This window comes from Dreissena polymorpha, chromosome 14 (genome assembly GCF_020536995.1).
Source record: "Dreissena polymorpha isolate Duluth1 chromosome 14, UMN_Dpol_1.0, whole genome shotgun sequence".
NCBI lineage: Eukaryota > Metazoa > Mollusca > Bivalvia > Myida > Dreissenidae > Dreissena > Dreissena polymorpha.
Genome location: NC_068368.1, coordinates 31064483 through 31136571, shown reverse-complemented (window position 1 = coordinate 31136571; position 72089 = coordinate 31064483). Strand labels below are relative to the sequence as shown.

The 72089-nt window shown below is 34.9% G+C and overlaps 2 protein-coding genes and 1 long non-coding RNA gene across 3 annotated transcripts in view; all 3 read right to left on the bottom strand.

The window, feature by feature from the left end:
- Nucleotides 1–3642, bottom strand: part of LOC127858221 (uncharacterized) — a 4738-nt gene extending 1096 nt beyond the window's left edge. Inside the window, exons 1-3 of the long non-coding RNA XR_008038815.1 lie at nucleotides 3600–3642; nucleotides 3012–3093; nucleotides 2787–2846 (exon numbers count right to left, since the gene is read on the bottom strand). This is a non-coding gene — a long non-coding RNA (uncharacterized LOC127858221). The remainder of the gene's footprint in view (nucleotides 1–2786; nucleotides 2847–3011; nucleotides 3094–3599) is intronic.
- A 21041-nt stretch (nucleotides 3643–24683) lies between these two features.
- On the bottom strand, nucleotides 24684–26118 carry LOC127857268 (uncharacterized). The gene is made up of 3 exons (XM_052393684.1): nucleotides 25946–26118; nucleotides 25759–25826; nucleotides 24684–24985 (listed from the first exon to the last, which is right to left on the bottom strand). Exons 1-3 carry the CDS (start codon nucleotides 26116–26118, stop codon nucleotides 24684–24686), a joined length of 543 nt encoding a protein of 180 aa, XP_052249644.1.
- Nucleotides 26119–30347: 4229 nt separating this feature from the next.
- LOC127857662 (glucosidase 2 subunit beta-like) lies at nucleotides 30348–52274 on the bottom strand. The gene is made up of 8 exons (XM_052394251.1): nucleotides 52168–52274; nucleotides 50491–50918; nucleotides 47827–47918; nucleotides 46264–46403; nucleotides 44444–44598; nucleotides 41358–41493; nucleotides 39566–39669; nucleotides 30348–36820 (listed from the first exon to the last, which is right to left on the bottom strand). The coding sequence occupies exons 2-8, from the start codon at nucleotides 50866–50868 to the stop codon at nucleotides 36722–36724; spliced, it is 1104 nt and encodes a 367-aa protein (XP_052250211.1). The 5' UTR covers nucleotides 50869–50918; nucleotides 52168–52274; the 3' UTR covers nucleotides 30348–36721.
- Between the last annotated feature and the right edge of the window lie 19815 nt (nucleotides 52275–72089).

Here is a 72089-nt window from a genome sequence, read left to right as displayed (position 1 = left end):
TGACGATAGGTCTGGTAGTGATTCGACTGGATGTACCGAGGCGCGCGGCCCTCGTCAACCCATCATTTCCGGTGAGAAGCTCGTCTACTACAGCCAGGGTCCACGGAAGTCGCGGTTTGAAGTCGTCGGCACGATAACAACGTCGCCCAAACGTATCGTCTGATGATTGTTGCCGCCTTTCGTTTGGAATTCCCTCAGTGACGTCAGATTTTCGTGAGTCCATCGGTGACGGTACTGTTCGATAAGACGCACGCGAGCCTGTGCGCGTTGTGTGATATCACGACGTGTAACGTTGGGGAATGAACTATCACCAACGGCTTTGGTGTCACTGTATGGAAGTCCAGTCCGGCTTATTCCGTGGAGTTGATGCGCTGATGTTTCGAATTGCATATAAGTGTTTCCTTTTTACATGAAATAATATTGTCATTTATTGAGCTTTTGCCGTTTTGGCGTCTACGTGTTTTGCTCGGTGTTTGAATGACGTCCGTGCAAGTACTCTTTGGAACGACGCTTGCATTGAGCGCTTCCGATGTCGTCTGATCTTCTGAATGGTTGGTTTCCGGCCATTTCCGACTGGATGGCGATTTTGAATCCGAAATCGTGGACGGAAATGGTGATTCCGGAAGATTCTCCGATGTCAAATTGTCTGTCTGCTCCGGGCAGTCGTGACTTCTGCTTCTTTTTCGAACTGGTGTCGATTGCGACGATTTTCCCAGGCACTCTTTGATGTTAAAAAGTGACTTCCGGTTGCTCCGCAGTCGCGGCGAACTCTCCGCTAGTGGGCTCTGTCGGCTCCAGTAATCGGACAGTTTCTTGATCTCTCGCTGGGAGTGATCAGAGAGTATCCCAGGATTCTGGGGAGTTTTATTCGAACTCACGACGGGTGCGGTTTGAACTCACCGACGGTTTGGGAATGTTGTCCAAACTAACCCCGTGCTCCTGGTGAGTGCCACCTGACGTCGTATAGGAGCCATTCCTAGTGCGGCTTAAACTCAGCCCGGGATCCTTGGGATAGTCGGCCGAAAACTTACTTGGTGTCCGAGGAACACCGCTTAATCCCACAGATCTGCTCGACGCCTTAAGTATGGCGACAGGTTCGCTCTCTGCATCTCGTCGTAAAGTTTTGCATGACTCGACCGTTTCAATATTGCTTTGACTTTCTCTGGTAGCCTTTTCCGGCTTGCCGGACCCGCGCATAGCCTCTGACAAATTTTGAGGCGTCGAACGAGCGTCCTGCTCCTTATTCCTTCCCCTAGACCTGCTATGTGCGGCTCCAGATCGATTTAAAGTTTCACTTGGCGATGGTTTGTTATGCGTGTTTGTGTCACCGGATGTTGGGTGCTTAACGTTCTGCTGGGCTGGTTGCATTACGTTGGTGTCAGCGATGGTGGTAGAGACTTGACGGGGTTGATGAAAGGCCGGAGGCGACGACTGATAAACGTTTTCGGATGATGTCGGTAGGGTAGTTAACTGCAATGCGCGTGTGGTTCTTCCTCTACGCTTCGATAGCGTGTATTGGATAACTCGGGTGGCTGCAGAACGGACATCGACATACTACTATCATGGACGGCTGTACTACTTGAAGATGGGTGATCACGCAGATTTTGACGGTATCTCCGAAGCTTCGCTTCCATGTCAAAAACGTAGATCTGCGAGTCCAACAGCTCGTCTGATAATGCAATTATTTTCTCATTTAATCCTCGTATTATCTCCAACTGGTTCTCTATTGCAACGATTGTTGGTTCAAAATGCAATTTGTCATTTTCTTCCAATCTTTCGATTAATCGCTCAATAACTTTTTGATTCCCTAGTCTCTGCCCCTTTAACATATCTGTATTTGTTGACGGCATACTTAGTTTTTTCGTCACGGCACCAAAATGTCTACTTGAATTGAATAAATAAGTACAGCGTTGTGCTTTACGTTTTTATGTCGTCCTTTCTCAATCATAACAATATATTAACTGAAACAACAATAACAAGATGACGTGCATGTATATGACGTTTTTCGGCGGCGTCACACGACGGCGCGCCAACGGCGGCGTCACACGACGGCGCGCCAAATACCCAACAAGTAGTAGTAGTAGTAGAAGTAGTAGTAGTGTTCTGCAGGGAAATTAATGGATAGCATTCAACCATGAAATTAATAACAACATTGTGATGCCTGTTGTTTACATTAATATCACTCTGTTGAAAGCGAATTAATTTCACCATGCTCTTGGTTTATATTGCAGCAAATTAATTTCCTGAATAGATGTTTGACATTGAAAAAGCTGTTAGAATAACTTTGATAGATAAGCAGTTTTAGTTGAGTTTTGGTTTTATAGAGAAAGGACATACATGGGAATAGAAAATAGGTGTTTAATGTTTTATATGAAAAGTAAAGTATATTAAGAAATAATTAAATAACCACAGTGTAATAAAAGTATAATATAGTTAAAAGTGAAATTGTGTGTTTGTCTTATTTTCCTGAGGTGGATTAATTAAAATAGACCCAATAGAACAAGAAGTAGAAGTAGTAGTAGTAGTAGTAGTAGTAGTAGTAGTAGAAGTAGTAATAGTAGTAGTAGTAGTAGTAGTAGTAGTAGTAGTAGTAGTAGTAGTAGTAGTAATAGTAGTAGTAGTAGTAGTAAGAACATCTAAACCGTGAAGAACATCTAAACGGATATTTCCGGTGTTTAAATCTTCATTTAGTCAACGAATTTTAACTTGACCATCTAAGGCATAAATAATAAAACCTTCTGCCTATTTTTACTATGTTTTTATTAAAAATGTATTGAGCTAGTTACCTCCGTTCACTTTTGTTTTTAAGCAGGCTGTGCACGTCTCCCCCCAGTCTGTCCCGACACCTGAAGTAACATTTATCAAGCATTACGCTTTATTTTGCAGATTTTTTTTCATTGTAGATACAGAGGAAAACAAATGCTCTGCGACAGCATGTCTGACATAGCTTTTCTTCTAAAATTTAATTCAAACATTGCAGCTTTATGATGGCTAAAAAAAGTCATGCATACTTTTATAGAATGGATCCGCACACTTGTCTTTATCAAATTCTCCCTTGCATTCCCAACACTTGATGGAATTCCACACTGGGAACTGAAAATAGATGACGGAAGAGGTATATCTAGAATGTACTAAATTGCAAAACACAATATTTAATAAATGAAAAACACATGCTTAACTAAAAAATGTGTACAGGTGCATTAGAACTGAATTTTGTTTAAAATATACACAATTCTTACATCAAAATTCGTTAACATAATTAGAACTTATTCAGTCAAACTGTTCATTGAAACAAAAATGTCTGATGCATTTAAACACACATGTGTTTCGTAGTTTGAAACACAACTAAAATCGTGCCGTTTATGTTTGATGCAAAATAAAATGAGAAATAGTTCAAACAGTCCTTTGTTGGCTTTTGCTTGAATTATCCAAAAGTAATCCGCGCGTAATCGATAGAAGGCTTTATCATATATGTTCTTATCATCATTGTCATCAAAATCGATCGTAATATCATTATGCACCAAACAAAAAGACTAAAATTGAATATAAGATTTAATTATCATAACCACACAGCAAAATGGCAAGCGCGCAAGTGATACCGAAATTGTTTATTCCAAACATGTTTCTTCTTTGACACAAGACCGGCAAATGACAAACGCTGTTATAGTATCCGGTAAACATATTTCCTGTCCACATAGTATGATTAACAAGATACGCAAGCGTATGCCTATCAACTCTCTCCGCATACTTGCAAATACTTCAAGGTCTAATATACTTTATTTTTCCCTGCATGATTAAATGTAAAAGCGACAACTTTAACCGAACATAAATGCAACATGTTGCACATAGAGACCCCCATAACCATACCTTTTCTTGAACAAACTCAAAAAAGATCTATAAACAAATTAAAATAGTCTTTTTTATTGCAATGTGTTTAATATAGTCTCTTAATTTATTATATTTCAATGATTTAATAGTGAACAAGTATGCAAATTGCAAAACATTCCTTCAAGTAAAATATGATGATGTTTTTAGAGAGTACAGCCCTACATGACCGAATTATTCAGTATAATGGACCCTACAAGACAACGATACTTTTTTAAATCGCAAAAAAATCGGCACTTTTTGCTAATCAATAACCTATTTCATAGTACAGGCCACATTACAGGTCGATTTTCATTAACTGGAATAATACGAATAAGTCAACTTAGTGGAATATGTGAACATGCTATGTCGTATAAGAAATAAACTTAAAAACGTGTCAATGGCTTATTTCAGCACGAACTGGTGCGCTTTGAGGGTGCTCAAGACGAATTTCTGAACGATTTTTTCCACTTAAAAATCAGTAGTTTTTTTTTAAATTCGCAATGATCGTTAATTCATATAACAAAACGCACTTATTTCGTGAAACAAACTAAAACGCATAATACTCTGAACAAACAAAAAATGGTGATTTTATGTAAATACTGATCCTTTGAAGCAGGGACTATTTTGCATTTAGGTCACAATATATTAAATATTTTCCCGATATAATTCACTGTAAAGGCAACTTTAGGTGAAAATAATTGCAGCATTTTGCACATAGAGACCTCCATAACCATACATATTAGTAAAGGAAATTAAAAACTAAATTGATTTAAGCAATAAAAAAGATATGCTATGTTCAAACAAAGAAAGAACTCGAAACAAATAAAAATCGACTGTATTGCACCTTCTTTGTTCGGCCTTTATCTAGGAAAATGAAACCTTTTTAGTTCATTTTTTTACTAAATTCCCTTATTTAATCATATTTCAGGGATAAAGCAGTGAATTCCTATTCTCTCCATTCAATATCTCCGAAAAATAGAACCCGAACAACGGTCTAAAGTGTAAAACATGCTTTAGAGTAAAATATGATACTTTTTTTAGACAGTAAAGCCCTTCATGACATTATTATTTAGTATAATGTAACCTAAATGTCAGCAAAATCAGCATCGTGTACACATCGGTCTTACTGACCTGCATTGTGTACACACCGGTCTTACTGACATGTGTACTAACGCGAAAGGAATTGTGGGTAGCACTTCTTTATCGAGTAAAAAGTGAAAGCGAAAGTAGGTCAGGTAATCGTTTTTTTTGATAATCGCTATCAGTCTTTATAGAGATTCAAAATCACATTTAAACATAATTAAATAACATTTCTTTAAACAACATTCCGTTTTAAACACACACTAAAAAACAATTTTTCTTGCATTATTAACATTTTCATTCCTACGCAGAACTACTTTGGCGGAAGAATAATTCCCCAAACCAGGGAAATGTGATGCGTCTTAGTATAGAGGTGACAATAACGTAGTGACGTCACCATCTATGTATAGAATTACTGACCTGTGTACTAACGCGAAAGGAATTGTGGGTAGCACTTCTTTTACGAGTGAAAAGTGAAAGCGAAAGTAGGTCAGGTAATCGTGCTTCTGATAATCGCTATCAGTCTTAATATTGATTCAAAATCACATTTAAACATAATTAAATAACATTTCTTTAAACAACATTACGTTTTAAACACACAATAAAAAACGATTTTTCTTTCATCATTAACATTTTCATTCCTACGCAGAAAAACTTTGGCGGAAGCATAATTCCCAAAACCAGTAGAATGTGATGCGTCTTAGCATAGAGGTGACAATAACGTAGTGACGTCACCATCTATGTATAGAATGGCAAAATCAGCGCCCATCGTAATAAGTTACAATACACTAAATATCTTTTGTGTCAATGCTTTACCCTCTAAAATCAAAATGATTATGTATTTGAAGACACAATTCTCTGAATGATACTTTCCGTGACTTTATTGTTGAATATTTCTGTCTGCCAATCTCTTGCACGACGGTTACATTGTATGTGAGAGCAATGAACGACAACTCTGCATGGAGATTGTCTGTGTGCATGTGGTAGGAAAAAGATTGTACTACAAATTCACTGTTTTGCTTGAGATTGAGTTGTGAACACCTATTCATGCCCTACCACTTTATCCAAAAGATAAAACCAGAACAATGGTTTAAAGTGTAAAACTTGCCTTCGAGTAAATTATGATATTGTTTTAGAGAGTACAGCCCTACATGACAATATTATTTAGTATACTGTAACCTAGAAGCCGGTAATAAGCCTACATGACACGATTATTCAGTATACTGTAACCTAAAAGCCGGTAATAAGATGGCCATAAAACGGTGACCGTTGATTCGCGTCGAGTTCTTTCTTACATACCACTTGACCGATCTTTTTATTGTTTAAATAAATATAAATCGGCTTGTAATGCTCTTTAAGAAAAGGAAATATTATGAGGGTCCCTTTGCGCAAAAGTTTGGCTTTATTTTTTGTTAAAGTTATTGCATTATTGTATTAAGGAAATCTTTTAGTATATTGTGACCATTATCTGTGACGCTCCGACTGTGCTTGATTTACTCCATAGACGTGCACGCCTAAGGCCATAATATACTAAATAGTTTCCCTATATAATTCAATGTAAAAGCGACAACTTTAAGCGAAAATAAATGCAACATTTTGCACATAGAGACCCCCATAACCATACCTTTTCTTAAAGGCCATTCTAAGCGGAATCGATTGATGCAATGAAAAAGGTATGTCATGTTCAAACCAAAAAAGAACTTGACGCTAATCAAAATCGACTGTTTTTGCAACTTTTTTCCGGCCGTTTCTAAGTATAATGTAACCATTTCAGTGCAATGCTTACTCTAGTCTCTTAGTTTATCATATTTCAGGGATTCAGTGGTGAACATCTATTTATGCTCTACCACTATCTCCAAAAGATCAAACCCGAACATTAGTTTAAAGTGTAAAACATGCCTTCTATACTATGGTATTTTTTTTAGAGAGTACAGCCCTATATGAAACGATTATTTAGTATACTGTAACCTAATAGAATAATTTAATCGAGTAAATGCAGCCTGAAGGATCTCATAAAATTCGAAACACTCACAGACGTTTAGTACGATTTTTCAGTTTATTCATCAAACAGTACAATAATTAGATCGTTAATCATTTGAAATTTATTTAGCGGAAATGTTAATTCTAAACAAGCAAATTCGTTGAATTGATATCCCCCGCCAATATGCTTCTGGACACAAAAGTATTATATTTGACACTCAAAAAACAATTTTTCAAGATACAAAGGGCCATAACTCCGTTATGAACAGATGGTGTACATTGCCATTTGGCGTGCATCATCTTCTTATCCCTATTTATACTCATACCAAGTTTCAATGAAATCCGCCAAAGCACCTCCATAATATGGCTCCGATCACACACGAAAAAGCATTTTTTTCAAGATACGAAGGGCCATAACTCTGTTATTAACTGATGGTGTACAATGCCATTTGGCGTGCATCATCCTCTTATCCATATACATACTCATACCAAGTTTCAATGAAATCTGCCAAAGCACTTCCAAGATATGGCTCCGGGCGGACGGAAAGACGGAAAGACGAAAGAACGGACGGACAACGCCAAAACAATATCCCTCCGCCTATGACGGGGGAAAATAAGTCGCGACATTACGTTGTTATTGTACGGCATAGTTTTCGCGCGCTTTTATCGGAACAATGGATCAACACACACTACATGAGCACTGTTTAATTGAATCTAAAACGTTTAACCCAATCTGATGCACGATGGTTACATTACATTCACTTCTGTGACGGGCTCGGAAAGTAGTCCGTACGAAGTCATGTGATTTGAAGTCAAATGATCATAACATTTAAAATGGCGATACCCATTAAAAAAAATATTGGAAGACTATTTGAAATGTTTTGTTGCGAGAAATAGACCAATGAAGTTAAATGGACAAGACTCTGAAGGAGAAAGTTGGTTTACATTTAGACACGATGATTGTACAAAACTACTATAAGATTGTTCAACTGAAGACTTTATCAACTAAATATATTAGTTGAATGTTTTTGAACAAATCTGAAAGCCGTCCATGTGTACTACGAGTGAAAAGATGTGCAGCTGCCTCTTCAACTACTACACAGTGAATCTTGTATTCAAGAATGTCATTTCATTGCAGAGCATGTCAATGATAATATCATATATTCATGTTATGCTTTCATTTGTTTTATTAAAGGCCAATCTTAATTGTGTGTTTCATTATCAGATGTCACCCTATAAATCTAAACACGAAAATGTGTATACGTTACATGCATTCGGACACACAAATCTGATTCTATGTTTACTGCCAACTTGACTTTCCAAACTTAAAAAACAAGGCAGGAATAAATAAACGACTTTAAAAATATTTTTTCTGTTAACAATTATTTTATCACTGTGGTACATGATATAGTGAGTGATTGTTGTATACATGCAAAACCTAACATGAAACAAGTAATTTAACTTTACTAAAACTAGCAGTAGCACACTGTTTAAAAAAATCACCTACAATAATATACAATATCGGTCTAAACTCTTAACCATATGGATATGGTTGTTACATATAATTCATTTTACATCATAGATTTTTTTTAAGATTTACAATTATTGGATATACATATTAAGGTTAATTAAAAGGGAAATACAAACAATAATATAAAATTATAATAAAGACAAATTAAACATTTCATAACGTCCAAATATATTTAGTTTGTTTGTTAACGGAGAAAAATCACTATTTTAAACAATGAATATTGAAAGGTTTATATTTTAATCAAAACGAACAACTTTTTTCAGAGTCATGTGGGGACTTACTCCAGAATGAGCTAGATTTTTTAAAACCCTTTTTCTGTGGGAACAGACTTATCTAAAAGCCATTTAAAATCTGTACTGCAAAACTGTATAAAACGTTATTATTTGAATGAATCTATAATGGTTGATTCGATCAGTCAGCATTGTGTGTGCTTTACATATAAATAGGTTTTTCAACACCGTTTGAGACCTGGATATTACCTATTCATCAATTAAGAATGCAGGTTTTTATGGAATAGCGTTGTTGGTATCATCATATTGGTAATTGTAGGTATTTTTCATACACTTTAAACTAATTTTTCCACTTTATCAAACAAGTTTAGGCATCCCAAAATCTAGCCCTAAACCAATGAAGTTAGAATCCAATTATTTTGCCTCGTTTCAAAATGGGATAATTATGAAGGGAAAAACTAATAATCTGCATTTAGCAACTCTTGGTTGTGTTATTTTTTTTGTAAAAAAAAAAAATCATAATGAAAAACATAATTTAACCATCATAAGCGTATAGCTTTAAATAAATATAAGCATATAATGATTTTAATTTTCCGGAAATAGCCTGGATATTAATGAAGAAAGCACTATGTCCCAGTAAAGAAAAAAAAGGTATTTGTTCAACGGTAACATTATCTTCAGTCAAGTGTCAACAGCAGACATAAATCAGCCCCGATGTAAAATATTAAAGTTTTAAAATGTGACAAAGTAATTAAGCATAAACTTTCGACAAAAAACTTTAAGGCGTCGCATTCCAACACTGGTCCGCTTCCCGAAACCCAGGACGTAAAATAACGGCTTTTTGACAATATGGGATTCCAGTTCCAAGCCTGAATGAGTTCAATGAGAAGATATCCAGACGTCACTTGTAAACCCAGTACATGTCAATTGTTTTTGCTTCTTTGTGTGTGTTAATTCGACTTATTTGTATTCGTGACTATCACCATTTATTAGTAAGTCGTCTTATATTTTTCTTTCTAGTACTAACAGCTTTATTTTTTACAATTTCAATTAAAAGGTAGATGTTGTCGTTGTATATTTTAATAAAGTGACTCACAGTACATAAATAATCATTGGTATTTACAGCAATAATACGATCAATATTGTTATAAACAAAATATGTACAAAACATTGTACTACCCAGCCATATAAATGGCTTACGAGTCACAGAGACGACATGTTATCGGTGAATTCATAAAATCACATCAAAATAGTGCAGGAAAGATCACGATAATAAAAAGAGTTAAATTGTTTAAAGTATAAACATGGATAGTTTATATCAATAACTTCTGTTAATTATTAACAAGTGGACTAACAATCATAGTATTGCAAGTTCATGTAGAAATAACTAATATTATTTACATAGGTTATATAATTTACATAATGATTTGTTTTAATTTATGTCGGATACATATAATGCTTCCGATCGTTTCACATAGCAATCTTGAATGAATAATGCAGATTTATAAATAAGTCTCTTATCAGTCAGCAAACATGCTAGCCTCTCGCTGTACGGGATGGTAGTTATGTTTGGTTTAATATTTGATACACAGTTATAAAATGATAATCTTAAACACAGGTAAAAATGACATTCAAATAAGAAATGGTATTCTGTTTCGACCTTATTGGGTTCTTTACACAGAAGGCATAGTCTTTCTTCCATCTTTAAGTTTCTAAACCGCCCGGTTTCAATCCGCAGCGGCAAGGTACCTGTTCTTATTTGAGCAATGTAAGATCTCAAGTGCTTTGGTAGTTGCATAGACACATAATTTTCACATCCAAGTTCGCGTTTAATTTGCCGGTAAGTCCTGAGCTTGGGTTGGGATACGAGATATTGTTGCCATTAGTCAGCATATATACGTGTAAACGTCTCTTTAGCGTGGCACAGCAAATTGTCCAGCGACAGGTTGCTCATGGATTTAGTAGTATACAGGTCAAGTAAATTTAATTGCTCAAAAACACGTTTCACGTCCGAACACCATCCGTGGCTGTGTGCGTAATCCCACAAAAATACTTTCTTTGTAATTCTGTCATCTGGCATTTTGACGAGACGGTCCCATAGGCGGAGCATGTTCAGGTGATGTCGCATTGTGGGCGCTTGCCATCCAGTATCACTATGTATCGCCAAGTTCGATGTTTATGGACGCCTAGAAAAGACCGGATGGCTCTGTTCTGTATCGTATGAAAACGTTAAATGTAAGTCCATTTAATGCCTTAGCCTTATTTAACAAGCCACCAAGTGCGCGACCAGCCGATTTCGCTAATATATTTGCTGTCTTCGTGAAGTCAAGCGTATCGGTCAATACACAACCCAAGTATTTATAACTCGGTGTAACATTAACGATATCGTCTCCTATTTTAAAGAGGTATTCAGTTTTATTTTGGCTTTGCTTTCTAAAGTGCACAATGTTCGTTTTTGTTGGATTAATTTTCATGCGCCAGTTTTTACACCAGTCACTCACTTTATTCAGCATGTTCTGTAAATTTTCCTCGTTTTCACTCAGGATAACAATGTCGTCCGCGTAAAGAAGTATGCATATATTTTCACCGTTAATCATGATTCCCAAGTTCATGCACTTCAATTCTATAGCTAATCGTTTATGTATAGTCCGAATAGGGTAGGCGAAATTTTATTTCCCTGTTCTACGGAGTATTCTATGTCAAAGTAGTCCGTTAGGTTCCCATTAACATCAACCCTTGCACGAGAAGTGCTATACAGCTGTCGCAGTAATTTATAGAACTGTCCGTGAACGCCGACGGATAATAGTTTTGCCAGCAAGCATTCTCTGTCAACCCGGTCGAAGGCCTTCATCATGTCGATAAAGCACGCAATTCACAAATCATGAAAAAAAAACTGGCACCCACTTTATGTCATGTTTAATGTCGCATTAATAGCTGGTGTGAACAAGAAAATGTTTTTAACAATAGTCAATATGGCTTTAGAGATAAACGCTCTACATCGGATGCCATTTTCCTATTGCACTCGATCATACAGAAAGTTTTAGCTAAAAAGTCAAAAATATGGTGTATTTTTATTGATTACCAGAGGGCCTTCGATTCTGTTAATAGAGATGCACTATGGACCAAATTGCTTCAATCTGGAATAAGCTGTAAAATGACAAATCTGATAAAACGTATATATTTAGACGTCCAAGCATGTGTTAAAATGTCAAGTACTATGAAAGTGTCTGATTTTTTCAATGTAACAATAGGCTTGAAACAAGGAGAGCCGTTGTCGCCTTAACTTTTTATTCTGTTCGTGAATGATATTGTTGAAAATTTGAACTTTGATGCATTAACTGAAAAGGATTTTGAACTATTGCCTATGTATATGATCCTATTTGCTGACGATATTGTATTGTTTACAACAAATACAAATAGTCTACAGTCACAAATAGATGCTGCACATCATTAGTCTGTTAAATGGGGTTTAAAAAATAATGTAAGTAAAACCAAAATATGTGTTTTTGAAAAAAAGAAGCAAAATGTATATCCTGACTTTTATATAGATAATGAAATAATCGAAATTGTTGATAATTTTGTATATCTTGGAATTAAATTTACATACACTGGTAATATGCTAAATGTAGTTAGAGCACTAAATGAACAATCCTTTAGAGCTTATAATAACATTTTGAATGTTTTTGATGAGGTTAGTCTTGATATTAGTACTAAGTTATCTCTTTTTGACTCTATGATTGTGCCTATATTAACATATGGTTGTGAAGTATGGGGTGTTGATCATTATAAAGAGGTAGATAATTTGCATGTAGGATTTTGTAAGTATTTAACTTGGTGTTAAGAAGCAAACTCCTACATATGCTGTGTATGGGGAACTTGGTCGAGTGCCTCTAACGGTTATTTGTAAAGAAAGAGCTGTTAAATTTGTGTTGAAAATGATGAAAAATAACGAAATACCTATATATCACATGTAAAATGATCTATGCAATAATGTCAATATCCCTTGTTGGGCAAGTGGAATAAATTCCATTGTTGATCATCTAGGTTATGCAAATATTAGATTGTTTTTCGATCATAGCGTTCACTATTACAATTTGTTGAAATCAAGAATTAGATATCAATTTGTACAAGAATGGCATAATAGTATAAATGAAATGCCAAAACTTGATAGTAATTGCAATATAAAACCGAATTTTGTTTTTAAAAATATTTAGATGTTATTACTAATTACAAGTTACGAAAATTATTGACAAGTATACGATTATGTTCCCATAGATTAGAGATAGAATTAGGAAGATATTATAACATAGAAAGAGATAATAGATTGTGCAAATTATGTAATCAAAATGCTGTAGAATCAGAATATCATTTCATTTTATGTTGCTCAAAGTATAGATGTATACGATCAAAATATATTGGAAATTGTTCATAGCCTACTTTTCAAAAATTCTTTGTATTAATGTCAACAAAAAGTAAAAAATGTATGTATAATCTTGCCAAATATATTAAAGAATCTCTCTGTTTAAGACAAAATGCTCTTGAAAACCTGACTGTTCCCTGATCATAATGTAATATAATGCTGTGTTCTTTGTTATATGTCTATGAAATTAGTTCAATAGAAATTGTATTTGTATATATGCATATGATTGTCCATAAGTTTTTTGTATTTGTAAATGGCCAAAGGCAAATATTTTGCCGATTGGTAATAAACTGAAACTGAATATTTTCTTTACACTGCTATAAATTGTCACATTATTATAATATTACTAGTATCTTGTTGATCATTATATCTCTTTTTGTTATTATACTGTGTTTGTATTGTATTGCGTCTGTTGAGTAGACACGTTTGCAATTCTTACTTATGTAATTATTTGGCATTTAAATGTGTGTATCTGTTTGCATTGCTAGTTTGAGTGACTAAAAAGAAGCAACATGGCAAGTCCATTAATAAAATTGTCTTATACGTGTTTATTTCATGTAAAAATAAAGATCATTTTCAATACATATGAAGGTGCTTTGGTTGAAGTTTATGACATATTAAAGTAGATACAATCATTTGTCTCAAAATGCATCTCCTCCAAAGCCTCCGCTGGGATTTGAAGTCATAAATCTTCCTCTGGCATTTAAACTATTATATGTTGAAAAACACGGGCATGTTAGAGGAAAATGAACATTTGTGAAACTCTTCCTATTAGCATTTTTATACATTTTTTGCACTTTTATTTATTTAAATCCTTGTGCAAGAGATAATATGGATCATTCTTAGCTTTGTTTTGTGAAATTGCATGTGTTTAGTCTTCAGACCACATTTACTTTGATGTTAATGATTAACTTATTTTAGCTCGACTATTATATATGAAATATATAAAGTGGAGCTATCCTACTCACCCCGGCGTTGGCGTTTCCGTTTCCGTGCCGTATCCGTTAGCGTTAGCGTGCAAATGTTAAAGTTTTCGTACTACCCCAATTATTTTCATTGTCCCTTGACATATTGCTTTCATATTTTGCATACTTGTTTACCAACATGACCCCAACCTATAAACAAGAGCAGACAACTCTATCAAGCATTTTGTCATAATTATGGCCCCTTTTCCACTAAGAATATGCAGCAAATGTTAAAGTTTTCGTACTACCCCATTTATTTTCATTGTCCCTTGACATATTGCTTTCATATTTTGCATACTTGTTTACCAACATCAGCCCAACCTATAAACACGAGCAGACAACTCTATCAAGCATTTTGTCATAATTATTGCCCCTTTTATACTTAGAATATGCATATTATTGATAAATATATGTTAAAAGTTTGCGTACTACCCCAAATATTTCCTATATCCTTTGACATATTGCTTTTATATCTTGCATACTTGTTAACCAACATGACCCCAACCTATAAACAAGAGCAGACCACTGTATCAAGCATTTTGACATAATTATGGCCCCTTTTACACTTAGATAATTGAACATTTTGCTTGAATTGCCATAACTTCTTTATTATGATCACATTTTATTATTACTTTGACAAAACAACACTTACCTGAATACCACAATGGATTCCACCCAAACAATACCCCACGCTCCTACCCAGAATCCCTTCCCCTCCCCCCACCCCCCCCCCAAAAAAAAAAATAATAAATTTTAACATCATATTACCACACCCCACATTATACCCCACTCTCACCCCCCTACCCCCCCCCCCCCAAAAAAAAATAATTTAAACATCATCTCATAAATTACCACACCCCACATACATTATACCCCCCTCTCACACCCCACCCCTACCCCCCTACCCCCCCCCAAAAAAAAAAATATTTTTTTAAACATCATCTAATAAATTACCACACCCCACATTAAACCCCCCTCTCACCCCCCACCCCCCCCTACCCCCCTCCCCCCCCAAAAAAAAGAAAAGTTAAACATCATCTAATAAATTACCACACACCCCACATTATACCCCCCTCTCACACCCCCCCCCCTACCTACCCCCCCCCCAAAAAAAAAATTTTTTTTCCTTTTTCTACTTTTGAAAAATCGTCTTATAAATTACCACACCCCACATTATACCCCCTCTCAACCCCCCCCCCCCTCCAAAAAAAATTTGTTTTTTTTTCCTTTTTTTATTTTTGAAAGATCGTCTAATAAATTATTGAATATGAACAACAATTTCCCCATGATGGCTTACGTTATACTGTCAAGCACTCGAACAGTCGAGCGCGCTGTCCTCTGACAGCTCTTGTTTTATCAAGATGCAAGTAAATTTGTTTATAAACAATAATATAATTTCGGTATTAGTGTTTATTACGGATTTTTTTTCGATTTATTGACTAAACACATGCCTATATGTATGTGTTTTACGTTTCTGCAACAATGGGTTTTGCCAAGCAGTTTATGCGCGTGCACAAAAATTGACGATTCTAAACAATAACAATCAATTGGACTGTATATTGTTAACCGATATAATTGCACATTAAATGATTATACGCAGTTGTCTATTTCTCGATAACTTAAAATGAACTTGCAAACGTCTCTGCAAATAAAACGCACACTGGGTAATTTAAACTTTACAGTTGCGTGTGTTCATATACAACCACTGGACATTTGAAATAGACCTACACTTTGATATGGCATTTTGGATCCAAAAATACCATTTTTAGGAAATTAAACACTTCTTATCGCACAGAGAGCAATGCCTGGTTGTTGAGATAGCGTCTGCTTGGCAATGCAAGTTAATTAAGATTGAAAAAGATTGCTGATTAAGTGGTTGATTTAAAATGACAGTGTTAAAGTGTGGTTTCCGTCCAATATCTTAATCAATAAGTGAAAATACTTCAAAATTGCTATAAATTTCTGGAATGTTGAACTATTTAGCCTCAATAGGTATTATTTATTACTCATTATCACTGATAAAAAGATTTCAATATACATGCAGAGACAGTTCAATATGCACCATGTTCGTTTCTTTTTCACTTGAATATAATAAGTCTTCAATTCTGTCATTCGATGTAGAATAAATGTTCGCCAATTTAAAAGAAAACGAACATATATCAGCAATATAACGGCAACACTTATTTCCCAATTTTAGTAAAATTGTTACTGAATTATCACACACATTACACATTATGTTATATCGGTCATGAAAATAACACAAACCAACACGCCCATACCTTTCAGAATTATAGTAATATTACACTTGGCATGTTTTAATATAAGTTTATCGAGGTCCTTATATAGTTAATTTATTTTTTTTTTTAAATTGCAACTATTGAAGTTTAGGCTTCAGACCGCCTTTACTCTGATGTTAATGGGTAACTCGTATTTTAATAAAGATGAAATCAAATTTCTACATATACACTAATGGTACTAAATATTATGTCGTTGAATTATTATTTAGGCGTTTTCATAATTATTTTAAAATGTCTTATCTTATCAATTTATCCACTGAACACATGTCTGTATGCATATGTGTTACGTTATTGTAACCAATGACAGTGCGCATGAAAATCCCGAATGTAATGTTGTCTTGTTCTGAGAAAACTTCGCATAATGCATGTGCGTAAAGTGTCGTCGCAGATTAGCCTGTGCATTCCGCACAGGCTTATCAGGGACGACACTTTCCTCTTAAACTAGATTTTCGGTTAAAAGGGACTTCCTTTAAACGAAAAATACCATTAAATCGGAAAGTGTCGTCCCTGATTAGCCTGTGCGGACTGCACAGGCTAATCTGGGACGACATTTTACGAACATGCATTATGCCCAGTTTTCACAGAACAAGGTGCAATTAATAACAAGCAACTGGTCTATAATCGTCGATATTCTCCGTCATTACCGTAACACAGGAAAAGAAAGCTATCGTACCACATACGAAGAACGCATCGTGTGAACAAGGATACACCCATACAAAATGTGGACGGAATAAATAAGGCACAATAATATATGTGTCCCAAATAATACAAATGTTTACAAAACTGTTTGAAGAAATATATTCCTAAATACAACTTGCAATTAAGAAAAACAACACACCACTGTAGACCTTACTGCATCATAATAATCCACAATTCAGCCCGCTAAAACATGGCGTTCGTAATTAACCTAAATAATGCACTTTCAACGTTTAAAATAAGGCAAAAAAAGCATTCTTACCGCAATTATTCTTCCTCTTTGCTTATTTACAAAGTTAAAGGTCCTTTATTTAGCTTATTTTCGGGTACATGATGTATATATTTTTGTATACCTTTATATTTGTTCTTTCTTACTCTGTACTCAATAAGAATTCGAGGAATGGGTAGAGAACATAATTGTCGTCTTGATGTTCATTAAAGAGCCTGGTCATGGATATGTTATTCTGAAGCGAGTAAAGATATGTGAATTGATTTCACATAAACTACAAACTAGAAATGTGTCACAAACACTGATGCCCCCACAGCGCATATTGGACATTATACAGATCAACTACAAATTCTTCAGCAGAAAAAAATACCACGGACCAATGCTGGGTGCTGTCAAGAGTAATTTGACGTTGATCATTTACACGTTCAGCTGTGAAAGATTTAGCAAAACCACCAAGCAGTCAGATGAGTTAAAGTGAATTGCAATAACTATATACTCTTAAGTTGAAAAACAGACATGCGACCATAATTTAACCAAAACTTGTCACACCCAAAATTCCTTTCTTAGCGATCATCTATGCATTTAGATTGATAATAAGCAATGTCAATCCAGTTCTTTAGGAAGGAGTTCAACACACACATTTCTTTGACTATATCTTCCACAGTGGAAAATAGACAAAGGGCCATATTTCTGCCAAAACCTTTCGCATAAAAAAATCACTAACTATTATTTTTACACCATAGTCTTTTTTAAATATCATAATTTTTATCATAATTCATCCAGTACTTAAAGAGAAGTTAAAAACACAACACTGAATCGAAACGTTGCATTGCCTTGTAGGGCGTAGGTCAATGTGGGACTATGTATTCAACAGTAGAAAACAGACAAAGGGCCATTATGATGCCCAAACCATTCGCTATCAAATGCCCTTCCTAAACAACCATCTATAAGCGAAGTCAATTCATCTGTGAATGTTTGCATAAGATTCACCAAGTAGCTCAATACAAGTAGAAACACACAATCACACATCTTTGCAGACAAAATTCATACTTTCTATCGTGTATGCTTATTCAATACATTGAAAGTCTTTATATTATAAATGAGGGATTTTATGTATTAGTGCACAATTCCACGTTTGAAATTGACTTGATTGTAACCGAAACTAAAAACTTAACTTTACATTTATCCAAAGTGGTATAAACAAAGCATTTAAATCTAAATTTGATAAATCTTTTAACTTATCTCAGAAATTCTAATACACGTGATATATTCCGTTTGATACTTTAATCACAAATATCACTACTGATCACTCGAGGATCGTGTATAATCCAGACTCTTTGGTATAACACACAGGAATAGTTTTTTTTAAACACATACACTCTCTCGCGCATGCGCATGCACGTTAGGGTATACGGACCAGATTTACATACAGATGTCGGGAAACAATTTCTTTACCATATTCATGAAAAATGTGTTGTGCTATGATAATCAAAGAGCTTAATATATAGTTCACGACAAGAACGTGTGTATGGGTTTATTGCACTAACGATTGATTCAATCACAATGTGATCGCTATATGATAGATTCGGTGGCAGACACACAGCCTTCAGTTGATACCATTTGGGACATGCTCTGTGAAAAGGGGGTTTAATGCATGTGCGTAAAGTGTCGTCCCAGATTAGCCTGTGCAGTCCGCAAAGGCTTATCTGGGACGACAGTTTCCGCTTTTATGATATTTTCGTTTAAAGAAAGTATCTTCTTAGCAAAAATCTAGTTTTGGCGGAAAGTGCTGTCCCTGATTAGCCTGTGCGGACCGCAAAGGCTAATCTGGGACGACACTTAATGCACATGAATTAAAACCCTTTTTCACAGGGCACAGCTCATTTATTGATTATTAGGAAATTTTTGATTGGTTCAGAAACAGAACAGAAGAACACAAAAACAAAAACAGTTATATAGACAAGACATGTAAAATAACTTTTAATCTAAGAGTAAAAACTAACATATGTTGGCTACTTTGTATTGCTTATATTCCACTTTATAGTATTACGTACTGGATGCTTGTTGTTGGTTTCCGTTGTTTATCGACACTTCACCATGAAGAGGAAAATACCAAGAGCGTAAAATATATTTTCTATAATCAAGAGTAATTAAATATCTATACAATACCGAAAACCAACGCACGTTCTTTTTATTTCATGCATTTTCTACCGTTTATTTAAAGTTTTAAAGAGTTAGTTTTACTTGCAATTTATAAGAGTTAAACCTTTGCTGGAATAATGACGTCATGGCGTCAAAAATGCCTCAGTAAAACATTGCAGATAATCAATATGCATAACTTGCATCTGTTCACTCTTTGAAACAGTAAATACATTTTTATGTCAATTGGCTTGGACTTAATAACAACACATCGAAAAAACGGTCTGGTCGGTTGAATGTAAAAATGCGGTAAAAATGCCCGGCTGTTAAAGGACGTTGGCAGACGAAATATATAAGATAACTAACATTGAATTGTTTAATTCTTTCAATTTTTCACTTTGAATTTTTTTGCGAAAATTTTTTTCTGAGAATATTACTAGCACAATTTTTTTAGTGAATTTTTGTAAGTTCATTTTAGTGAGAGAAAAAAACGTTCTTAGGAAATAAAGCAAATGTCGTTCGTTAAACAATTCTAATATTGGCAAAAGCTTTAAACGTTTTGAGATAGTCACGTGATAGTCTATGCGGAGACAGGTTTTTCGCCGTTTTATAACCTTTATTTCTTGTATTAATTTTTCTTATGCTACTCACTTTCAAGCAATATCAAGAAGAAAGTTACTAGCGTTTATTTCGTATTAATATTCGCTCTATATCTCGACTTTACTAGCTGCACAATTTCTTAGCGGGATGACCTAATTACAGTAAATTTTCACTAAGAACAGATATAAGTCAGGAAATAATGCGCATTTTAATACGAAATAAACGCTAATCAATTTTGTTACTGATATGGCTGCAAATTGAGCGTCATTTATAAATTAAACAAAAGCAATGAAGGATATAAAACTGCGAAAAATAACTGTCTCGGCATGGACGTTGCCATCTTGACTATCACGTGATTACCCCATCTATTATAGATATTAAGTTTCGCAACGGTAGTTAAGAGTTTGCGTGGAGAAGTTGTAGCTACGGAATCCGGATAGTGCCAGCTATAATCTCGCCCTTCTTCCTTCAAGGGCGAAACAAGACACAGTACGTAGCGACACACGATATTGTGCGCGACACACGAAGCGACACACAATATTTTGCGCGATACACGAAGCGACGCGCAAGCATGTGCCACAAAATATCGCCCTTGTGTAGGTAGCCCAAAAGGCGATATATCGTGGTAAATATCGCGTGTCGCTTCGTGTATCGCGCAAAATATCGTGTGTCGCATCTTGTATCGCGAAAAATATCGTGTGTTGCTTTGAGTATCGCGCATAATATCTTGTCTCGCGTTCAAAGGGCGACACACGAAACACGAAGCGACACACGATATTTTGCGCGACACACGAAGCGATACACGATATTTTATTATTCAAATATTGCCCATATTATCCGAATCTCGTGTATCGCGGTCTAATTTCAGATACGAAACATGACACACGAAGTGATACTCGATATTTTGCGCGATACACGAAGCGAAACGCGATATTTGTACTGTTCAAATATCGGTGTAATAATATCGCCTCCCTCCTACGCGCGTAGAGAGGAGAGAGAGGGACAGGAGGTAGAAGCAAATAGAGAAGAAAAAAAGAGCCCCAGAAGAAAAGAAAGAAGGAGCAAGAAAGAGAAGAGAGCGAGAGAGGAGAGAGCGAGAGAGAGAGAGAAGAGAGAGAGAAGGAGAGAGAGCAGAGAGAGAGAGAAGCGATATAGAAGAGAGCTGTTCTGTTCGTATCTGTCTCTCTATCTTATCGTCTTTCTGTTTCTTGTATCTATGTTCCTCTGTGTCTTCGTCTGTCTTACTGTCTGTGTTTGTATGTTTGTCTATCTGTCTCTGCTTGTGGCATCTGTCTATGCTTGTAAGGGTCATAGAACAAGAAAGAAAGAAGAGAAAAGAAAGAAAGAAAGAAAGAAAGAAAAAGAAGAAAAAGAAAGAAAGAAAAGAAAGAAAGAAAGAAGAAGAACGAAGAGAAAGAAAGAAAAGAACGAAAGAAAGAAAGAAAGAAAAGACAGAACGGAAGAGAGAGAGAGAGAGAGAGAGAGAGAGAGAAGAGAGAGAGAGAGAGAGAGAGAGAGAGAGAGAAAGGACAGAAAGAAAGAAGACAGAAAGAAAGAACAAAGCAAGAGAGAGCGAGAGAGAGAGAGAGAGAGAGGAGAGAAGAGAGAGGATATCTCTCTCTCTCTCTATCTCTCTCTCATCTCTCTCTCTCCCTCTTTCTCCTTTCTCTCTCTATCTCTCTCTCTCTCTCTCTCTCTCTCTCTGTCTCTCTCTTCTTATCGCTCTTTCTTTCTTATATTTAAATATTTCAACAGTTACGATCGATAATGAGTAGATGTAGTTTTGAAAGTAACACACCATACCGTGTAAAGCAATTTTAAGATACAAGTATGCAACGGACTAGTTATATTTCCAGCAACTGCTATTGTCTGCAGTCTTCTTATTTGTCTAGTTTGCATCAACGTTTTGGCAATCTTACGTTTCTATTCGCTTGCGAACAACTAAGGTTAATACAACGCATGTTATATTTCCAGCAACTGCTATTGTCTGCAGTCTTCTTATTTGTCTAGTTTGCATCAACGTTTTGGCAATCTTACGTTTCTATTCGCTTGCGAACAACTAAGGTTAATACAACGCATGTCAAGCCAGTTTTCTTAACTACGATAAATCTGATAACTCCCGCATCAGCCGCAGCCGAACCGAGAAAGAGTTGTATAATTTATGCCAGGGCTTGAGTTCTTCAACTATATTCATTAACGGAGCATATAAAGAAAATAATCAATAAACAATGTTATTTACGTGTTGCGGAAGAGAATGTTTATGAATGATTAAAATAGTCCACTATCTACTGCGTTTTAATCACGTGGTATTTTTGCTCAGCACAGGTCATTCCTAATCTGTGGCTATTTATAGATGCGGGAAAACAAAAATTACTGCTTATCAACAAGTATAGTGTTATATCTTGAGTCAAAAACACTATCACGCGTCTGTTGCGTAACCTCGTTGATAGTGCTTGCTACTACAGCGGGGTTAACGGGTAGCGGCGATATCACATGTTTTCACAATTGCCCGGTAGATAACAACGCAATAGTATAAGGTTAAGCTTGTTTATATTCACAGTTCTCAATTTATAAAACGTTGAACATGAGTTTCGAAAATGCTGACTTTGAAATTTTCGTTTCCTAAATAAGTTTAACTATTGTGTGTGTGTTTTCACTTGTTAGTCACATATTCACCGCATGAAATATATGTTTTTATAGTCAAACCAAACATTAGTGTTAGTAGATACAAATTATACTACGGGGGTTCACATCATATGTGTGCTCACATGGCTTATTATGAGTTTATTTCTCCACCATGCGCACTCGGGCAGGAACGGATTTTTTCGAGCGCCCGCAGATGATCATGCCCTCGAAAACGTGTATTATCCCTATATTCTTAGTGTGATAGGTATTCGATTTTCCAACAATATTCATTTATTATGATGGTGATTGTAAATTATATTTTATTTTTACTGGTTCCAATCATACCATTTTCATCATATTTTTAATGCTTTCAGAACGTCAAAAAAGGCAGTGTTTGTTTTTCTAAGTTATGTCTATAAGATAGATATGAGGATAAACAGAGCACACACATCTCGACCTGTGCGTTAAGACACACTCTTTATAAATGTGAATGGGTTGTGTTCATTTCAACCTTGCAATTTAAAAAGCTATAACATTATTTTGAAAAATGGGTTGCGTATAAGATTATGCAATAGCGAACAACTTCGGTGCCTTCAGTGCTTTGATGTCTACATGTCGTCAAGGTAAACTTACGTTTTTCCCTCCGACCAGACCGCCCTTTCGAGGGTAAGATATTTAATCCGCAAGAACGCTATTGACCCAGTTAAATATTGTGAAATCATCGTGAAATGACACGTCAATATTTTTTTTAATTAACATCGATTGTTCATATTGGACAAGATAGTCAGTCATACTTGTACATGTATTTATGCTGGCTTTACATACAATAATCTATATTTATTTACACATGTATCTTTCTAAGACGAGTCTTCGTCTTATATTGTTATAAATTTGTTAACAAACGCTGAGCTTTTTTGTAACAGTTAAATCATTTATTATAACTGTGTATGGTAACTAAGTATTGTACATAACATTTATTCATGAGTTTCATTTACAGATATACAATGACTTGTACATATCCCACAAACGTGTTTTCATTATTATTGTTTGTTAGCGCTCGGAATGGATATCGATGCTGTCACTCTAATACAACCATCGAGATGCAAAAAGCGACACACATTTTTTACAATGACTGCTTTGATGCATTTATATTAAAATCATCGTTTACTGTCGATGTTCGCGTCATATTGCTTTAACAGAGCGATGATCAGAGGGTTTAATTAAATTTAAACATAGTTATTTTAGCTCGATTGCATTGAAAAGCTCGACTTTGTTTCCTTGGTAGAACCAGTACTTGGTGTCATTAGGAGGGATCTAAAGTACGCTCCCAGAGAAGCAAGGCGGACACCACATCCACTACGCCACTGCGACCTATATCGGGTTGATTACAATGGCAGGTCGACGACGCTATAGGATCCTGTGTGTTTGACTGAACTGGAACTGTGTTTCAATATGACGTTTAACTCGTTTGTTATCAAAGGCATAGTTTTCTTAACACTTCCCGTCGGTCACGGGGTGGGGTGGGGAGGGGGGGGGGTCATACATATTTCATGTTTAAATTCCCCCTGGTCTCATGGAAACATGTGCAGAAGACTTTTGCTAGTAATCTTTAATATTGTTTTAGTTTTTACAATATTATACCAACGGTAGTATGTGATAAAATCGATGTTTTAAATATTTTTGGTTTTTGTCACTGAATAATGATACGGTACTTTTATTGAAATTGAAAAGTCCCTAGCAAACTAGTTTATGTACATAATTCATTTAGATATTTAGTACATACGTAATAAATTATGTATGCATGTTTAATTCTTTAAAAACAAATCAGTGCCTGTCGTTTTATGAAATCATAATCGTACATGTTCAATATTTAAAGAAATGAAATAAAAGCGTGCGTCATAATAAACATTTGCTGACGTTTTCGTAATTCAAGCAACGAATATTGCATATGCAGTAAAACTCTTGTAAATTCATTGCTTTTCGAGTTTTAAGGAACATGCAATCCGGTTTCGGTTATCTTGTTGTCAAACAACGATTTTCACTGCCGTGGCGTAGCTCCAACCTTTGCTATTGAACAGGGATCCGTTGGAATGCATGTGGCCGTTAACGTTTATTTCAAAGAACGCTGCTCCATCGCTTTTTGACAGCAACCGCGCAGTAAACAAGTAAGTACCATGCACTGGTGCGGTGTAGACGCCACTTGAACTGTCGTACCCGGAACCGAAGTTGTAAAGCACATCCTTGAACACAATCACTTCATTATCAAGCGTTGTCTCGTTGTGAACTCGCTTGGCCTTAAACAAAATGTTCGGAGTTGTTCCGGATTCTGGAAATAAAAAATCGTGATTCAAATTTTATGACAGGTTATGTAATGGTAAATTCGACTGTTTGCTAGATGTCAACTGCTTTAAAGGTGAATATTAGAATTAAACTTGTTCATCAGAAAAAAACAATAAAGCTTTTTGATATGTTCAAAAATAAGAAAGAGGGAAAAATAAAATGTATTATTTCGGGACTGAGATACTGCTTCCGATAATATATAGAGGATATTTGTTGGATCCGGTGGATTATCGATTTTAATTCACGAGTGATCATAGAAAATAATATTTTCACGAGTGGCGCAGCCACGAGTGAAAATATATGTTTTCTATCATCACGAGTGAATTAAAGTCGATAATCCACCGAATCCAACAAATTTTCTTTTTATTTAATGCATTTTTCACAGTTTATATACATTGTTCAAGAGCTTAACTAACGAATTTTGCTGGGATAATGACGTCATTTCGTCAAAAAAATGACGTCATTTCACAGTAAACAATGAAAATTATCGATAATTCTCACTGATAATTTTCACTGTTTGAAACAGTGAAATTATCAGTTTTAATTCACTGATATTTCTCTATAAACCACCGGAAAGCATTAAATAAACTCGTTTCTTTTATTTTTTTACCAAAAAAATGTCAGTTTCATGTATGTTTCTCTTTACCGCACTAGTTAACTGAATTTTAGTATCAAGTATTAGCCGCTATGCAGTAACAAATATACAATGTTTTAACGATTATAGATTTGCAAAAGGCTTATAGTTTCAATGACACCCACCTGATTTGAAATTCTCTATGAACTGTTTTACTCGAGTGAACTGCAAGTCCGACAGGTTTGCGTAAGTCCTGGACAACGATTCCGACAGATGGGTTACATGTTTGTGTACTCGCGATATATTTCCCAGCGCCTCGTTTATCCGTGTCTCCCCGTGTTCGATTCCGTCAGTTGGTTGATTTGTTCTTGCACGCGTGTGATCTGCCCGAGTTTCTCATTCATCCTAGCCTCCCATTTGTCCATTTCGCCCTCCATTCGGATCATCTTCTCCAGAAGTTGTTCATCGTACTGGAACTGGGACACATACCTGGGTTCGAGTCCGAGCGCGCGTAATGCATCCAGAGGCAAGAGAAAAATCAACATCGTCGCACCGTTACACAGCAGATGGCTGTTTGACAAAGAGAGTTGAACTGACTGAAGTCAGAACAGCAACTGAGTCGACGGATAACGAACACCTGGTCCTATTAACAATTTTTTTACGCGTATCCAAAACCAAACGAAGAGCCATTACAGTATTGATATTTCAATTATACAGGTCATGAAATTTCGTCACCCACTGCTTGATGTTTGTACTTAATAGATGTGCTTCTCTGTTAAATGAAGTAAAAAATCTACTTGTCTACATAATCTCAGGGAAAAGCGCCATGTGTTTGTGAAAATTGCTGGTTTTTATCGTGCCGTAATTGATAAAGTTTCTAAAAAATAATAATTATCGAATTGTGTTACGTTGCAAATAAATCCCCATCTAGACCATATCAACGTTTATCATGTTGGTTTCAGATATCAACTGCAATTCATATCGTGGCAAATCCTTAAGATTTGCATAAGGCGTAAAATGAACAGTTGTTTGTTACCACTGAACGACTTTAATTTGTGGTGCTGACCTTGAAATTTAATTTGGTAAACCAGGTAGTTTCCATTATACTCGCAAAAACAATGTTTAAATAAATGTCAGATATTTTTAAACTTCCTCTAATCGAACATTTTGACAGTGGGGATTAACATATGTAAGGTAAAAAGGTTTGAACGACCGAGCTAGCCTTTTTTGGACATTTTGATGGAAACACCTTATTGTTTCTCCTTATTTTTTGTATTAAGTAGAACAAAGACAGCCCGCTCTGTTTTCGAAACATTTGTTCTACAATTATTTGACAATGTGTTCAACATTCATTATTTAAGGTAACCGGGGTTGAAACTGGAATATTGTATTTATCTCCCAATCTCAGATAAAAATAAAAACAACACAAATGTGATGAGCTTTTACGTTTGGTGTAATATTTTGATAAACATGTTGATTCACTGTATATTGAAAATTTATTGCCGGTGTGAAATATGGTCCATGTAAATGTCGTCGTTTAGGGGTTTTTGATAATGTTCGCATCCTATGTAAAACAGACTTTTTCGGAAAAGGAATACAAACACTGTACATAATTGCAAGTTAAATATATCTATATCACTGACACTATTGTTCATTGATTTTCATTAATGAACATTTATCAAGATACTTTTAATGTATCGAACCACGCATTTTGATATGTCTTCTGCCTTCAAACGCCTTAGAGAAGTAGGTATCAAGGCTGGCAGGAATATCCTTTCTCGGTGAAAACTCATCTTGCTCATATATGGCTCAAATCTAAAGCAACAAGCAAGTAAACACCTTTTATGAAAACAAACTATTGACGACATTTTAAACAACTCAAATATATAAGATGTGTTTACTGCGTCTGTATATATTTGTTAGGATAAACATTAATAAAGATCTTAAAAGAAGCAGCAAATTATACTGACGTTAACTATCTAAGACAAAAAATACAGGCCAGACTAAGCATTTTCACAATGCAGGTCTGTACGTTTGATCAGAAAGAAATATGAAAAAAAAAAACGTTCAAAATCTTAAGTTTGTGAACAAACAACTCGTTTATGTGAACCAACAACTCGTTTATTTGTCCATATTCAAATAAGGCTTTATATTCCCAGCAATTAAAAACCCTGGAAATATTTTATATTACGAAATCGTTTCCAGTTAAAAACGCTATGCAACTTTCTGAAATTTAAATCACTACATCTCATTGGAGTATATATCCATGATTTAAGTATTATTGCAAACATATAAAAAATGCCTTTTCTGGTTGGAAGTTTTCAAAACAAGAGCTGTCAGAGGACAGCGCGCTCGACTATTTGAGTGATTGACAGTATAATGTAAGCCATCATGGAGAGGGGGTATAATGTGGGTGTGTGGTCATTTAATAGATGATCTTTAAAAAAAAAGAAAAAAAGAAAAACAAATTATTATTTAAAAACAAACAATTGGGGGGGGATTCTGGGGTGGGGCGTGGGGGATGGTTTGGGTGGAGTCCATTGTGGCATGTCAGGTAAGTGTTGTTTCGTCAAAGTATGAATCAAATCTGATATAAAATAAAGAAGTTATGGTAATTTAAGCAAAATTTATTAATTTGACCTTGAGAGTCAAGGTCATTCAAAGGTCAAGGTCAAATTCAACTTGCCAGGTATAGTAACATCATGATAGTAAGAAAGTATTTGAAGTTTGAAAGCAATAGCCTTGATACTTTAGAAGTAAAGTGGATCTAAACACAAAATTTAACAAAATATTCAATGTTACAAAGACAAAAAAGGGCCATAATTCCGTTAAAAAGCCAACCAGAGTTATGAAACTTGCCCTGTACAGACCCCTTACGATAGTTAGCGAGTTTTCAAAGTCTATAAAGCAATAGCTATGATACTTTAGGAGTAAAATGGACCAAAACACAAAACTTAACCAAATGTTCAATTATCTAAGTATTAAAGGGGTCATAATTCTGTCAAAATGCTTGATACAGTTGTCTGCTCCTGTTTATAGATTAGGGTCATGATGGTAAAGAAGTATACAAAATATGAAAGCAATATGTCATAGGACACAGAGGTGGTACGCAAACTTTAACATAGATTTATCAATAATATGCATATTCTAAGTGAAAAAAGGGCCATAATTCTTACAAAATGCTTGATACAGTTGTCTGCTCTTGTTTATAGATTGGGGTCATGTTGGTTAAGAAGTATGCAAAATATGAAAGCAATATGTCAAGGGACATAGAAAATATATGAGGTGGTACGCAAACTTTAACATAGAAAATCTAAGTGAAAAAGGGCCATAATTGTTACAAAATGCTTGATACAGTTGGCTGCTCTTGTTTATAGGTTGGGGTCATGTTGGTAAAGAAGAATGCAAAATATAAAAGCAATATGCCAAAGGACATAGGAAATAGTTGGGGTTTTACGCAAACATTCCAACGCTCACGGGAACGGGAACGCCGATGCCGGGGTGAGTAGGATAGCTCCACTATATATATTTCATATATAATAGTCGTGCTAAAAATGAAAATGTTTATTCGTCAATCTTTTGTTGTGTGTGTCTTTTATTTTTCGAAAAGACCCATGTTCGCAATTTTTGCAACTGACTAAAATATGTGACAGAATCCTTTTAAATTTTTTATCAGGGAAAAAGACAAATGATTCTTTTAATTAAAATGTGTAAATACTAAAATTTAAAAGAATTATGTGAGAACCGTGGTTTGATAGCATATTCCTGGAATTATTATAAAAATAATGTATGTTATTTTCGGAAAATTTCCAAGATTTCAAACATGTTCCATGTTATAAATTAAGAAATGCATATCGCTCCCATGCAAATACCGGCAGAAAACAGGTTTTAACTGTAACATTTCGACAAAATTCCAGATCTATTTTTGAACTTGCCACGTATATGTATCCTTCACCTTAATCAAAGACCTATAAAATACATATTCTATAGGTCTTTGCCTTAATCCGCTCTGAAATAATCTAAAATGTTGCAGGCACATACAAGATTTAGCCATAAAAGCAATACAGCATATGCGATTTTTAAATTGCTTTTATGCCAGAACAGAAACGAAATCTTTAACTGTGGGCACAACTTTCATTCTGATGATACTATTTCTTATTGCATTTGCAAAGCAAAGGCACTCCACAGTGACCCAGTGTTGATTCGTTTAGCATGCATTTACCTTTCGTGATTGCATTTGGCGACTACGCTTGTATTCGCGTCCATTAGATCTACTGGTTTGAAGTTTTTAAATGTACAGCGAAAAATTAACTTTCGAAGTGGGAAGTGGTATATTTTCTTTATTTCTAATACGTTTTTTCCGTTATTTATATGGCTGCACACTAAAGCTTGGATAGTCGGACAGGTTTATACAACTTATCATGAATGTAAATGCACCACAATATTGGAAAATATACGCAAAATGTTTGTTTAACCCAAGCTGAAACATTTCTTTTATTCCGAGGTGCGTGAAAACTTTTGCTCAGTATCGTGATTTGGACCAATGACGTGGTTTTCGACGAAGACCATTTGTAAAACACAACACAACATTAACAATCTTTCGTTATAATTCCTATTAATCGAACGGAAGATAACCTTCCACTGAAAACTGTAAAATGCACAGAGGAAGAAGAATTGTCCACAAATTTAACAGCTAATCCACCTATAATCGCTTCGTCAGTCACTGAAAACAGACAAACTATATGGGATCTAAACGGAAAAATACTCAAATAAGTCGTTTCAACATGTTTTATTTCTATCAGTATGAAATAATAAATCATCAAAAGTCATGCTAGACATGTAAAAATAAATAAAGTACAACTGTGTCATAGACACTGGTGCTCCCAAAAAACACGTTTGAACACAGCACATCCACTATATGAGTCGCGTTCTTAGAAAACTGGGCTTAATGCATGTGCGTAAAGTGTTGTCCCAGATTAGCCTGTGCAGTCCGCTTTTCGCTTGTATGGTATTTTTCGTTTCAAGGAATACCCTCCTTACCGAAAATCAAGTTTAGGCGGAAAGTGTTGTCCCTGATTAGCCTATGCGGACTGCACAGGCTAATCTTGGACGACACTTTACGCACATGGATTGTGCTGAGTTTTCTCAGGACGCGACTCATATATTCTACCATAGAGGAAAAGACAAACGACCATAATTCAGCGTAACTGGTCACAGTCAAAACTTCATTCTTAACAATCATCCACACATTAGGGTCATTCAGCATTTTTAAAGTTTAGGAAAACCGTCAAGCAATTAGAGTATTTGAAAACCTGCAATATTCGACCTGTATATTTCTTTCTGGGAAAAAAAACAGACCAAGGTCATATTGATTCCACCGAAACTCGTCGCAACCCAAATTCCTTTCTTTAAGATCATATACACATTAAGGTCATTAAACTGTGGAAGTTTGAGCGAAATCCTCGCAGCAATAAAAGAGGATTTGCAAACAAACATTTTGGAACTACATTGATATATTCCATAAAAGGAAAAAACAGGCACAGAGCATTAATTCTTTCAAAATTCGTTTCAGCAAAATTTATCTTCTTTATGATCATCTATGCAACAAGATCATTCAACAATTAAATCTAGAGCTACATTGACCTGGTAGTTACAGAGATGCTGAAAACACACAATTTAAGGACTGAATATTATAAGAAGGAAAACACAGACAAAGGAACATAATTCTTCAAAAACCGTTGAGCCATAATTTCCTTCTGTAAAATCATATGCACATTAAAGTCATTCGACTACGAAAGTTCGAGCGAAAAACACCCAGTAGTTGCAAAAACAAGCCTTGGGATGAATGGACAGACAAGCGCAAAGTCTAATGCCCCAACTTATTGGGGGCATAATAAAAATTTAGATCTAGTTTTAATAATCAATGAAACTAGAATAATAATGAACATAAAATCAATTTTAGAATCTAAAACCAAATTTTAATTGAGCTTAAGCGAACAATTTAATACTCAATAAAACATATATATCACATCTTACGTATTCGTGTAAACCTTATACAAATTTAACAAATCTGTTTAAACCACATAGGAAAAACACAATACGTAAAAAAGACAAACTCATACACGAAGTGTAGCAATAAATAGAGCAAAATAATGTAAATGTCACAAATAACACAACTGTTTACGAACCTGTTTGAATGCATACATTTCTAAATACAACTTGCAATAAATCAATAGTTTAAAATAATTGAAGAAGTAAACTTGAGGTGAGTATTATTCTTTTTTTATTATTTTCAAAGTTGAAGGTCTGTTATTTAGCTTAGTTTAAGTTACATGAGGTATATATTTTAGATATCTTAATGTTAGTTCCTTCAAACTGTTTCCAATAAGAATTCGCGAAAAATGAGAAAACATAAATGCAATCTTAATATTCATTTAAGCAGCCTTAGTTTACAGATTACACAAATCTGCCCCTCCGATTAAGAAAACAGAGTTTAAAATTGTTGTATAATTCAAATTGAAACTGGATATGTTGCTTTGCAGCAGGTACAGATATGTGCATTAATTTCACTTCAAATACAAACCAGAAATGTGTCACAGACAATGATGCCCACACTACCCACATTTGTCAACAGAAAAATCAACTAGATCTATATATTCTACAGCTGACAAAGGATAGAGGACCAAGGCTGGTTGTTTTCCAAATTTCCTCCATAACAATCACATAAACCTTCAGTTGTGAAAGTTTGAGCAAAACCGCCGAGCAGTTAGATAGGAGTTGAAGGCAATTATTGAACTATATATTCTATTCTGAACAAACACGCACAGGGCCATAATTCAACAAAAGCATGTCACTTCCAAAATTCCTTTCTTTATGAACATCTACACATTAGGATCATTAAACTGTGAAATTTTAAACAAGATACATAGAGTAATTAAAGATGAGTTACAAACCCTAACTTTTGGGACTATAATATATGGGCCATATCTGTGAAAAGGGGGTTTAATGCATGCCCCTGTTTAGCCTGTGCGGACTGCACCGGCTGATCAGGGACTGACACTTTACACTTTCATGGTATTTTTTGTTTACAGAAAGTCTCACCTTAGAAAAATCAAGTTTAGGCGGAAAGTGTCATGCCTGATTAGCCTGTGTGGACTGCACAGGCTATTCTGGGATGACACTTTACACAATTGCATTAAATCCCATTTTCACAGAGCGCGGCTTATTTAGTACATTACACAGAAACAAGAGCTGTTTTTGTAAAAAAATACCCCCTACTGCACTTTGAAGCCATATATTTGACCTTGAAAGATGACCTTGACCTTTCACCACTCAAAATATGCAGCTCCATGAGAAACACATGAATGCCAAATTTCAAGTTGCTATCTTCAATATTGCAAAAGTTATGACCAAGGTTAAAGTTTTGGGACAGAAAGACACACACATACAATGACAGACAGACAGACAGGCCAAAAACAATATACCCCCAATCATTCGATCAGGGGGCATAAAAAACCCATGCAAAGAGCCTTATTTCAGGCAAAACCTGTCACAGCCAATTGTATCCATTAACGATCATCTACATATCAAAGTCATTAACCCATTTATGCCTAGTGGGCTCTCCCATCAATTCTAAATTGGATCAATTTATTTCCAAAATTAGGGATGTCTAGAATATTTATTTCTAAACTTAGAATATTTCTTACAGAAAATCCTTTAAACAAACAGTGCAGACCCTGATGAGACGCTGCATCATGCAATCTACGCTGTTTGCCAAGGCTTTTTTTCTAGATGCTAGGCATACATGGTTTAAATTATGCCATTTTTAGCAACCCGTAGTTCAATAGTAAATTAAGAGGAGTTACAAAACACAAAGTTGTGCGACTACATATTGTATAGTCGAAAAACAGACAAAGGGCCATGTTTCTGAAAAAAACTGGTCGCAACAAATATTTAATGTCCTTCCTAAAGACCATTTGAGCCTTGTTTTGAGAAAATTAGGCAAAATGCATGTGCGTAAAGTGTCGTCCCAGATTAGCCTGTGCAGTCAGCAAGATATTATTGGGACAAATCTTCTGACCAAGTTTCATGAAGATCATGAAATAAATGTGGCCTCTAGAGTGTTGACAAGGTTTTACTATAGCCATATAAGGAAAAATGCCCCGCCCCCTGGCAGCCATGTTTATCAACCAACCAGCATCATTTTTGAACTCGTTCAAGATATTATTGGGATGAATCTTCTGACTAAGTTTCATGAAGATTGGACAGTAAATGTGGCCTCTAGAGAGTTAACAAGATTTTACTATAGCCATGTAAGGAAAAATGCCCCACCCCTTTCAAGCAAACATAATTATTTTCAAACTCATCCAAGATATCATTGAGACCAATCTTCTGACCAAATTTCATGAAGATTGGACAATAAATGTGGCCTCTAGAGTGTTAACAAGATTTTACTATAGCCATTTTTAGCCATATAAGGAAAAATGCCCCGCCCCTTGGCAGCCATGTTTTTCAAGCAAACGGTACATTTTTGAACTCATCCAAGATATCAATAAGACAAATCTTCTGACCAAATTTCATGAAGATTGGACAATAAATGTGGTCTCTAGAGTGTAAACAAGGTTTTTCTATAGCCATATAAGGAAAAATGACCCGCCCCCTGGCGGCCATGTTTTTCAGCCAACCGGCATCATTTGCGAACTCATCCAATATCTTATTGGGATGAATCTTCTGACCAAATTTCATGAAGATTGGACAATAAATGTGGCCTCTAGAGTGTTAACAAGATTTAACTGTAGCCATATACAGGGTTCTCAATAACTTTTGAACTAACAGGCCCAAATGTGAAACCAACAGGCCTACTATAGGGGGATCCGGGGGGCATGCTCCCCCTGAAAATTTTAAAATTGAGTACTTGATTTCCTGCATTTTGGGCCATTTTATGGCAATTTTAGTGGTCAACCAGGCACTTAAATTTGAGCATTTTTGTGCGCATTTTATGAATTTTAGCTTTTTTTTAACTTAATAAAGATAAATGGAAAACGCTCTTTATTACTTTTGTAAAATTTTAACTCAACATGTGATGAACAGAACGTCAAAATATTTTACTGCGTTTCGACCGATTCCAATATGCACCTTTTCATTGTTGTTGTTGTTATGCGTTAAGGGAGATAATGAATCGACGTCTTTGCTTAATAGCAAATAGTAACCAAATTACCGAAAAGAGCCGCAAATTTCGAAAATTCAATTGCCGATTTTCCAAATCTGAGCGAATTTCAACCGGCCAAAATCTGATTTCAAACGGCTGATTTGGCAGGACGCCGGCTTTTATTGAGAACCCTGATATATAGCCATTTAAGGAAAAATGCCCCGCCCCTTGACAGCCATTTTTTTTAAACAAAGGTTACCATTTTTTTACCTCATCCAAGATATCATGGGGACAAATCTTCTGAGCAAGTTTTATGAAGATCAGAAAATAAATGTGGCCTCTAGAGTGTGAACAAGGTTAAACTATAGCCATATAAGGTAATATAGAGAAAACTGCCCTGCCCCCTGGCGGCCATGTTTTTTCACCGATCTGGACCATTTTCGAACTCATCTGAGATATCAATGAAACCAATGTTTTGACAAAGTTTCATGATGATTGGGCAAACATTGTGACATCAAGAGTGTTCACAAGGTTTCTCTATAGCCATATAAGGAATACTGCCATGTCCCCTGGTGGCCATGTTCTTCAACGGACCGGAACCATTTTTTTAACTCAACCAACATATCATTTAGACAAACATTTTTACAAAGTTACATGAAGATTGGGCATCAAATGTGACTTCTTCAGTGTTCACAAGGATTTTCTTTTTTTGACCTAGTGACCTAGTTTTTGACCCAGCATTACCCAGTTTCGAACTCAGTTGAGGTATCAATGGGACAAATGTTCTGACCAAGTTTCATGAAGATCGGACAATAAATGTGGCCTCTAGAGTGTTCACAAGGCAAAATGTTGACGCCGCACGACGGACGACTCACAAAAGGCGATCACAAAGCTCACCATGAGCACGTTGTGCTCAGGTGAGCTAAAAACACAGAATTTGGAAACTATATATTCTATGGCATTTAAACAAACAAGAAGGATTTATTATGTCTGCCCTACTAATGTCACAGCCAAAATTCGTTTCTTGCAATCATCTACACATTTATGTAATTTATATCGTAAAAGTCTGGAAGTGATTCAAAAAGTAACAAAGGAGAAGTTGAAAACAAAAGCTTATACAATGTATATTTTATATTGGAAAAATAGACAAAAGGCCATAATTCTGCCACACCTCGTTGCAGCCCTAATTGCTTTCTTAATGATCATTTTTCACATTAAGGTAATAAATGTGTGAACTTTAAATGACATCTATATAGTAATTCAAGAGAAGCTTTAACAATAGATTCTGTTAGTACTGTCCTACATAAGCACAGACAAGTGCAAAGCCAAATGCTTACCGTTCCAAGCAATTTAACAGCAAGATTTTAATTGTATGTACATGTATACAACAAGTTGTAAATATCAAATACATTTATTTACATAAACGATCATAGTTGATAATAAAAATATTTAATACTTAAAGACTTAAAGTGAATAATACTTGCATATAACTATGTTTATTTAACACATTTTATAGAGTTTTAAATAATAAGGGATTTCACATATAAGTGCACAATTTCCCGTTTGGAATTTACTTAATGGCAATCATTGTCAATGTTTTTTATGTGTAACCTTAACTTTACATTTCACCAAAGATCATGAGTGGTATTAACAAGGCATCTAAAGTTAAATTTGATCTGAATCCTTTAATTAATATATTTAATTAACTGTTTTGTTTCCAAATAAAGTCTTATTAAATAACTCATAATTATAACATAATTGCAAAAATGTACAATTTTAATAAGAAATGTCAACAACAAACACATCTGTAATTTTAGTGCACCGAAAATAAACACTCAAATGAATCCAGAAAAATGTTTAAAAAATCTGATCAAATGCTTTCATAATAAGGCCTTAGATCACAGTAAATTTTAAATTCTGCAGATTACACAGGCTAATCTGGCACAATACTAAACGCACTTGCATTAAGCCCTGTTTTTCCAGACTGTTGCTCATATGTATCAGCAGGCAGCAGGGGTAGCGAACCTCATGCTGTACGAGCATCGCTCCTTTTCACTCACTTCTAATATTTTGTCAGTGAGTCCACATATAAAAAGTATCTGGAAAAGAAGGATTCAATCAATGTAATTAACACTGTAAAGACAATGAAGTAGATCAATAGTACATTGAAATACTTTAAAACACTCATAATAAACTTTAACAAGAGCTGTCAGAGGACAGCGCGCTCGACTATTCGAGTGCTTGACAGTATAATGTAAGCCATGATGGGAAATTGTTCATATTCAATAATTTATAAGACGATCTTTCAAAAATAAAAAAAGGAAAAAAAAAATTATTTGGGTGGTGGGGGGGTGGGGGGGCAGGGATTCTGGGTTGGGGCGTGGGGTATTGTTTGGGTGGAATCCATTGTGGTATTCAAGTGTTGTTTTGTCAAAGTATTAATAAAATCTGATCATAAATAAAGAAGTTATGGCAATTTAAGCAAAATGTTCAATTATCTAAGTATAGAAGGGGCCATTATTCTGTCAAAATGCTTGATACAGTTGTCTGCTCTTGTTTATAGGTTGGGATCATGATGGTAAACAAGTATGCAAAATATGAAAGCAATATGTCAAGGGATAAAGAAAATATTTGGGGTAGTACAAAAACTTTAACATTTGCACGCTAACGCAGAGGCAGACGCCGGGTTGAGTAGGATGGCTCCACTATATATATTTCATATATAATAGTCGAGCTAAAAATTATAATGTAAAACATTGTCTCCTTAAGAGACACTATAGTTGTTTACATTCTGACAGTTAACGTGTTAAAAAACACATCACATTTTGAATAAATCCAACGTAGATGATAGGGGAGGGCTCCATAAAATATCTGAACATAGCCAACTAACATTAAATTATCAATTTTGTCAATTTGTTTAAATAAATACAATATTTAAGCCTTGCATCACATCTGATATTATTAGATAGATAGATTTATTTCAACATAAAATGCATAGATTTACATGGCAGCATGTTATATACACACAATAAGTAATAAAAAACAACCTGCATGTATAAACAAAGCCATGTCAATCAACATTATACGTTAAGGATTGCACAATAAAGGGTTTGCAATTAAACCCTTATTTCCATTGTGGTCCTTTAGTTATAATATTGTATGACATAGGAGACAACGTTTTATATCACAGTATATAGTAATATCACAGTGAATAATAATGAAAGACATGTGACATATTTAAGTTACACTAACCTAAATGCATAGAATATATTCTGATAAGTTCTAGACTAGACAATTATTAAGAAGTTCACAATTTAAGTGTTTAAAAATTAACATAAAATTGTTTGCCAAGCTAAAGAATAATCATACAGCAACTAGATAAGACACAATAAATCTATCTATATTGACATTCAAGTTAAATCAACAGTAAGAAATCTTAAAGAGATGCACATTAAAAATCTATCTGGCTTAAAAAATGCTCCCTAACACTGTGTTTAAAAGATGGAATACTTTTGGCATCTCTGATACGCTGAGGAAGAGAGTTCCAGAGAGTACACCCATTGAAAGCAAATGACTTTTTGCCAGAACCCTTGACCCTTGGAATGGCAAACCTATTGCAATCATGCATGTTTAGATCAGTATTAGGAGAGTCTGACTGTGTTCTAACTCTGAACCTAGTATTCTTATTGTGAATATTACTGACTGGAGTAAAATTATCTTCCATATATAGCGGAGCCAACTTAGAGCTTATTTTAAAAACATGACAAAGTGTGATCTGGTTTACTCGACTTTAAATAGGCAACCAGTTAAGTCTAGTAAAGTGTTCTTTACCAATGTGAGACCTAGGATGCAAATTTAATATGAACCTGATAAGTTTATTTTGGGTGACCTGTAACTTGTTTTTTAACATTTGAGTTAAACCAGTGTACCAAACAGAGCAACTGAAGTCAAAGTGGCACTGAATTAAAGACATGACTAGAAGCCTTCTAGTATCTGTGGATAAAAATTCCTTTTTTCGATATAAAAACTTTAACCTTGCATTGGCCTTCTTGATGACTGACTCTGCCATAGAAGTAAAAGACAAATTTTGATCAATTGTAACCCCTAAATACTTGACTGATGATGTAGATGAAATGGGTGTTCCATCACATGAAATATTTAGAAAGGATTGTGACCTTAGTTTCTCCTTATTTACCTTCTGGCACTGTAATTTTGCGAGATATTTGTCTTGAAAAAATATTGGATTAAAGAATATCATTATTTTTAATATTTTCTTCCTGTTAAAAATGGATTGTGAAAAATTAGAATTGTGAAAACATTGCAAAATTTGGCTTTCAATATTGGTCAGATATGCACACCTGTGAGTACAGTTGAAACAGGCTTGAGAACTTCAATGTTTCTTGAATAAAATCATCAAAATGAATTGAGCTTTGTTCTGGAAAAACTGAGCCTAACGCATGTGCATCAACTGTTGTACCAGATTAGCCTATCTGGACTGCACAGGTTAATTTGAGACTGCACTTTAAGCACAGTTATCAAAGAACAGGGCTCAATTTATGAGCAAAGCAATGAAGCATGTCTACCACAATATATCTGAACAAAACCCTTATCAGCATTAAATGAAGCATGCCTACCACAGTAAGTCTGACTAAACCAATAAATCAGCATTAAATGCAGCATTCCTACCACGGTATGTCTGACTAAACTAATAAATCAGCATTAAATGAAGCATGCCTACCACAGTATGTCTGACTTAACCAATAAATCAGCATTACATGCACAATTCCTACCACAGTATGTCTGACTAAACTAATAAATCAGCATTATAAATGAAACATGCCTACCACAGTATGTCTGAAAACCCCAAATGGGCAATTGCTGGGGTCCCCCTTGTCCATCTTGAGCTCATAGTGGCCTGGCAGTCGCATCTTCCACACTGGCGACGAACCTAGAGGGGCCGGTAACACATGTCAATCATGTCAGGCTTTTTTCTGTCTATTTTGGGAAAAGGTACCTAGCAAAATTGGGATTTTTCGAGTCGCAAAATCTTCCAAATTGGGAAGAATTTTCATTGACAAAAGCATTTTGGGAAATTATTTTTCTGATATTTTCTTATTAAATCTAATGTTTTCATACATTTGCATTGCCTAAAAATGATAAGAAAAATATTTAACTGTTTTTTTACCATGCAGCAGTCATTGTCAACTGCTTACCTAAGTATGTGAATGATAAAAAAAAAGACTTTGTTAAGCTCGAATTTCAAATAAAATACACAGCTCGATATGTCATTAAGGATATCTACCGGGAAACACATTTTTTGGCTTCGATTATTTTGGTCAGAAATTGGGATTTTTTTTTGAGAATTGGGAAAAAATATCCATATTTGGCATTGGGAATGGGGCCCACTATTGGACCCGTGAGATAGGCAGAAAAAGGCCTGCATGTTGTATAGATAATCAAGTCATTGTGCCATTATCAGGTTCCATTTAGGATTCCCAAATATTACCAACAAGACGTGCATTTTGCATGTGAGCCTTACTCTTGGAAAACAAGGCTGAATACATGTGCATTAAGGATGAGCAGTCTGCACAGGCTAATCTGGGATGACACTTTCTGCCTAAACTGGATTTTTGATAAGGAGAGACTTCCTTTAAATAAAAATTCCATAAAAGCGGAATGTGTTGTCCCATACTGCACAGGCTAATCTGGGACTGCACTTTACCCACATGCATCAAGCCACAATGTCCCAGACTGCGGCTAATTTAAATTCATCATCTGACCAGCCATAGATGGAAGTCCTAAGAAATCCAGCCTTAAACAAACAAGTCTACAAATTGTTACATGTAAATCTTGTTGGTGGTCACAGTTTGGGTTTCACCAGGGTATCCAGGGGTGGTATTCCAGAAACATCTTAAGTCATTTCTTAAATAATTTCACTTAAGTTCAAAATTACAATGTTTTGTATTTCTTTACTAAATTAGGAAACACACGTTTTTTTGGTATTCCTAAATAACATTGGCATAATGATGTTATTTAAATGTATATATTGATGCCAGTCTATTGCAATATGTAATGAAACACTTAAGAAATTTTCCCAATTTAAGGATAAGAATAAAATTTAACTTAAGATGCTTCTGGAATACGACCCTCTGGTGTTTCCCCCACAGCAAAAGACCATGCAAAACTAAAATATAATTATTTAAGTAAAGATTGCTAGTTTATACAATTTGTTTTTACATTATGACGTTATAATATTGAGGATACACACAATATTGGATCATATGACTTAATTTTGTGAATCAGGACAGTAATCCAAAGGCAATTTTACTTCCCCAATCGTGATAGTGGATTACTTTTTACCAATAGAAATGGCCTCATAGAAAGTCAATAAAAGCTTACTTTTTACATACTAGTACCATACAATCTGGATCATGTAATTACAATGTGGCTTAGAATACCATAATAATAATATAAGTGAAAGTATGTTACTAATAATAAAATGAAACAATTAGGAGTCAAGAAATACCAGCTGTTTTATGGTAATGTGTCTATTCACCATATATATTTATAGGTTTTAGTTTAAAAGAAAATGGCTACAAAATCATATTTCTGATATCGACCCAAGCTACTATTTACCTATATTTGTGGCAGGTGCAGGAAACTTCTGCTGTGTAGCGGACTTGAAGGGGCACAGTTTATATTTGTACTCAGGGCTGGAGAACTCAAAACATTCCAGGGACAGCTTGAAGAAGGCACCGTCTTGTCCATAGAGCTGTAACAATGTGCAGAGATGCAGTTCATAGAGCTGCAACATTTTGAAGAGATACAGGCCATAGAGCTTTAACATTGTGCAGGGATGTAGTCCATACAGCTGTAACAATGTTCAGGGATACAGTCCATAATGTTGTAACAACATGCAGGAATACAGTCCATAGAGCTGTAGCAATGTGCAGGGATACAGTCCATAGAGCTGTAACAATGTGCATGGATACAGTCCATATATCTGTAACAATATGCAGGGATACAGTCCATGGAGCTGTAACAAAAAGCAGGGATACAGTCCACAGAGCTGTAAAAATCATGCAGGAATACAGTCAACCCTTTCCCGCTCCAAAGCAAAGTGAAAATGGCTCTATGTCACCAGCCTTAAACCAGAACAGCCTGCAAGTAACTTGTTTGCTGTTCAGGTTGTATGCTGTTTGCTGCTCATCAGTATCTAATAGTTGGAAACTAAGCCTTTAATACTTGAATCTATTAAGAAAGGTTTTTAATTTGATTTGATTTTCAAAGGGTTAATAATGTGTCCAAATGGTATCTAAGGTGTAAATGATAAAGGGCCCAGTACCAAGAACATTCTCAAATTCTTAGCTCAACTTAGATGAGATTTGAGTATCCACGCAGCTTAAGGTGAGAATAAAAATCAAACTGAGCTAGTCAGTCACTATCGAGCAATCTCAAAGCTCATACTGAGATAGTCAGTCAGCTACCGAGCAATCTCAAAGCTCATACTGAGATAGTCAGTCAGCTACCGAGCAATCTCAAAGCTCATACTGAGCTAGTCAGTCAGCTACCGAGCAATCTCAAAGCTCATACTGAGATAGTTAGTCAGCTATCGAGCAATCTCAAAGCTCATACTGAGATACTCAGTCAGCTGCTGAGCAATCTCAATGCTCATACTGAGATAGGCAGGTACCGAGCAATCTCAAAGCTCATACTGAGATAGTCAGTCAGCTACCGAGCAATCTCAAAGCTCATACTGAGATAGTCAGTCAGTTGCCTAGCAATCTCAAAGCTCATACTGAGATAGTCAGACAGGTTCTGAGCAATCTCAAAGCTCATACTGAGATAGTCAGTCAGCTACCGAGCAATCTCAAAGCTCATACTGAGATAGTCAGTCAGGTACTGAGCAATCTTAAAGCTCATACTGAGATACTCAGTCAGCTACCGAGCAATCTCAAAGCTCATACTGAGATAGTCAGTCAGCTATCGAGCAATCTCAAAGCTCATACTGAGATAGTCAGTCAGCTACCGAGCAATCTCAAAGCTCATACTGAGATAGTCAGTCAGCTACCGAGCAATCTCAAAGCTCATACTGAGACAGTCAGTCAGCTATCGAGCAATATCAAAGCTCATACTGAGATAGTCAGTCAGCTATCTAGCAATCACAAAGCTCATACTGAGATAGTCAGTCAACTACCGAGCAATCTCAAAGCTCATACTGAGATAGTCAGTCAACTACCGAGCAATCTCAAAGCTCATACTGAGATAGTCAGTCAGCTACCGAGCAATCTCAAAGCTCATACTGAGATATTCAGTCAGCTACCGAGCAATCTTAAAGCTCATACTGAGATAGACAGTCAGCTACCGAGCAATCTAAAACTGAGATAATCAGTCAGGTACTGAGCAATCTCAAAGCTCAGCTATATGAATATGCACATGTTCCTCCTCAAAATCAGCACTGAGTCGCTCTAAACAAAGTTAAAAAAGCTTGTAAGAACACCAAATTGAAAATAATGGGCAAACTCATCTCAATAATTGAGAAATAAACCAAAGTTGAGTGAGAATATTGACATTAGTATGATCGTGATACCAGGCCCAGGTAGTTGACTTTAAAGTGTGTAAAGCCCTGTTGATGGCCAATAACTGAATGGATCTTAGAGAGGTATCAGTTATAGCGGAAGACAAGAGATGTGTTTGTCATAAACACATTGCCCCCTATTGCGCCGCTTTGAAGCCGTATATTTGACCTTTGACCTTGAAGGATGACCTTGACCTTTTACCAATCAAAATGTGCAGCTCCATGAGATTCACATGCATGCAAAATATCAAGTTGCTATCTTCAATATTGCAAAAGTTATGGCCAATGTTAAAGCTTTCCAACGAACTGACAGACTGACTGACGGACAGTTCAACTGCTATATGCCATCCTACCTGGGGCATACAAATGATGTTTATTTCAATAAAAAGTATGATGCATAACGCTCAACAGAACAAAAGGTGATCACAAAAGCTCACAATGAGCACTTTGTACTCAGGTGGCTAAAGAAAAGAGGTTGCAAAATATGACAAGGATTTGCATGTGCCTGTATGTTCCTGTCAAATAATATGTTCAGCTTGTCTGGATAGTTATTGTAAATTTCATTGTAGTTAATATAGCCATATTTATAATCCCACAGTCCTTAACATTGGACAAGCTCGTAAACACAACAAATCTGCCTATCTATACAAGATATGAGATTTTTGTACCAGATGACAAAAAAAGATCTGGTTTAGGGTGAATCACTTGGCAATTTTTACCAGAATATTTAATAACATTGTCTATAGTTTTAAACTTAAAACAAGCAATGTGTTTGTGAAATACTATGTCCCATTATATTTGACCTTTGACCTTGAAGGATGACCTTGACCTTTAACTTTCACCACTCAAAATGTGCAGCTCAATGAGATACACATGCATGCCAAATATGAAGTTGCTATCTTCAATATTGCAAAAGTTATGGCCAATGTTAAAGTTTGACGCAAACAAACCAACAAACAGACAGGGAAAAAAACAATATGTCCGCCAGTATAGACTGGGGGACATAAAAAACAACAACTTAATTTCCCTTATAATTCTTCTTGGGAACCATCTGATAAAGAAACCTCTAGTGGTCGTTTATAAAGTGTGTACGTTTCAACATTAGGCAAAGATATACAATTGAAATTATGACAAAGGTTCACACATTTGCATTGTTGGAAGCCCTCCCTTTCTGCACATATTCCAGACGGATTTTCTTGCCCAGTTCACGTATTTTAGCATCCTCCCTCCCCACATCTTTGGCTTCTTGGCAGGTATTGGAGCACGGAGCATGGGTGAGTGTCCCTTTAAGCCGCTTCTCTTAAATAGATCATAACAAGCAGACAGGATTAAAGGGATAGATCATGGGTAAGATAGAGATATTTTGGCTTTTATGTAAATCATTAATGTCTGATGTAGAATTTTTAACACTTGAAGTCTGAAACTTAACTCAACCTAGATGAAAAAAAAGCACATACAAAAGCAAGATCATAAAATATTTACATTAGTGGAAAGTTTACTCAGAAAAAGAAAGATATGGAGTCACTTAATTTTGCAGAGGTCTAAATTTTGTACTACTGCTATTTCACACAATTTTGACCACTACAAAAGACTTTTCTATTTAGAAGGTTCATGGCAGAGTACACATTGTTGTTGTTTTTTCATCCATGAGTTAACAGTTCCTAAATATCCATCTTTACAAAGAGTAAAATAAACAAATCAAAATGTGAAATGCATATTTGAATTTATCTTTTTAAATTCCATGATCAAACGTTCTTTTTCCAATTTTTCTAAGTTTAGAAAGCATGTAAAAAATGCTGACATGCATTACCTTAAATTTTCTGCATGAAAGAGCAGGTATTTTCATTTAAACAATGGCTTTATTATCACAGACAAAAGAGCAGTCCCGTGCATGACTGTCGGAGAAAGCTTATGAACATTTTGAATTGTTGCAAAATCCAGATTTAACTTTTCATTTATTTCTGTAGGCTTGTAGCCATAGCCTTACTTCTTTATAGTAACCCTGATTCCTAATGTCGACTCGTTATTTTTCTGTATTCATTTTTCCCCATATATACAAATAAATAATAAATCAAAAACAAACAAGAGCTCCATAGTTGTAGACAGATGCCCACCAAACAGGGCCTGACACCCATCACTCAATCCTTTGATGACACATCAAACGGATACCAAGTTAGCACTCAATGTCACAGTTACCTTGACCTTTGACCTAGTAACCCCAATTTCATAATGGGTCATCTATTTTCCAAGGCCAATGCATATGTGAAGTATGAAGCCAATGGGTCAATTTGTTGACGAGTTATTGATCAGAAATATTTTCACACTTGTTGTGAAAGTGACCTTGACCTTTGACCTAGTGACACCAATTCCGATAGGGGTAATCTACTGGTCAAGGCCAATGCCCATGTGAAGTAACAAGCTAATTGGTGGATTCGTTGAAGAGTTATTGATTGAAAAACGATTTTCACACTTAATGTGCCAGTAACCTTGACCTTTAACCAAGTGACCCCTATATCAATAGAGATAATCTACTATCCAAGGCCTATGCACATGTGAAGTATCAAGCCAAACAGTCAATTTTTTTACTATTTATTGATCGGAAACAATGTTCACACTTATTGCAACAGTGACCTTGACCTTAGACCTACCTTGTGACTCAAATTTCAACAGAGGTCATCTACTGTTCAAGGCCAATGCATAAGCCAATTTCAAGCCAATCAGTCAATTCATTGACGAGTTATTGATCGGAAACGCACTGATCTACCGTCAGACAGACTGACAGACCAACCGACAGACCGACATCCATCAAAACAATATACCCCTTCTTCTTTGAAGGGGGGCAAAATTATATATCTAACACTTGCATAAAACTGTGGATGAACATCGGTTCAGTTGAACACTATGTAGTACCTTTTAAAACACTTTTCAACTTCGGGATGTGTAAAAACAAAAGATATTAAAAACCTGTAAGTTTCACTCCGGAGAAAACGGTAATGCCACTCCATTCATCACTGCCGTCACAGCAGTCGCACACCCCATCATTGACCCGAGATCCAGGGATGTATTGTACACCAAGATCCTGGTTTTGGAATGTGCAGTAAAACCTAGAATCAGCAGAAATGCATGGTGAGCAGTGTGTATGAGCCTCTTTCTGTGAAAACTGGGCTGAATGCATGTGCGTAAAGTAATGTCTCTTATTAGCTCTAGCAGTCCACACAGACTAATCGGGGACAATCCTTTCTGCCAAAACTATATTTTCATTTAGAAGTGACTTTCTTTATAAAAAAAATTCCATAAAAGCAGAAAGTTTTGTCTGTGATAAACCTTCATAAACATGCCCAGTTTTCAGAGAAGGGTGATATGATAACATCCACAAGTATAAGTTATATAATTTATATAATACATAATACGGTATACAGGTTATACAATAAAGTTGCGAATATAGTTATAAAATACACAAGCAATGGTAACAAATAGCATATTTCACAATATAAGAACAACATAATTAAAACCCCTTAAATTCAACAGTATGCATAAACATGGTTTCCAAGCAATAAAGATAGCTGATAAATTGATATCATGGTTTATTTGTTTTCTGATGTTGATGATATATGAAAGTTTGAGATGTCTTATAAAAAAAAAATCTATGTCAGTTTTCAAAGAAACAGATTTTCATAATCCAAACTCAAATTTAACTTGTGGTATTTCGGGCTTAACAAATGTGCATCCAATGTCATCCCAAATCATCCACAAAGGTATATGCCATTTAAAATAAAACATTCTTACTTACCATACCTTACCAGGTTTTACATGCAGTTGCATACCCCCAAAGTTAAATTATACAAGTGTGCATTAAACCCCGTTGATCGTAATGCTCACCTGAACTAGCATGTGTCTTATTCGACAGTCTGATTTGGTACGACACTTAACCCTTTACCATTTAGGTACGTATTTTCAAGCATTTTTGGTCCCATAGAAAGTTAAATATAACTAAAAAAAATTCTTACTAAATTGAAGTTTTAAAGGCTTCAATTCAAATCCTTAGATACTGATGAACAGCATAAAACTTGAACAGACCGCGAGTTAAAAAGGTAATAGAGTAAAGACTGTGAGTTACTCGCAGGCTGTCCTGGTTTTATGCTGGTTGCAAAAGCCATGTTCACTTTGCTTCTGATTTGGTACATGTATGACACTGGAGATGTGTGCATTAAGCCCTGTTGTCAGCATCACGACTCAATGGTGTCACTGACATTGACAGTGGGTTTTTTCACCATTTTGGGAATGGGGCCTGGTCCCTTTCAATCGGAAAAAGGTGCGGCGTTTTGACTAAAATTGGGAAATTTGTGTTGTTGCTGTTTTGCTAACAAATGCTTCAAATTTAGAATATAAGTGTTTTTCAGTATTATTTTGAATAAGGTTGAACTGATATAGCTGGATGGGAGATGAAAAAAAATGTTTAAATTAATAAAAAATAATTGTTTTTTTTTAAACCTTCAACGGAAAAAAAAACACTGAAATTGAATATACTTGGAATCCGGGCAGGCAGACGTCCCAGGCTCATCTGTAGAATCCTCACAATCACAGTAGTCATCATTCACTGAACTAAAGGGAATGGACTCCTGAAACAAGCATAATTAACTGAAATAAAGGGAATTAACTGCTAAAACCAACATCATCCATTTAACTAAAGAGAATTACCTCCTGAAACCAACATCATCCATTGAACTTAAGAGAATGACCTTTCTAAAACCAACATCATCCATTGAACTACAGAGAAAGACCTCCAGAAACCAACATCATCCATAGAACTTAAGAGAATGACCTCCTGAAACCAACATCATCCATTGAACTAAAGGAAATGACATCCTGAAACCAACATCATCCATAGAACTACAGAGAATTACCTCCAGAAACCAACATCATCCATTGAACTAAAGGAAATGACATCCTGAAACCAACATCATCCATAGAACTACAGAGAATTACCTCCAGAAACCAACATCATCCATTGAACTACAGAGAATGACCTCCTGAAACCAACATCATGAATTGAACTAAAGGGAATTAACTCCCGAAACCAACATCATCCATTGAACTACAGAGAATTACCTCCATAAACCAGCATTATCTATTGAACTACAGAGAATTACCTCCAGAAACCAACATCATCCATTGAACTACAGAGAATTACCTCCTGAAACCAACATTATCCATTGAACTACAGAGAATTACCTCCAGAAACCAACATCATCCATTGAACTACAGAGAATTACCTCCAGAAACCAACATCATCCATTGAACTACAGAGAATGACCTCCAGAAACCAACATCATGAATGGAACAACAGAGAATTACCTCCAGAAACCAACATCATCCATTGAACTACAGAGAATGACCTCCAGAAACCAACATCATGAATGGAACTAAAGGGAATTAACACATGAAACCAACATAATTCACTGAACTTAAGTGAATTAACCTCCTGAAAAGAACAGCATTTACTGAACTAAAGGGAATCACATTCTGAAACAAACTGTCAAACAACATTCATTGAACTTCAGGGAAATATCTTCTAAAACTAACATTTTTTACTGATCTTGAAAAATCACTTTCTGAAACAAAGATTGTTCATGGTACTTAACGGAAATATCTTTTAAAACAAACATCAAGGGAATAAACTCATAAAACAGGCATCAATCACTTAACTTTTGGATTTAACTCATGAAACAGTCAAAGTTCATGAAGGGCATAGTTAACCCTTAAAATGGTGATTAATCACCCCACTAAAAGAAATAACTCCTGTTACAGTTACAATTACTCAACTTGATGACATTACCTTACTGAAACAATGATCAACTTATCATTCTCGTAACTAAAACAACTTCTGGAACATTCAATATTCATGTAATAACATACACAGGAACTCAGCATTAGTTACTACCCCCTCCCCAAGCTGCTTCCCCCAACCAAAACTCTCACAATTGTCAATTTTTTTTTACAAAATAACAACACAAAAAAGTAAGTCGAAAAAAAAATTACACATAACTTTTTTTGTCTTGTTATTTAACAAATGGACAATTTTGAGAGTTTTTGGAGGGGGTAGCAGTTGGGGGAGGGGGAGAGTAACTAATGCCGAGTGCCTGTGATAACATACAGACTTTCATGTACAATAAGAAACAGACAGAACTTTCTTGCTGATACTTGTGATCACTTAGAAAATTTTACACAGATATATTGCTACCAAATTACCAATAGAGAATTGAGTCAAATGTTTAAATGATAACAATATATATCAAACATATAACATTAACATATATTTAATCCAAGTAATACGCAACAAGAGCTGTCACCATAGGATGACTTATGCCCCCTATAAACGCTTGATAGAAGTTATGAGCTTTTTTCGAAACCTAAACGCAGATTTCGAAACCTAAACACGGACCCTAAATTCAAGGTTAAGGTCACAGGGGTCAAAATTTTTGTGCCTATGGAAAGGCCTTGTCCATATACACATGCATACCAAATGTGCAGGTTATATCTCAAGGGACATAGAAGTAATGAGCATTTTTCGAAACCTAAACGCAGATTTCGAAACCTAAACACGGACCCTAAATTCAAGGTCAAGGTCACAGGGGTCAAATTTTGTGTGCGTATGGAAAGGCCTTGTCCATATACACATGCATACCAAATGTGCAGGTTATATCTCAAGGGACATAGAAGTAATGAGCATTTTTCGAAACCTAAACGCAGATTTCGAAACCTAAACGCGGACCCTTAGTTCAACGTCAAGGTCACAGGGGTCAAAATTTGTGTGCGTATGGAAAGGCCTTGTCCATATACACATGCATACCAAATATGAAGGTTATATCTCAAGGGACATAGAAGTTATGAGCATTTTTCGAAACCTAAACACAGATTCGAAACCTAAATGCGGACCCTAAGTTCAATGTCAAGGTCACAGGGGTCAAAATTTGTGTGCGTATGGAAAGGCCTTGTCCATATTCACATGCATACCAAATATGAAGTTTACATCTCAAGGGACATAGAAGTTATGAGCATTTTTCGAAACCTAAAGTGTGACGGAAAGATGGACAGAAGGACGGACAGTCCGATCACTATATGCCCTCCTACCGGGGGGCATTAAAATTAGTGTATTGTTGTGTTGCAGATTTTTTTAATTGTTTAACTCACCTTTGAATTCAAACACTGAAAGTTTCCATTTTGCGGCGTATATTTTTCAGATAAGGAATCCAAAATTCCCAGTACTTTTGGTTCTGTATTAATTGTATAATGGGTGTCTATGACATTGAATTTATTTTCACTCTGAACATCAGTGTCATGCTCATTGTTTGTTTCACGGTCCTTGGAATCATCACTAGGGACATAATTGTCAATTTCTGGTGGATCTTGCATCACTTTACCTGCATGTAAAACTCTGGATTTAAGATCTTTTTGATGGGAAAAATTGAGCACTTTCATAGAGAATATTTGAAAACACAGATAAATTCCACCAGCGAAGGCAATCAGCAAAACAATCCTATATTTACGCCGAAGTATAATGAAATTCATGTTAAAAAGTCTGTTGGGCTCTTGATATGCTGGTTTTGGAAGATTCACTCCTGAAAGAAAAAAAACAAACATCTCAAACAAACAAGCATGTCGATGGTCCCAATTTAAAATGCCGAACTTACAAAAACACAACTTTCCATTTTCATAACTATATGCAAAATGCCGAAGTTAAAAATTATTCGGCTTCGAATTTTACAATAATATTCAGCTTCGCATTTTTGAGTGTTCAGTTTCACATTTTTGCATATTTTTATTTCCACAATCACAGTTTGGCATTTTATCATATGGCCGGTTTTGTGTGTTCTGATTGGTTAGGCGGTTCGCCGTTTTCTGGGCATGTGCGCACTGATTTCCCTCCCAACACAGTGCAAAAATCAGGAAATGACAAAAAATGTAGGTTCAGCATTTTGAATGGGGACCATCGATTTAAAATTGAGTTATCTGTTACAAAAACATTTCCTGTTTTGTGATGATACACAGTTACGTTTTCTTTTTTAGTGAAAGAGGACTATTTACCTAAGCCATAACAAATTAACCGCATTGAAAGTAATGTAAAAAATTTAAAAGGTCCCTGTAGTTTTTTTATTGACTGATTATGTTAAAAAGGATTCCTTGTAAGCTATTTTCTTTCAAGTAAGTTGCAATAATTCCACTCTAAACTTTATAACCAAAAGGTTGCTGAATGAGATCGTTTATATGGACTAGTAGTTTGTTGTTTGTATTGTATATTAATAGTTGTCATTCTATTTGTTTACACCATTCCTGAAAAAATTGGAAATCTTATCCTTAACTTTTTCCTTTCTGTTTTGCCTCAGAAATTTCATATCACCTGCTGAGACTTTACTTAAATTTTATTTAACTTATCTCATTATTTGTATTTCTCCACATAAAGTCTAGCTTTGCAGATTATGGCAAAAATGTTACATGTTCAAATTCCAAGGTGCTTTCAAATTTGTCTAATTTTTTTTTTTTTGCAGATCTGTTTTACCAATCAAGTCAGGGGCTTCGTGCATATAAACTGACTCACAGAGCCTTTGATAATTTTTGCTGTGACGGCCCAGGGACATCTAGTCAATTATCATAATAATGAGATTGGAGAAAAACCCATATTGCAATTTTCAAAACATTATAATCCACTGCAAACCACAATTGTATCACATATGTAGATTCTGACCGGATTCTGTATTATCCGAAAATACTATCAAAAGAAAAGTTTACGTTTCTGAAACCAAATCACAATTACCCGCTATTTCAATAATTAATGTATATGGATAACCGATTCATAACACTGCTACTCACTTTTTAAGCATATCAATGTCAAATTAACTTCCTTTGCCTCGAGCAATCAAAAGTGACATACGTATCAGCCATGGGGGCTGCCATTTTGAATGGGTGGTCACGTGATCTCAAGCACGACGGTTACATTACATTCATGTATGTGAGAGCATTGAACGACATCTCTGCATGGAGGTTGTACAGAGTTTTTTAGATCAATGCCCTGACATTTATGCAATATACTATGTTTTGTTCTTTGTCTGGTATATTCATTGAATCATAAGTCTTAAATAAGACATGCATTGAAGGTGAAATACACACATATATATTTTTCTGCATACCATTAATCTTTGCGTTTCTCACTGCCTTTGTACATCTATATGGTTCTAAACGACTTTTCTAACAAAAATATGATCATAGACCTACCAATAAACAATGATGATTGATAAATATTTGATATTATTAACATTAAAGTATACGGAACATTTGATAAAATGTTCTACATTTTAATATAGTAATTTTTGCACAAAAATACTTATACCGGTAATCAAGAAATAAGGAGTACAACATTTTGATTTCGTTTTTCAAGAAATCTAGTTTGTACTCATCGCATATTTTTTGTTGTTTTTAGCTGGTAAGCAAAAAACGTATTGTTTTCCAATTAAATGGATTGTTGATGAAATTAGCCCGAAGGGCCGAGATAGTCGAATAAAAAATAAAAAAATCTTGCGAAAAATAACACTACCGGTAATTTCTCTTATTTAAAGTCTGCACGTTCGTTTTCAATAGGCTTCTACCTGGTATGTTGTGGAACAAGAGTCACTGAAACTAACTGAGATGAAAACAGACGTGTAATATTGGATGACAGAATAACAGTGATAACTATCAATTCGATATAAAATAAATTTCATTTAAAAGTAGAACATTTACAAGTATAGGTAGATAGCTGTGTTCAACTAAGTTGTGTCGGAACAGCCGGACCGAGCATGTATTGGTCTCCTATGTCTTGCAATAATCAATTTCTAACATATCGGTTCACCAAGTGTGAACGCGAATCTCTTAATAGTACTATTATTTAATGAATTGGCATATGTTTGTTTTGCGTTTTGTGTAACTAAAACACAATTTAACAGGCATTTTCGTTAAATGGAAAATGCAATGTAAACATTAAAATTCAATGTTTTAAACTTATGTAAGCTCGCAATCGTAATGCTACGCATAAACAGTATGAGATAATACACACCTTTAGTTCGTAACATATTCACCGTAAGCTGACTTCCATTGGCACCATGCACATTTGTCTTGTAAGACAGACGTTTTTTAACAAGCGCAAGTACAATCCATTCCATCTACGATGCGCTCAGAGGTTGCTTTAGGTCTGATACCGACATATTGACAGTATCTAAGGTTAGAAGTATATCTAGGAAAATATATTTTTCGATGACATTCAAAAATTTAAATAATTCCTACTTAAAACTTCAAATTCCATAATGATGAGAAAGACATAGTTATTAATTACTCGCATTTTTTAAGTGTCAAACCGCAAAAGCTAAAATTAGACATGAAATGTAAACAGTTAATAAAAGGACTTGTTAACAGATTTTCTTTTTTATATCATTGGAATGTGTTTACTAACAAATCGTTACTGTGATAAATAGTATTAACTTAATACAACAGAAAGACACTAAACTGCAGGAAAATATTGCCTTACCGATGAGTCCGATCCTGGCCATCTGAAAACAAACGATAGTGTCCTACTTCTTAAAATAATGCTTCGAGATTTAGGACTTACTTATATGTATCACAAGGATAATTTATCAATTATGGATGTAAACTGTATATTTCAGCGTATCAAGGACGTCTCTTTACAAAAATGGCTAAGTGACATTGATAGTTTGCCTAAGATTGACAGTTATCGCATTTTAAAATCAAATCTTGAATTTGAGAAATATTTTGACATAGTAGTTAATGCGAGGTATAGAATTTGCTTAACAAGACTACGGTGTTCGGCGCACCGACTCTTAATTGAAGAATGCAGGTTTAGAAATATCCATAGAAATGAAAGAATATGAACTAGATGCAATATGTGTGTTATTGAAAACGAATATCATTTTCTGCTTATCTGTCCATTTTATAGAGATCTGAGAAAAGCATATTTACCAAAATATTTCCTTCGGTGGCCTTCCAGTTAAAGTTCAAACAATTACTGTCCTCTAATAAAAGAAAGACGATCATAAACCTTGCTAAATTTACCAGATTAGCCTTCGAGTTAAAAGCTAGTAGGGATAAGTTTCATCGAAAGAAACCATATATACCATAACATAAGAAAAGCAAAACAAAAACAAAAAAACAACAACACATTGTTGTTTTTCTGCTGTCCAATTTTCAATTAAAAGGTTGTCGGCTTTATTTTTTGACGATTGTCTGAACTGCCAGTCGGATAAGTTAGCATTGTGCTAATTTGTTGTTTATAATTATACTGGTGTCATTTTCCTTTTGGTGTAGTACTACTAACAGTCCTTGTATAAGTCATTGTATGTTGCAATTATTAGATTCTTTAATAGCAAAGATTTGAAAATGTTACATATATGTGTATATATATATATATATTGTATTTTCAAGACAAAAATGTTTATAGCTTAAAATGTTTGTACATACATGTCTTTCAGTATTTCGTTATTTAAAAACAATGTTCACATTTTTTCCAATCACTGACATTATTTGAAAATCCTCATTTAAACAAGCAGTGATTAAGTCCCTCGAAAACATTAAAGATTCTATTTCGAATAGACACACCAGAATATAAATAAGACAAACATTATTGTGATATTGTTACATGAGGATTGTCGTCAATTTACAAATGCAGTTAATGAAGACTTATACGTTTAATAGTTAAATAGCAATTACGCCAGACTGCACAAATCTTTGGAAAGCCCATCTAAAAGTATACACTGATTAATTAAATATGTAATGGAACTTGATAGATATATGTACATGTTTAAACATGTCCATTTTAGCACATAACATGCCCATGGCATGTCTTCTCGGCGGACAGACACGACTACGGATGGAGGGACGCACATACATGTACAAATGCGTACCTCACTGACTTTTAGGTTCACAAGATTTTTTCCAAAAGTGACTTAAATTTCACTAAAATCTGTAAATTGAAAATTCTTTGATGACACTTAATATGAAGTCCTTACATTAAAGGGGCCGTCCAACAGATAAAGCGTCGTATCGGCGCGATTCTATATTTTGGGAAACTACGAGGATTGCTTATATAGCTAAACAATACATCTTCTTTGAATGTGAGCGTGGATGGTCGCGTGGTCTAGGCGGGAGGCTTTTTACTCCAGGACCCCAGGAATCCAGGGATCAGTGGTTCGAACCCTGTTGAGGGTTACTTTTTCCCTTTTTTTAAATTGTATTCTTGTTTTTTTACTGGAGATTTATAGTTCAAATGTTTAAATTTATCAATATAAAGCATTTGAAGCATTTAATTACAAGCTGCAATACATTCCAAAATCTGTTTGACGGCCCCTTTAAATGTAACACGACATAAGTCCGTATGGCAAGGATGCCCACACAGTATTCTATTGTCTCAAAACTCCACCAAAGCTAGAACCATATATGTTAATGAACGAATTTGACTTTCTAAAATTCAAATAAATTCAAGAAAATAATTTAAATCCTAACAAGCTTAGAAAATGTCTTTCTATGGTGAAAAACCAAAGCATATTTGATTTAATTCATACTCTAGTAGTGTGGTCAATAGTACCCAACCATCACAGCAATGTCAACAAATTTTGAATGAATTTGAAAATCGTGTGTCCTGGTAAAATGTGTGAATGAAGCAGCGTTTTGTGTTTGATTAAAGTATGGGCATACGTATTGCTTTGTACCTCGGTACAAAATAACAATAATGTTTTACCTTTGGTTTTGTACTTTAATTTAACAAATTGATATCACAAAATAAATTGTTCTGTCAATACCAAAGTAACAAGTTACACGGTATCTATAGCTATTCAGTATTCTTGGACAGTTTGTATATAAACCTTAGTCTGAGCTGATTATGGTAAATCATATGATGGGCATAATTGGCATGCAGATAGTACCCCTAATATAAGAGTGGTCCAACCGGTGTAAGTTGATAACGTATAAAAAGTAACATATGAGGTTTTGCAAGTCTTGTAATTGTGTGTAACACTATAAACTATAGGGTCAACGTAATACATGTACATATGGATGACGCTTAAATACAGACCAAACTGGATACACATGAAGTGTTCTGCTTGTTTCTGGGATCTTTATTCTTTGTCTGGTGCTGCCCACCCTAAAATAACAAGAGGGCCTGAAAGGCCCAAAGTCGCTCACCTGAGATAACAAGATATTATTGGGACAAATCTTCTGACCAAGTTTCATGAAGACCGCCCATTGGAGGCCATGTTTTTCAAGCAAACATAATTATTTTCAAAGATCATCCAAGATATCACTGAGACCAATCTTCTGACCAAATGTCATGAAGATTGGGCAATTAATGTGGCCTCCAGAGTGTTAACAAGGTTTTACTATAGCCATATTTGGAAAAATGCCCCGCCCCCTGGCGACTATGTTTTTCATCCAAAGGGCATCATTTTTAAACTCTTCTAAGATATTATTGGGATGAATCTTCTGACCAAGTTTCATGAAGATTGGACAATAAATGTGGCCTCTAGAGTGTTAACAAGATTTTACTATAGCCATATATAGCCATATAAGGAAAAATGCCCCGACCCATGACAGTCATGTTTTTCAAGCAAATGTTACCGTTTTAAAACTCATCCAAGATATCATTGGGACCAATCTTCTGACTAAGTTTCATGAAGATCAGAAAATAAATGTGGCCTCTAGAGTGTTAACAAGGTTTTACTATAGCCATATAAGGAAAATGCCCTGCCCCCTGGTGGCCATGTATTTCAACCAGCCGGCATCATTTTCGAACATTTAATTGGGATGGATCTTCTGACCAAGTTTCATGAAGATTGGACAACAAATGTGGCCTCTAGAGTGTTAACAAGATTTTACTATAGCCATATATAGCCATATATAAGGAAAAATGCCCCGCCCCTTGGCAGCCATGTTTTTCAAGCAATGGTTACCATTTTTGTACTCATCCAAGATATCATTAAAAAATTCTTCTGAGCAAGTTTCATGAAGATCGGAAAATAAATGTGGACTCTAGAGTGTTAACAAGGTTTTACTATATCCATATAAGGAAAAATGCCCCGCCCTCTGGCAGCCATGTTTTTTAACCAACCGGCATCATTTTCAAACTCGTCCAAGATATTATTAGGATGAATCTTCTGACCAAGTTTCATGAAGATTGGACAATAAATGTGGCCTCTAGAGTGTTAACAAGATTTTATTATAGCCATATATAGCCATATAAGGAAAAATGCCCCGACCCTTGACAGCCATGTTTTTCAAGCAAACGTAACCATTTTCGAACTCAACCGTCATATCCAGAAAAGACATGTTCTTCCAAATTTCATGAAGATTGGACCTAAAATGTGACTTCTAGAGTGTTCACATGTTTTCAATATATACCAGGCATTTCCCCAGGCTTGAAAATCTATTTCGCCGCGGCGCCTGATTTTCTGATCATTTCATTTGAAGATTTCACAAGCGTTTCAAGATATGGTCCGAATGTTATCTGCATTCGGCAAACGACCAACCAAATCAAGCACGCGCTATTCATCTTTGTGGGCATACAGTGTTAGACGTTTTACGGGTCGTCTATGGTGGTCAATTATGGTGCTTGCTCACTAATAATGATCGATATTGATCGATTATACCGATACACGTTTCGTAATTGCAATTTATTGTATGCTAAATTTGTGTGTTTTAGTTTAAAGGGGCCTTTTCACAGATTTTGGCATTTTTTAACTTATTCATTAAATGCTTTATATTGATAAATGTAAACATTGGATCGTAAAAGCTCCAGTAAAAAATCAAGAATAAAATTAAAAAAAGGAAAAGAACATTGCCCGGAGCAGGTTTCGAACCAGTGACCCCTGGAGTCCTGCCAGAGTCCTGAAATAAAAACGCTTTAGCCTACTGAGCTATTCCGCCGAGTACACATACTTGACGTATTTTATACCTTATATAAGCAATCTTCGTAGTTTCACAAAATTTAACGACAAAAACAGAACTCTCCAAATTATTCAATCGTTTCGCGTTGCAACGCTTTATAATATTTAGGTTTTAAAATCGTCAAAAGATGCATATAATGGCTATATTAGACCATGGTAAATGTTCAGTATTACTGTTTCCTCACAAATATCATAACTAAAACGAAAATTTGCGAATCTGAAACAACTTTTTTCAATTTTGTCAATTTACCAAAGCGTGAAAAGATCCCTTTAATTGTTAACGACTATGTAAGCGGTGTTTTAACAATAAACAGTAACTGGTGTTTGTTGCGGTAGCGGGTAACTGAATTTATATTTACAATTTCATGGAGTCAAACGTCTCATTTGATTGCTCCTGTCTTCTTAAAATGTGTCCACACTATTTTCTCAATGACAACTTTAAATTAACAACACCAACATTTCATTATTCACATCCAATTGATTATTTGATATTTAAGGAATACGCTATATACCTGCAACCAATTTTGCTCAAGTTTGTGTGCATGACAGAATTATTAAACCTAAGAAACGACCATTTCTTGGGTCTGGGAAATCTGCAATTACTTGTTTCATCGTCAGGACTTTTATAAATCGTCTCTGTTAGATACTGCTATAAGTGCAAGTGTAAGTTCCAAGACTTTGACAGTGATCCTTAGACCATAAAGCAAGCGATTCAGCATGCCAGTGGGTTCGACGGTAGTTGGAAGCAAGAATTTCCATGGGTCACAGAAACTTGGAGGATGTATGAATGTTTCTACTGACATTATTTATTTTGAAATTAGTAGTGAAAACAACACAAAACGAAATCGCAAGTGAATACTAAATGTGTATAATTCACTGAAACAGAATATCATTTAAATGGTTTTTTTTTTATTACAGATTAGACACTTGGGATAGTAATCTTTCAATATGAAATCAAATCTTAATGACGCTTCATACACATAAAAAAGGCTATTAATAATAACAGTTGTTCGATACCTAGTCCATCCTTTCGTAGGTATGACGTTTTTTGTGTTCATTCGTCATATGTGCAAACCAGTGCGTTTAGCAGTCGGTACTGCTCCGTGAGTAGAAGTGCATTGAACATGGATGGCAAGGGACTCACTATGCCGCAATCAGAAGACGTATGCACACTCTCATTTTTGCTTATATATCTCCTATTTATTTCGAAACGATTTAAAAGAATTAATGTTAGGGTGATTGACACATTGTGTGTATTTTAGACTGCGATAGGGGCTTTAGCACAATGAAAATGGTAGACAATCGGTCTCGCCTTAAGTCTGCAGTCCTCAATACTCAGATGGTGATCACCATAAAAGGACCACACATTGAGGCAGTGAACGTTGGATGAATGGTGGATGTCTGGCACTAATAGAAGCCATGGAGAACAGTTTTGGGTTGAAGTTAACAATGCATTTCTGTATACTTATGGTAAATATAATGCATTGTTGATTTGTTTTCCAATCATTTTGAGTTCAAACGCATACTGTTATTTCGCTTGCTATTTAATATTTTAATATTTGACATTAATTTAATAAATTGAGAAAACATAAATTAATAATGAAATGATATGTTGTATTTTTATTGCTATAGAGTAGTCTTGATTTTGATTTAGAGCATTTACAACGGGGCACGCCACCCTTCACACCAACCCCCTCTCACACTGTCTCGCCGCTGTGCCCGACCAAAATCCTGGGGAAATGCCTGATATAAATATATATATATATATATATATATATATATATATATATATATATATATATATATATATATATATATATATATATATATATATAAGTAAATAACTGGTGAACAAAATCACATTTTAACTATATATTGCATAGGCTATTTTAAGCCTTACATTGATACTTGAGTAATGGCCAAGTAAACATACAATAAGTGATTTGAATCATAATAATATGGCATTTGCAATATAAACATAGCCTATAATTACTCATTAAACAACTACTAAGTAAAAATACAATATGAGATATATATATTAGAAATTATAAGATGTATAGAGTTATGACTAGAGTTCTGTAACAACTAACTTGTTACAGTACATGTCACATACATTGTATCAATACTGACACATCTCAACGACATTAGCGATGTACAAAAAGCGTTAACGACTTGTTTTTAATTAAGAGAAAAAATTTACAACATTTTATTACGCGCTGCCAACTTTTTAACCACAAGTAAAGATATTACCGTTCTCTGTGCAGCACTGATATTCGGCATTAGTTGTTACCCTCTCCCCCCTGCTACTCAACTTCCTCCCCCAGCTGCTACCACCTCCGAAAACCCTTTTCTTGCCAATATGTTATACAAAATATCAAAACCAAAAAGTTCCTAGATTTTGTTCTGATATATATTTTTACATATATATATATATATATATATATATATATATATATATATATATATATATATATATATATATATATATATATATATATATATATATATATATATATATATATATATATATATATATTTAAAAATAGGAAGGTAGAATGGAAGAAACACATTGTTAGTAATTTTCATAAATAACAACTAGAAGAAACGATACACGGATTTGTTTTCAAATATTGAGCAGTATGCTACCATAATAGTACAGCGCCAAATATTCAATGACACTAATGATAAGGAAGTGAAATCTTAATGTTTAATTTAATTGCATGAAGGAAACATTGGTGCTGGTAATGGCACATTTCAATGTGTATTTTCTTTTATTATCTTACAGAGATTACAATATATCAAAACATAGGTATAGTAATATTTCAGATCCAAACGTGGGAAGGTATGTGACTTTAATTAATAAAATCGTATTTTGTAAAAATAAATAAAAATATTTTTAATGGCTATACTGTCTCGTTACTGTTGTTTATCTTGGAAATAATGTTAGCATTAACATTACAATAAAATGTTATTTTAATTGGAACCAGGAAGAACACCAGTGGTGGTTTGAGTGAACCATCTGAACAAAATACATAAATATCCGTCTTTGAATTGATTCACGAAACTCATTAATGTAATTCGGTGTATGATACAAAGCAATCAAATTATAATAATGTCTTTAAACAGAAATTGTTTGATGCCATGTAACGAAATCCTTAATAAAGCAAAACCTTCGTCACAGGCAAATAGGAGCCGATTTCCGGGTTTAAACAGAATCTGCATACAGTTCATGCGTTTTCATTAGTTTTACTGGTCCATCAATTATGCAACCGTTATAAAAACAATTTTGTCTGACGAAAATCTGAAATACATGCATATTCACCATATGGTACTTAATACTGAGTTTCATACTTATAACTTACGTACTTTTTTTTGGTTTCGCTGGTTGGAGATTTAAGTTATATATATACAACCTAGTCCACTTACTTTTTTTATTCATCTTTAGAAACAGATTTTAGTTTTTAAATATGTGTGACCATACCATTGGTTATAATAGCAACCACAATTTTTGTTTATCGAAAGAATTTAAATTATGTGCATGTTTCCTAAATGGTCATTTAGTTAACCAGACTGTTTTCGTAATCTTCACAACCACAACTTTGTCTGACGAAATAAACTGAAATAATGTGCATATTCCTTATATGGCCCTTTGAAATTGTCCACAAACCAAGTTCATACTATATACAATACTTTTTAAGTAAGCACAGGATCGAGGTTTGGAATGACAGACAGACCAACGGACGAATCCGGGAAAAAAATGTAGTCCCATTCGGTGGGGGACTAAAACGGTTCATAAACTAAATACATTTCAATGCGGTACAAAGTCAGATGGATCATTCCAATCTCCACGCAAAGTTGTCGTTGCAGATTTGGGAGGACTTGTTTTGGTTGAGCATTATATTATGAAAAGAAGTATCATTTTCTTTTGTATTTTGAAAATTGTTTATACGTTAAACTTCATAATAAAAAATAAATTACCTGATCTAAATAAAGAGTAAAATTAACAACGGGGAAAAACCGCGAATATTCAAAGTTGAGCATCATCCTAAATTCCTCATAAATTGTATTTAAATTTATGTCCTAGGATCAAAACTGGACTCGATCCCATGCAGACCTCTGAACATAAACGAGTATATTTATGCGGCATTTCAGAAAAATATATATGACAGCTTGATTAGCTATTAATGTATAAATGTAATCATACACACTTAAATTATGATTGATTTCTTCAAATGGGCTTATAACATCGTTTCATGTTTCATATAAAGATTTTATGCCTATGAGAGCGAGATTTTCCGACCAACAAATATGTCATCGATTTGTGTATGGGCAAAAGATGATGGAAAATAATTAATCTGTAATAAAGAATAAGTTGATTTATTTTTTATTTCACAAGACAATAAGCACAATGGTTACACTTGGTACAAAGCAACTTTTGATTGCAATATCAAATATAAATATTTAAACTCGTAATCAAACTTGAATATTTTCGACTCAAGTAAACTCAATTGGTAAATGATTTATATTCTACGTTAAAGTGTTTGCCAATATGTTTAACAGTATCGTGTAATCTATTAATTATTAAATCAGAAAACTCTCGACAGATTAATCATATGAACATAAATAAGGCAACCACAATATACCCGTTTGGTAGTTAACTCTTCTTAAATGTAAATCTGACTATTTTTATGCCAGGCAAACAAATATATGGGAATCGCTATGTGAAAATGGGGTTTAATGCAGTCCGCACAATCGGGACGACTATTACCCATAAACTGGATTTTTGCTAAGAAGATACTTTCTTTAAACAAACAATATCATTAAATCGGAAAGCGTCTTCCCTGATGAGCCTGTGCAGACTGCACATGCTGATCTGGGACGTCACTTTACGCACATGCATTAAACCCTCTTTTTACAGAGTACGGTCCATATATTTCATCAACATGCCTTGAATATTTCACGTCAAAACTAGGAGTAATAGAGGCATTCAAGCACGTATGTGTGGTTATTTAATTTTCAAAGCGATAGAAATATATCAGAGTAATGCAACTCCCAAAAACGTTACCAGATGAATTCATGATTCCATCCGATGGATTTTAATTAAGGTGCCTATTGCCCATGCAACAATTCAGGAAAAAGACACAACACGGCACAACGCATAACACTGATTCTAGCTGTTATTGATAATAGTCTTTACCCAGCATTTGGGGTTTTACCCATTTGTAAGGCATGTACTTACACCCATGAAAGTCTATAGACACATATTTAAACAAATATGCAAATGTAGAACATCACTTCGAATACAATGATCGAAAAGTAAATCAAATCAACCCATTTTGAAGACGAGGAAGAATTTCGAAGCCTAAAATACGAATCTATACAGACCGTATATACCCTTGATACATTTGATTGCAGATCTGACGGAGGACAGTTATCATGTATGTTTCTAAAGTGCGATATGTTAAGCATGTTCGGATCATTTGACTTCAAACCAATACAGCCGCTAAACGTAAGTTGATTCATTTTGGCGTTTGAAATTCCGGCGTTTTTCATGTCTGTAAACGACAGCTGAACACTCGGACATTCGTGAATAGGAATTGCCAAACCGGCCACAAAATATACCTTATCACAACCCTTAACAATCGGCTTGCCTTGAGGTTCGTACATGGCTACGTTGGCAAACACAGGCAGGGTTATCAGACGTCCACTGATGGTCACATTAAGATACGTCAGCATCGTCGACATCTCCCTCGCAATGTGTTTTAGAGTTTCCATGGGGCACGTGGAACTTACCGCTAAAAGCATCGGTAGGGAGCGCAAATCATTTCGAGTTTCGCGACAGATTTCGCAGGAAATTTCGTATGTCGTTTGGACGTACTCTTCAAGAATCAACGCACACTTAATTAAGTCACTTAACTGCAACATGCCTAATTCGACGTACGTAAATTCTTGTGGAAATGTAAACACAATTGCCATACCAGTCATTCTAACTGAGTTTACACATTGACCATCGATCGCCATTGATCCTCGTGGACAAATTAGCGTTCGGCATTTTTTCTGAAAATAGAAGAAATTAATCATTTTATGCTATGCGATAAATAAATAGACATTCCGCTGAATTTCACTCTAGCAAGGGCCAAATAAAATTACTGAAGTTATGTAACTTTGTAAACGGTGTATTTATGATATTTCAAAACACGAGAACTTTGACGCTCACGCGTATATTGCATATTTAATTTGAATTTTAAATCACAATATAAAACCATGAAATAAAAGCAAACGTGCACCCTGCTTATGGTGAAATTATTATGGTATGTGCTGTCACATAAAAGTAAACTTATATTTGTCTGATAAACATTTGTATTTCCTTTTATAAGTTTTAAAGGCAAACAAAACAAAACAAACATATTTGCAATGTATATCTGTGCAACAAAATCAATTTACCTTTTAAGGTTTTTTTTTGTTAAAATAAAAGCTTTGTTTATTGTTGCTAGTGTGAATGTTAAGACAGTTTATAATAGGCAAATATATCGTTAGTTATGCAATTTTCTCTCTGGCGTGTGATTCTCTACAACCGCCACGATTGGCCAGACGTAACTGACAAAGACATTTCTCTACACTTACAGACTTTTCCAACGCAACACTCTTCAAACTTGAATATCTAAGTTGTAAGTCGAGATTTCGATTAAAAAAGTTTACATGTGATCATTTGACTACATTCTGAGAAAGATTACGATACAATCATTCATCTATGACGATCGGAGGCTTTAGCACGTAGGGTATGCATGGTTTCATATTTTTGCACGTGGCAATGGTGAAACGCAATATTATTCCAGCTATGCTGGTTCCAGTCAAATCTCTGGTTCAACCGGTCAAAATATGTCAACGATTAATACTTAATGCAAGATATGAAAATACGTGTTACAATTGTGGCGCCTATCGCGATAGTAGGAACGTAGCATACTGGTAACTAAAGTGGCCAATCTAACAAAAATGGCGATGCAAAAATACACTGGATAAATTTCATGCAAACATTACCATGCAAAATGTGTTTAGTTTTCATAAAGACCATACAAACCGTAATGGAGTCATAGACGTCTGTCACATTACACATCATACCACCCATCTTCACGTGTGTGTTCACCGATTTCTGGTAATCAATAAGTGTGTATGATACAAAGTTGTTTAACAATCCAATATTCTTGAGTTCATTTTTTTTGCATAATTTATCTACAATGCCATTTCCATACAAGGGATTATTACAAAGGAAACAATCCGCGTTTGCATATGCAATCAGGCTTCTATACGACTGTCTATATATTATTATGTTATTTGTGGTATCATGACAAGCACCTATTTGGGCAGAATCTGATTCAATTGTTTTTGCGCATGTCCGGGTTGGGCTTAGCACGCATCGATTTATTTGCTCTTCTGGTGGAATAGCCAGTGCCAAACATTGGTTCAGGACATACTCGTCGCGGTCCTCCAGAGTTTCGAATGTTTGGAAAAACAGACCATCACACTTATATACACGTATTTCCCACCTTGTAAACGCGGTTACTCCATGACACAGTGCGCATTCCTCGTTACGGTACACCCGCCCTTTGGAATCGGAAACTACATTGTCAAGGGATCGCGATGCATTTTGGCAGAGCACAGTGCTTTTGTTAAAGACATTTCCAGGTGGACATGAAGATATGACTCTGTAGCCGTAGGGAAAAGAAGGGTCGTATAAGGTTAAATTTATGCCGTAGATATTGTACCAGGGTAAACATGGGATAACTAACGATTTGTCTGTGGCTTCAAAAGTGACCATATCGGGGCAACAATTTTGAAACGAGTAACAGTCAGCTTCACAGGAACACTCCTCGCAACACGGGGTCAGATCCGGGCTTGTATTCACCTGAAAGTGATACAATAATACGGTCATTAAAATATGAGAATATTTAAAGTGGCAAAACAAAAAAATGTATTCTAATGATTTTTTAATCACATATTTAAAAGTAAGTTTATATCAGCTACTCTACGGAGAGCAATCTTCTAAGAGAGATCCTATATGTATGTTAAGGAACCATCAATGAAGCATCGAACCAGACATGCCTAGTATAATAATTCTGCAAACTTTACTTGAGGAGCTAATATCACATTTGAACAAAAACTTTACACCCGTTTAGAAAGTGCCAAATGCAAACAAAAATAAAGTGCACATTGCTTGCAATCAAGTATGTGTTATCATTACATTGATGTGTAAACATTGCTAGTCATCAGTTATAAAACGTGGCGTCGAAAATGTAGTGCTTAAGTGCAAGGGGTATAGTAAAAATTGTATTCAACATCATATGAAACCAATGGAATTTTGATTTCCTTGGGCTCCTTCAACATTCATGATAACACTGGAAATAAACGTCCCTAAACAAGTTCTGTTTTCCCGTCTCCAAAAAAAATTAACTCGGGAAAACAGAACATCTGTTTTCTCGGGTCCAAACAAAATTAACTCGTGAAAACAGACTTATTTTGAGTTTCCCCGGATTAATTTTTTTTGGGGAGACGGGAAAACAGAACTTGTGGTTTCCCGACTTCTTTTTTTTAGCGATGATGTCACCTTAGTGCCACCGTGCAATTGGGTCTTGAAGCCGTTTTTTTCGAAATGACGTGCCGAAACTGTTTGCAAACCGTGTCTCAATTTACAATACTTTACCCACTATCAAGTTTCTTAGCATGATAATTTGAAGTTAATTTACCGTGACGAATTGATTGTTAAAGTCTCCGGATGATTCATCAAAGTATTTGGGGAATCCTAAAACGTCGTCTAAAGAACGGAACGTTTACTCTGTTAACGTTGTGGGCTTAGTTACGTATATAATCAGCTCATATTGATTACTTACTTTAATACCTCTCGTTACAAAGACAAACAAAAGAAAGGCTCACCTTTGATGCATTTTCATGGCAGAGATTGTTGTTTGAACACACATTTTTAAATGTTTGGATGTATTTTTCTGACAGTATCCCGCACACACACGACAGAACGCTCTGTACAACGAGAGCCGCAAAAATCCCTTTCATTCTGTAGCTTGTTCTTCCATTAGCTGACATCATTAATTACTATATAACGTATGTAGCGAAATGATTAAAGACGAATCGCATATAATATACATTGAGCTAGATCAAGCTAGTGAAGTATGTCCAACGTAATTCACCGATCTGCCGCTTAATAATTAATGGTTTTGATAAAATATACTGTTTCAAGATGCACGTAGAAAGAGAATAAAAGCACGTCCAGTAAATTAGATTGACTTTAAGAAAAACTTCAAGCATGCCTCAATAGTGAAAAACAATCAGCACTTTAAATGTGTATAACACCACTAAATATATAAAATAGCATTCCAACGAAAACAAACTTCTTAAACAGGTGCACGTTTGGAAGTGAATTTTTTCCATGGAAGAGAAAGAGTATATACGGGTTGCCCATTTGTTCAATACTGGTTTACCGTACGATATATCTACAACAAACTGGAAACTCATTCGGCACAACCACGTCTTTATCAACACCTCTTCTCTACTTCAAACCTATAGCATTCTAGTATAAGATACATTTTGATAATGTTTCAAGGTATGGTTTTATCTGTTTGCACATGGAAGACATGCACATCTTAATGACTGACTGTTCTGCAACTTGCCAACGCGGTTGCGGTTCTGAATAGTCATACGAACCAAACTGTTTGTTTTTTGCGTGTTATGTTTTTTCTGGTGTAAAAACACGTTCAAAATGAAAACACTGAAATAAAATCGTTTTAAACATTATACTTATATCGCATGTCACCATTTCCACGTGCATAAATATGAAACCATACCTACCCCACGTAAAGGCGTCTCATCTTCATGGGTGTTTGGTTTGCTATTTAGTGACAAAAATGAAATTAATTAATTTTGAATATGGTCGAATCGAATCAAACCCACAAAAATTAAGTTCGTTCACATGGACAAGTAATCTATATTGGACTGTTCATACTAATATGATGGCACGTAAATGATAACAATTGGATATGATGTATGCATCAGTGGTAGAAACAAACTGTTAATGTAAATTATACTTTCATCATAATCTTTTAATGTGTGAAATATATGGTAGAATAATCTTTTAAATTGTTATTACTTAAGTGAGCAATTATGTTTTTCCTTCCAATTCTTACTTTCTTTAATTAAAACACTCATGGCTTTCTTTTGAAACTACATAATAATCTCTTCATCTCTTTAATTTAGCATGTCAGTTTTTACTATTGTGTGCCGGCTTCTGTTTTACTAGAATATGTAGTATTTTATTTGTGTATATATGTTATTTATTTTGTTATATATAGTTATTAAGTTATTATCATGTGGTTTGTTACTAAAACTGTATATGCCATTAGTACTATAACAAGACAAAGGACTTGTATTTATATATGCCCTGTACAGAACCACAATCCTTTTGAATGTGTCGGTAAATAGCTATACATAGCTAATGTTTGACTGTTATTATTGTTAACCGACTTTAAATAAAAGTTTGTATCTTATATTTTGTATCTAGTCATGACTTTCATTAATGAAAAAGGATAGGACACAACCCTCTGATTTGTTAATACTTAGTGCAGTAAACTACCACTATGGTTCAGCGCCAATCATTCCGTGACACTAATGAGGAGACATAATGCAGCCTAGGGTTTTATATAATTGAATGAACGCTGGTGTTGGTTATGAAACCTGTGTATTTTGTTTCATTCACATGCAAACATTTTTAAAGTATTTTGCGATTTGTTTTCTAGAAAGGTCATTGTAAGAGTCATATATTGGATCCAAATTTTGCAACTGTCATTTTAATGAGCAGATATTGTATTATTAAGGAATAATTAAGCATATAGCCATGACTTTGTCTGTTTGGCGTTGTTTATCTGTCATATAAAGCAGCAATGTTTATTAAATATACAATCATTTTGACTTACACCAATAATTCGTCGTTGATGTTTTCATGATGCATTAAAAACAAAACAAATAATGATCCGTCTTTGCATTGTTCAAGGAATCTCAATTATGTCATAATACAATCATATTACACAAATGTCGCTACAAATTGTTTGCCAAACAATAAATGTAACGAACAATATATAAAACAAGAGCTTTGAAATAGAAAAAAAGATAGGTCCCAACCGAATTTAAAAAAAATCCACAAAATAATCGGTTTTCCGAAAGTTTCATTAGCGGATTTTGTTTTCAATTACCTCTGTAACCGAAGTGCTCGTAACCATAATGTTTGTCTAACGAAAAAACTGTAATAAAGTGCATGTTACATATTAGATTCACCCTTTCTTTTAGTTGTATTATGGTTACTAGTTGTTTCTTATGTTAAGTTTGAGTTTACTATTGTATCTTATGTTATTAGAGAATCTTATTTTTGACTAGATGTTGTCGATTCAGAGTTGGAAATTTGAATGTCCCCGCCTTCTGACGCTCGCCTTTTTATAGACAGTATCAGCCAATCAGGTTGCACATGATAAAATCCGGACCAATGCAAACAATTGTTACAAAGTGACATCGTCGTTCTAAAATGAATATTTCAGAGAAAATTAAGCTTCTGATGCAAAACTACAATTAATTACAATTAATAATGTGGCGTTCACTTGATAGTAAGAACAATATTTAATGAATAAATTGGCACCACATATGGCTTTTATAGACAAACATATGGTATAAAACGCCGGTTTCCAAAATAGACAATGACAGCTTCCAAACAAGATGGCGGATGCGAATTATAATTGACAAGTAAGTTGAGTTTGATACTATGAGAAAACTGCATTAAATGCATTTACAAAAACAACCCCATTTAACCATCAGGCTATAAGAAAAAATATATTATAATATATATATATATATATATATATATATATATATATATATATATATATATATATATATATAAATATATATAAAGGGTGGCCTTTTTCAGAATCATGCTTATCTAAAGTATAAGCAAAGGCTGCATAATAACAACACATCAATAGGAACATATGACAAGAAAAAGCAAAGACCCATTGTATTGAAGATGGTTTCACGTATAAAAAGGGGTCAAATAGTACGGCATGCCAAGCAACTCAGGAAACAAGCAAACCCTGTATACGTCAATGACCATCTGACGAAATTAAATGCACAGGTCTTTGCTTGTGTGCGAAAGAAACAAGCAGACATCGTATCATCAGCGTGGACCATAGACGGCGTAATTTACTACCGTGATGTTAACGAATTGGTCCATAAAGTGACACAGGACCAATACAAATATTGGATGGACCTCCCTTGGCTTATTAATCTTCACTTGACATCACGTTTGAAACAGCTATAATTGTGTACAGTATAGATCAACGAAATACAGATCTGAAAACTTAAATAACACACATGAAATGCACGAGGATATTTGCTGATACTAGTGTTTATACATTGTGTTTTTTAAACAATGATAAAACAATAACGCGAACACAACCACACACGGGAAACTTACGAAATCCAAGTGAAGCTTTTTTTTAATTATGATTTTACCAAAGTACGTTATATAAGGCATATATAGTAGCATTATTATCATAAACATTCACATTCAAGTTCGAAAAAGCGTAATTTTTATTCTTTTTAGTACAGGTATCATATATGTATATCGATTTGATCTAGTGCTCACATTCCCGAGACGTATTACTATTTTTATACAGAATTACGCAAATACATCATGTTAAAAAGAGCATTCAGCATGAAAAAGAGCTCCTACCAGCTAAAATACACATGTTTTTTAAATAAAAATCAAACTAATTTTAAGCTTTTTCTGTTTTATAGAATCTACCGATTGTTGATCTATCTAGTATCTATAGATAGATCGACACATTATCGGGAATCAAAACATAATTATATTGTTATAATATAAACTATAAGATCTTTAAGTATCGCGTCTTTTAATAAATGTACACCAATTGAATCAAATACGAGAGTGCATACTAAACCCGATGGCTAACCTAATTTATTTCGCTTTTGTTAAATTAAAGCGGCCAAAAAAGTATGCATGACATTCACTTGCGATGACCTATGTGTTTTTTTTTTAAAGTGAGTTTTTTTAAGCTTTATTGAACATAGAGCATACTAGCAATTCCTTGACATGTATTAAAAATAACCGTTGATGTAAACTAGAACATACACTCATCAGCTAATAAACGCATATTACAAAATAAATATTATCGTAACGATACAACAAAACACTTATTGCTTGAAATTAAAATAATATTGTATGTAATGTGGTATACACATGGAAAGATAGTTCTGTGTATGAATCTTTTTCAAACAATATTTGAAGATGTAGATTTTGTTTAACCTTTGTTTTGTTGTCATGATGTCTTTTGTGATTTTGTCAAGCAAAACTGCGCCTTTTGGAATAGTGCATTGCGTATCAAATGGTCATTGCTTTTGCACGATAAAATTAATTGATTGTGTTTACTGGTAAATAGTACGGACTTTTTGAAAATGTAGCTTCATTATAGTTTATCTACCATCTTCGTGAACTAACACACGACCAATCTTAATGCCTTAATGGATTTATACATATAATGTGATTATCTGTTAATAGTATGATAAACAAAACGATATTTTGATTTGTTGTTAGCCCGTGCGAAACGGTACAGAAAATATAGCGGTATTTGTAAACTAACGTACCACATAATAAGAGTAAGTTGTATTAGTTAAATACCAAACCAATGTATATATATATATATACATAATATATAATACATAATACATTATATATATATATAA

Excerpts from the sequence above, each read along its gene's own strand:
- LOC127857268 (XM_052393684.1), bottom strand. The coding sequence starts at position 26,118 with ATGTTGATTTTTCTCTTGCCTCTGGATGCATTACGCGCGCTCGGACTC. Across the intron at positions 25,827-25,945 it reads CTCGGGCAGATCACACGCGT|GACTTACGCAAACCTGTCGG; the intron begins GCAAGAACAAAT and ends ATCGTTGTCCAG. Across the intron at positions 24,986-25,758 it reads CATAGAGAATTTCAAATCAG|AATCCGGAACAACTCCGAAC; the intron begins GTGGGTGTCATT and ends TTTTATTTCCAG.
- LOC127857662 (XM_052394251.1), bottom strand. The coding sequence starts at position 50,868 with ATGAATTTCATTATACTTCGGCGTAAATATAGGATTGTTTTGCTGATT. Across the intron at positions 44,599-46,263 it reads CTCCGGAGTGAAACTTACAG|AGAAGCGGCTTAAAGGGACA; the intron begins GTTTTTAATATC and ends GATCTATTTAAG. Across the intron at positions 36,821-39,565 it reads GGGTTTTCAGACATACTGTG|ATACTTTTTATATGTGGACT; the intron begins GTAGGCATGTTT and ends CTTCTTTTCCAG.